Below are 72,089 nucleotides of genomic sequence, written 5' to 3'. Positions count from 1 at the left end.
CCCTTCATGAAAAGCACAATGGCGGATGTCTGGAGACCCTCTAAGGGCATGTGTGTGGTTGAACTTGGTCCTAACTTATTCAGGTTCGAGTTTTTTCATCCGGTTGAACGTGATAGAGTGCTCGCGGGTGGTCCCTGGACTTTTGATCAACATCTGTTAGTTATGCAGAAGATGGAACAGGATCAGAATCAGTCTGACGTCACTTTGTCCTATGTGGATTTTTGGATTCAGGTGTTTGATTTGCCTGCTGGATTTATGTCGGAAGCTGTCGGGGTTAGCATTGGGAATTTCCTTGGCACTTTTATTGAAACCGATCCTAACAATTTCACTGGACCTACTCGAACGTACATGAGGATCAGAGTTTCGATAAACGTATTCCTGCCTTTAAAAAGAAAGATGAAGATCAGTAAGGTTGGGGGTAAGGTCTCATGGGTGATTTTTAAATACGAAAAGCTACCTACCTTCTACTTTGTGTGTGGGTGCATTGGTCATGCAGATAAATTCTGCCCTGCCCTACTAGAGTCGTCGGACCCTACCGCTGTTGAACGTGTTTATGGTCCTTGGATGCGGGCGTCTAATCGGTGTTCAAATGCTGCCCCGACATCACGATTTTTGCTGTCGGCTCCTTCTGCGAGTGGATCTGGAACGCTTTCAATGGGAAGGGGAAGTTGGAAGCAAGCCCTGCAATCTGATTCACGGTACCAGGTGCCAAAAATAGCGCAGGTTGTGCGACAGATGGAAACAGCCTCCCTTACAGATACACCGTTAGTACCAAATGATACACAACTGAGGGGAATGAGCAGTTTGACTCAGAAACATGTGCTGGCCTCCGTGACTAAGGTTGTGGATGTAGCAGATGTTGAAGTGATTGATACGAAGAGGCGCCGCCAGGAGGGGGGCCATGTTGGGGTTTTCACAATTCCCAGTACCGAGGCTAATGCTAACAATGACTGTTCAATGTCTAGGGAGGAGATGGATAGTAACCTTCCTTTTGTAGCGGGTTCTGGAGTCCAGACCCGCAAGGAGCAATGAATATTCTAAGCTGGAACTGTCGGGGATTGGGAAACGCCCGAACAGTTCATCAGTTGAAATGTTTTGTTTCCCGTTTTCATCCCGTAGTGATTTTTTTATGGAAGTTAAATGTAACCGAGCTAAAGTTGAGTTAATAAAAAGACAACTTCATTATGATGGCTTGTTTATTGTTGATCCTGTGAATTCTAGGGGCGGTCTTGCTCTCTTTTGGAAAGTTAAAAACTTTGTTCGTTTGCATGCATATTCTCCTAATTATATTGATGTGAATATTCAAATACAAGGTTTGCCGGAGTATCAATTAACCGGTTTCTATGGTTTCCCGAAACGTTCCCGACGAAGGCAGTCATGGGATTTACTTCGTTCCTTACGTCCACAGACACAGGACCCGTGGGTCATCTTAGGAGATTTCAATGATTTGTTAGCCTAGGAAGAAAAAAGAGGGGGAAATTATCATCCTGCTTCTCTTATCAGAGGGTTTAGTGAAGTGATAAGTTATTGCGGGCTCTCCGAAGTGAAAATGTCGGGACACCCTTTTACTTGGGAAAGAGGCCGTGGGTCTTTGAATGGTATTGAGGAGAAACTTGACAGGGTTCTAGCTAATTCGGAATGGCTGTCTCGTTTCCCCTTGGCCGCTATATCCAATGAGGACGCCGCTAGCTCGGATCATTCGATCCTAGTCCTATCAATGTCGGAGTTAGAGGTCCCACGCTGGTCTGCGTTCCGATTTGAGAACGTATGGCTCCGCGAGGCGGAATGCGATGCGACGGTACGAAGTGCGTGGGGGCAGATGGGGTGTACGGATTTGCTAAGTAGGCAGAAGGTATGCAACGCAGTTTTATTTAATTAGGCAGAAGGTAGCCGACGAATCACGCAGTTTAAGTCGCGATCTAATTGTTATGCGCAGGAGCAGTTCTGTAGGGCAAGAGTCGATATGGAAGAGATTTTATTGCAGCAGGAGCTGTTTTGGCAACAGAGAGCGGAGAAAATTTGGCTACAGGCTGGTGATTTGAACACCCGTTTCTACCATGCTACGGCCAACGGAAGGAGGAAGAAGAATGTTGTCAATCAGCTATTGAATTCGATGGGAGAGTGGGTCGACTGGTCTTCTGGTATGGATTCTTTACTTCATGAATATTTTTCAAATATATTTAAAAGTGGTGGCTGTAGTATGAATAATATCCTTGAGCATATCCATGCTAAAATTTCGCCTGAGGTTAATAATGACCTCCTAAGGCCGTTTGTAGCAGAGGAGATAAAATCTGCAGTTTTCTCCATGAACCCGGATAAAAGCCAGGGTCCGGATGGTTTTAACCCTTGCTTTTACCAACATTATTGGGATCTGGTGGGTCCTGATGTGGTTAGTTTCGTGTCTACAATGGTTAAATTCGGGCGTTCTTCCAACTGATATTCATGAAACAAATATAGTGCTTATCCCGAAGAAAATGAAACCAGAACGTGTAAGTGATTTGCAGCCTATTGCGTTGTGTAATGTGATATATAAGATCTTATCAAAAGTAATAGCGAATAGGATGAAGGGAGTAATGGCATTTATTATCTCCCCTTATCAAAGTGCTTTTGTTCCAGGTCGCATAATCTCGGACAATATCATGCTTGCATATGAGCTGAATCACTATCTACAGCGGAAAACACAGGGTCGTACTAGCTTTACTTCCCTAAAGCTTGACATGGCTAAGGCATATGATAGAGTGGAGTGGGAGTTTCTGAGAGAAATGATGAGGAAAATTGGTTTTGAAATGTAGATGGGTCGATTTGGTTATGCAGTGTGTGACTCAAGCCACATACAATATTATGATTGGAAGTCATATTGTAGGTCCGATCAAGCCTAGTAGAGGCTTACGGCAAGGGGACCCTCTCTCCCCTTATCTATTCCTCCTTTGTGCGGAAGGGCTCTCTGCATCGCTCTCCAATTTAGAGGCTCGGGGGTTAGTTCATGGTTATCGTGTCGCCAGGCTGGCTCCGTCAATTACTCACTTGTTCTTCGCAGACGATAGTTATCTGTTCTTTAGGGCGACCACAGAGGAAAGTTTGGCGATAAAAGAGTGTCTGTATCAGTATGAACTTGCATCAGGTCAGAAAGTGAACTACGACAAAAGCTCTATTTCCTTTAGCAAGAACTGCCCGCCATCCACGCGTGACATTATCGGGACCATGCTTGGGGTTGTTGGTCCCTTATAACGTAACAAGTTAGTTCCAAGGGGGGGATAGGAACTATTTAAAATTTGAGTACGTTAAGGCTGACTTCTTTTTCTTTGAAAAAGGATTACACAGCACGCTGAGTAAATTAAGACACTAGCTTAGTCAACTGGTGACTAAGTCAGCTTCTTTCTTTGAGTCAGGAGATAGCACTTGAGTCTATTCCTGAACTCAGATACTCAATACACACAACTCAGCGTGACCTCTTTACTTGGTCAGTTTTGTTTAAGCAAGCAATATATATATTAAGGAGTTTAAGGTTAGAAAGATGTTACTCAGCAGATTTATCCAGGTTCGGCCTCTAAGCCTACGTCCTGTCCCCGGAATTCTCTATTGAGCTCTTTAACGGTAGAGCATCAAACCTTTTACAACTTAGAAGCTGAGTATAACAAGAGTACCTTCCTCTATACCTCTACTCACTCCTAATCTCTCGCTGAGTACTATAACCGAGTACTCAGCCTCTCCTTTCTAATCTCTAGAAATGATAAAGATTTGTCCTAAACAACAATTGCTAAGACACCTTAGATGATTGAATAATCACTCTAGACTTTTACACAAAAGATATAGAATTTGGTGTAAGTATTTGCTTTGATTTTTCTCACAGAACTTTGAGTAGAATTTTGGTCAGCGTAATGGCTTGATAAAGTTCTGTGTCGAATGAAGCAACTGAAAGTCCCTATTTATAGAGACGTCTGAGGCATCAGTCATTTCGAATTTCGAAATAACCGTTGGAGGGAAACGGCTTCCTGTCGTTGTCACTCAGTCCTGCTCAGTGCTCTTAGCCAATCAGATTCAAGTATCTTCTGTCTTCGATCAGAGCTGAGCAGCTTTTAGTCAGTCCGGCAGAATGTCTCTCCATTTATGGTAAGGTCAACTAGACAGCTTTCTGTGTCTTCTGAACTTTACCCAAAGTAGAAATACTTTGTCTAGAAGTTGTTCTTGCTCAGCTGCTGTCTTGTACTCTTTGTCGATACAACTCAGCAACTTCGTTCCGAAGTTGTTCAACGAAGGTCTTCTCGATCCTTCTTTCACTGAGCTGCGTTTTGTACACAACGGCAGCGTTTTGCGCACGCGGGCCGAGTGGTCTTGATCTGTTTGACTTGGGCTTTGACTTCCGTATTGGGCTTTAAGCCTTTTAGTCTTTATGTCTTATAAACAATTTAACTCAACATTGAACAAACACATTAGTGTAATAAATCAAAGCATTTAAAGTTAGTGTGTTTAGAATATATTTAATTTTACTTAAATAATTTTGTCAAATTAAAATCATGTGGAAAGGTGTTTCAACAAACTTCCCCATTTTGATGTTGGCAAAACTATTCAGCGAAAAACTCAGTGTTGAGCTCCCCCATGATAGTCGTCCTAATATTACTTAGCAGACTCCCCCGTCAGGGTTGAGCTACTGACTTAGTTTTACTCTAAACATTTTAAGGTTTAATCGAGTAAGTCTAAGGTCAGTTTTCAGATATAGGTCAGCTCAAGGAACATATTCTATTTTACTCAGTGTTAAGCGGAAGATTTAACATTCAGAGAGCGCTGAGTATTTTATTGTTCAATGGGTCTTATGAGACAGTGTTTAATAATCATACAAGATAATGTCAAACATTTTATCAGCATAGCATACAATCAATAAGTATTATAAGCAGTAAACACAGTTGATGTATTTGAAGATACATAGTAACATAATACTCAGCATCATATAAAATAACTCAAGTTTGGATAAAAGATGCAAGTATTGTATTGAAATAAAGTAGTCAGCATATACAGCAAAAAGATAAGCAAAAAGAAACATAGAAACTACAAAGTAATAAACAAACTGAGTTAGCCTATTTCTATTTCTTCTTCTTATGCTTAGACTGACTACTTCTAGCAGCCTCGGGCTGAGTTCTAGCTTGTTCTTTCTCCCCCGTTTTGTCAGCATCGGGAGGAGGAGGAATTCTAAAGGAGTCGGTTAAGGCTACGTTGGTCAGTACGGCGGACAACTCCTTAAGCTTGTCGACACTTTCATTGATGCCGTCGAAGACAGCAACGCCATCATCCAAGACCTCTTTAGGTATACTGAGTTCAGCTGCGCTGAGCATGCTCAGTATGTAGGCTTGAGACTTACCCACCCAAGTAATTGTATCTGACAGTGCAGCAAAAACTTGATGAAATGTCTTCAGCGGGGCTGAGTCATAATATTGACGCTGGATATTGTAGTGACGCACATGGGTGAAAGTCTTTTGGGTAGTGACCAGTATCTCATTCTGCTTTATCTGGTCAGTGTCCATCTCTTGCTTATTCAAGTTCAGCAAACGAACGGCTTCGCTAATTTGCTCTACCGAGCATTGAGAGTAGGAAGCCAGCTGATTGTTGGTCTTGTTTTGCTCAGTGTGAAGCTGGGCAAAGAGCATCTTAACTTCAGCAGAAGTTGCATATTGAGTGTTCGAAGTTGACCAGGTCTGGAATTGTCCCTGAAGAGTGTTGAGATGTTGAGCCATTGTCAGTTGGATCTCAGCCAACTTCGTTATTGAGTCCTGCTTGGGCTGTTGTGTTTGAATTAAGATCATAACACTTAGCAGATCATTCAGTCCTTTAACTTCATTTAAAAGATGAGTGACTTGGGATAGCTGAGTTGACTCATTATTGGTAGACCCAGCAGTAGGTTCAGCATTTTGATGAAGATCCTTGATTAATGACTGCACCGAGTGGATGATTTGTCTACCATACTCGGTGGCATGCAGATAGCTGAGTGATCCTTCATCAGGTTGCCTAGTTTCCTCAGTGTGACCAGTTGATGGAGGAGTCGAATTTTTCTCAGTGACGACATGGTCAGTGACTAGAAGGGGGTTTTCAATATGCACTTGGTTCTCTTGTAGAGAGGATTGATCGGCAGGAATGATTGTTGGTGCAGAAGTAAGCTGAATGGGTTCAGTGCTGATAGGGGCAGGAGTTTCCAGAGTCAGCACTGTGTTTGGAGCAGCAGCATTAGCGAGAACTTGCTCGGTTTGGCTTGTAGGGTTGGCAGAAGCATTCAAGTCGGCTTGTTCCTGTAGTGAAGAAACAGAGGCTTGCTTTTCAAGAGAAGCTGGCAGAGAAGAAGAAGTTTGTTTGCTGAAAAACTTTAGCTTAAGTGTAGAAGGGTCTTTGGTCGGCTTCTGGACAGGAAGGTCAATGACAGTTGTCTGACTTGCCTTTACTAGTCTTCTTCTTCGAGGAGGTGTAGTGTCAGCTGGGATAGACTCTACTGAGTGAGGAGGAGAAGTCTCTTCTTGATCAGCATTGAGCTGACCAGTTTGTTCTTGTTCTTCTTCTGCAGCCAACTCAGTATTAGTTGGGTCAGCAGTTTCCTCTCCACTAGCTGTCTTCTCAGTGTCATCCTGACCACTTTCTTCTTCCTCCTGTTGATCATTCCCTTCATCTTCTTCTAGCTCTTCTTCAACCTGTGTGATGAACTGATCATCCAGTTGTACATCGTCTTCTTGATGCTCAGTTTCAGTTCCCTGACATTGTGTGAAGTGAGAATCACCAGGAATAATGATGTCAGTGGGGATAACATCAATAGGGGTCAGCTCTGAAGACTTCTTCTTCTTCAGAGGTTGCTCATCAGCATCCATTCTTTCTTCTGTATCAGGCTCATCTTGCCTGCTTCTCTTCTCAGCTGACTTAGGTCTCTCCTGACCTTTTTGAGCAACAGACTTCAGCTTCTTGGCCGGAGACTCAGCATCTTTCGAAGGAGTCCCAATAGCTTTCCTTTTGCGGGCAACTGGAGCCTTTGTTCTTTTGCCCTTCTTTGGGAAAGTCTCCTCAGCAGGCTGATCAGCACCTTTGGCTTTCTTAATCGGTTGGTCAAACTTCAAGGCACGCAGCACAGCAGCTGTGATCTCAGAGCCTTGGGCCTCAGTTTCCTCGGATAGGTCAATCTGATGGTCTATGAGGATTCTAGTAATGAGTGAGCCCAGCCTTAGAGTTCCAGTGCTCCTTTGGAAGCCGACAATTAAGAATACGGGCATGTTGATGGGCTTGTAGGTCAGCATATGCCATATGAAGCATTGCTCAAAGTTTGTTGCTGAGCTGGTGCAATTTATCTTCGGGAAGATATAATTGGTCAGCAGGTAGTGTGCCATCTTTTGGTGCTGGCCCATTGAGGAACTGGAGATTTCTCCAGAATGGCCAGCGGGCTTGCAGAAGGTGGCAGAGTACCCAGTTCCTTCATGATCACCAGTCCTCCTCAGTTTTGTTCCTTCATTCTTCAGTTTCAGCAAGTTGGCAAGGTAGGTAGGGTTGACAAAAATTGTTTTCTCTTTTACCACAGTTACTAGGTGGTCCTGGTTATCATCAGCAACTCGTAGATTATGGTAGAATTCCCTTACTAAGTCAGGGTAAGTTGGATCTCTGATTGAGAACAGCTCGATCCAGCCATTCTTCGATATCCATTCACAGAATGGTTACTCAGTTTCTACGAAAGCCTCAAAGAACCACCTTGAGTGGTCTATCTTCCACTCCCTAACGTCTTCGAAGACCTTAGTATAGGTTCTGACTTTGGCCGACTTTCCTTTAGAGGAGGTGGCTTGGCCAGCTTTGCCTTTGCTCGGTGTAGTGGCCTTAGTCATTCCAGGCGGAGTAGAATGCCTGGAAGGTTCATCGGAACTGGTCTTAGAGTGACCGGCACCGGAGATGTTCAAGGAAATCTTAGTCATAGTTTCAGAGAGGGGTTTGGAAGTTTTGAGAATTTTTAGAGAGAAAGTATTTATGCCAGAGAATTCGGTAAGTGTAAAAAGATAAAAATGGGGATTTGCCCATTATTTATAGCTGTGAAAGGTGGATCTTATCGAATCCATGTGTCAGTTTTGCCTTGGGATTGTCAACCGACAAGGATCCTGGCATTTATGACACATTCGGTGCATACGTCATCCTAGGTGGCTATTCGCGTGCTTTAGCATTAAATGCAACGGATCTTATACTCAGTGTTTAGAATTCTAAATGTTCTATATTCTGAGTAGTCAGTTTTATACAAACGGATGGTTTAAGTAGTTGGTTGCTCAGTTTGAGATAACTACTCAGTGCGCATATTTGCTCAGTATATTCATTCATTCATTTAGCATTAAACACTCAGCATACATCTATTCACTCAGCAAATAATAGCATAGATCATTCAGCATGTTAATTCACTCAGCATGAATCTATATTTGGGACTGAGATTTACTGAAGAGGATTAAACATACCAATGGCTTCTCTCAGTATGCTGAACTGCTCATGAGCCAGTGGCTTTGTGAAGATATCCGCAAGCTGCTCATCCGTTGGGACATAGGTCAGCTTTATCTCACCCTTGAGTACATGGTCTCTAATGAAGTGATGTCTGATGCTGACATGCTTCATCCTGCTGTGCTGAATTGGGTTCTTTGATAGATCAATTGCACTTTTGTTGTCACATTTGACCTCAATTGTCTTTGTTTGAACACCATAGTCTTCAAGCTGTTGCTTAATCCATAGAACTTGAGCAACACAGTGTCCAATAGCAATGTACTCAGCTTCAGTGTTAGACAAGGCTACTGACGCCTGCTTCTTGCTGAACCAGGATACAAGACAGCTCCCTAGGAAGTGACATTCTCAAGAGGTGCTTTTTCGTTCAAGCTTGTCTCGTCCATATTCAGCGTCAGTGTATCCAACGAGTGTAAAACCATGAGTGTTGGGATACCATAAACCTGCGTTCACTGAGCTTTGCAAATATCTAAGGATTCTTTTTACAGCTATGTAATGAGATTCCTTAGGGTTAGATTGATATCTAGCACAGTAGCATACTGAGAACTGAATGTCCGGTCTACTTGTTGTTAAGTAAAGTAGAGAGCCTATCATACCTCGATACAATTTGCTGTCTATCGACTTACCATTCTCGTCAGCACAAAGGACAGTGTCAGTGCCTATAGGAGTAGATATTGGCTTGCAATTTTCAAGATCATATTTCTTCAATATCTCCTTGGCATATTTAGCTTGACTGATGAAGATGTCATTTTTCCCTTGTTTGATTTGAAGTCTAAGGAAGAAGTTGAGTTCTCCCATCATTGACATTTCAAACTCAGTCTGCATTTGCTTGCTAAATTCCTTGCACATTGACTCATTAGTAGCACCGAAAATAATATCATCAACATATATTTGAGCCAGCGGGGTATCTTTACCCTTTCTCTTAATGAATAAGGTTGTATCAGCTTTGCCTCTGACATAGTTTTTAGTCAGCAGGAAACTGGTCAGCCTCTCATACCAAGCACGTGGTGCTTGCTTGAGGCCATACAGAGCCTTTTTGAGTTTATAAACGTGGTTTGGGAATTTAGGATCCTCAAACCCTGGAGGTTGATTAACATAAACTTCCTCGTTTATAACTCCATTAAGGAATGCACTCTTAACATCCATTTGAAACAGTTTAAAGTTCATATAACTTGCATAAGCGCATAAAATTCTAATAGCCTCTAGCCTTGCCACTGGGCCAAAGGTCTCACCATAGTCAATACCTTCTTGCTGACTGTAGCCCTGAGCTACAAGCCTTGCTTTGTTCCTGACTACATTTCCTTGTTCATCCAGCTTATTGCGGAAGACCCATCTTGTTCCAATGGTCTTCTGACTTCTTGGATGTGGCACTAACTCCCATACATCGTTTCTTCTGAATTGATCAAGTTCCTCTTGCATTGCGCTCATCCAGAATTCATCATCCTCAGCATCAGCGAAGTTCTTTGGTTCCTGAACTGAGACGAAGGCTATGTTGCTGAGGTATCTCTTGAGTTGATTTCTTGTCATCAGGGTATTCTCAGCGGCATCAAGAATAGCACTCTCTGAGTGTCCTCTTGGTATCCTTATCTCCTTTGGTAGATTGATGTTTTGTGCTATCTGTGTTTCAACAATCTATGCTGGTCAGTGAAAACAATTTGAGGTTCACTTTTACCTTTGGTCAGCCCTTGAGGGAATGACTCAGCGGCTGTATCTTGATCAGCGGGTACTGAGTGTGGATCATCCTCGGTCAGCGGGAGATATCTTCCTGCAGGGTTAGTTTCGTCGAACTCAACATGTACTGACTCTTCTAAAACTTGAGTTCGTTTATTGAAAACTCTGTATGCTTTGTTGTTTGTTGAGTAGCCTAAAAAGATAGCCTCATCAGCTTTTGAGTCAAACTTAGCTAAGCTATCTTTGGTGTTTAAAATAAAACATTTACAGCCAAAGGCTCGAAAGTATCCAATGTTGGGCTTTCGTCCTTTCCAAAGTTCGTAGGGGGTTTTCTTTAGTATAGGTCTAACAAGAGCCCTATTAAGAATATAGCACGCTGTGTTAACAGCTTCTCCCCAAAAGTACTTTGGAAGCCTATGCTCACTCAGCATTGTCCTGACTATTTCAACCAAGGTTATGTTCTTCCTTTCAATAACCCCATTTTGTTGAGGCGTCCTAGGAGCAGAAAAATTATGGTCAATGCCGCTGGCTTCACAGAATTCAACAAACTGTTGGTTTTTGAATTCTCCACCATTATCACTTCGGATGTGAGCCAATTTTAGGTCTTTATCATTTTCAAGTTTTCTAACCAAATTTGAAAATGTCTCAAAGGTCTCATCCTTGCTACTCAGCAAGATGATCCAAGTGTACCGAGAAAAGTCATCTACAATGACCAAGGAAAATCTTCTTCCACCCAGACTCAGCGGCTGGACTGGACCAAAGAGATCCAAGTGTAGTAACTCTAATGGACGCTTAGTTGAGACAATGTTTTTGCTATGAAAAGATTGTTTGGTTTGTTTTCCAGCTTGGCAAGCGTGGCATAATTGATCTTTTTCAAATTTAAGTTCTGGCAGTCCTTCAACCAGTTGCTTTCTTGCTAATTTGGCCAGGAGGTCCATGCTTACATGACCAAGTCTCCTGTGCCATAGCCAGGAACTTTCTTCCTTTGATACTAAGCATACAGTTTTTGAAAATTTTTTCTCTAAGTTCAGCATGAAGACATTATCAATGCGAGGGGCAGTTAAAATTAACTCATTAGTTTTACCCTCGAATATTTTACATCTAGTGTCATCAAATATAACTTTTCTCCCATTGTCACATAGCTGAGCTACGCTGAGTAAGTTATATTTGAGTCCGCTGACTAGGGAGACAGACTCAATAGTAGGATTACCTCCAATGGTTCCTGACCCTACTATCTTACCCTTTTTGTTGTCTCCAAAACTTACACTTCCTCCTCGTTTACGCTCAAATGTGATGAATTGAGTTTCATCACCAGTCATGTGCCTCGAGCATGCGCTGTCAATATACCACATCTTTGACTTCTCAGCACACCTCAGGCTTACCTGCAATGTAACTAGTTACTTTTAGGTACCCAATTCTTTTTGGGTCCTTGCTTGTTAGGTTCAACAGGTAAAGCATCATGTTTTATTTTATGGCGGCATACTTGGACAGTATGGCCATTCTTTCCACAGAAGTCACAACTGACTTTCCGTTTAGGATGTCTCACTGACTGGTCAGCACCCCAGTGCTGAGCGTGTCAGCACACCTTTGTGGTGTGTCCTTTCTTCCCATAGAAGTCACACTGGACATTCCGCTGAGGATTCCATCTCTGCTGACCAGTACTTCGGTACTGAGTATTCAGAGGAATATTTCTTTTGTTTGAAACCTTTAGTTGGTTCTGAATGGATGTGACGTCCTTCCTCAGTTTCTTAGAATCTGATTGGACCTCAGAGACAAACTTTTGCATAATTCCAATGTTACTATGCAAATCTGAGTTGTCTTGAAGAAGATATCGAAGGTCACTCAGTTTGACCTCCTCAACCTCGTCACATCGCCTGCTGAGTGCTCTAACCTTTTTATTACACTTTTTGACAAGTGTGTAGAGGTCACTCAGGGCATTAACCATTTCATTTCTGAGCAAGGGTAGTGATATTACCTCAGTTGAATGTTCCTCATTGTCAGAAGCAATGGAGGGGTCAGCATTCTCAGAAACACATGGCTCAGCAAGTTCATCAGCCATGAAACAAATCTTTGCTGACTCAGTGGCATCAGCTTCAGATGATGATGAAGCATCACTATCACTCCAGGTTGCCACCATTGCCTTCTTGCCGTTCTTTCTTTCTTTCCTCAGCGAGGGACAGCTTGACTTGATATGGCCAGTTTGATGACATTCAAAGCATGTAATGGGCTTTGAGCTGTCATTCTTGTACTTGCTGTCGCTGGAGTCAGCTTTGTACTTATCAAACTTTTTATAAGGCTTCTTAGAATATTTGTCATTCTTTTTGAACAGCCTTTTCATCTTTCTGGTGAACATAGCCATCTCTTCATCATCTGTTGAGCTTCCATCAGTGGAGTCAGCTTTCATGACAAGAGACTTTTGCTTCTTGTCTTCAGACTTTTCCTTCACCTCGAAATTCTTCATCGAGATCTCATGGGTCAGCAGTGAGCCAATGAGTTCATCATACTTATAGGTGGTTAAGTCTTGAGCTTCCTCAACAGCGGTCTTCTTTGCTTGCCAGTTTTTAGGAAGACTCCTAAGAATCTTCTTGACTTGTTCTTCCTAAGTGAAGATCTTCCCAAGTCTCTTGAGCTCGTTGATGATGTTTGTAAACCTTGCATTCATGTCAGAGATTCCTTCATCATCGTTCATTTCGAACAGCTCGTATAGTCTCATATGCTGGTTCACCTTGGACTCATTCACTTTGTTGGTTCCTTCGTAGGTGGCCTCCAGCTTCTTCCAGATCTCTTGCGCTGACTCACAACCTGATATCTTGTTATATTCTGCAGCATCAAGCGCACAATGAAGCATGTTTATAGCCGAAGCGTGATTTTGTAGCTTCTTGAGATCATCCTCTGTCCATTTGGCCTCAGCTTTGACAACTGTTTGGCCAGCCACAACTTCAACAGGAACAAATGGGCCTTGGACTATTGAAAGCCATGCACTCATATTTGTTGCCTGAATAAAGTTTTTCATCCTATTCTTCCAGAAGGTGTAGTTAGACCCGAAGAATAGGGGAGGCCGAGTAATGGACAGCCCCTCAGGTAAGATTTGAGTTGTCTGGTTTCCTGGAAGAAACCGAGTACTGTTTTCAGCCATAGTGGGGATCAGCTCAAGGTAGTTAAACCTTTCACAGTGAGCTTTTAAGTTCTGATACCACTTGTTGGTCCCTTATAACGTAACAAGTTAGTTCCAAGGGGGGATAGGAACTATTTAAAATTTGAGTACGTTAAGGCTGACTTCTTTTTCTTTGAAAAAGAATTACACAACGCGCTGAGTAAATTAAGACACTAGCTTAGTCAACTGGTGACTAAGTCAGCTTCTTTCTTTGAGTCAGGAGATAGCACTTGAGTCTATTCCTGAACTCAGATACTCAATACACACAACTCAGCGTGACCTCTTTACTTGGTCGGTTTTGTTTAAGCAAGCAATATATATATATATTAAGGAGTTTAAGGTTAGAAAGATGTTACTCAGCAGATTTATCCAGGTTCGGCCTCTAAGCCTACGTCCTGTCCCCGGAATTCTCTATTGAGCTCTTTAACGGTAGAGCATCAAACCTTTTACAACTTAGAAGCTGAGTATAACAAGAGTACCTTCCTCTATACCTCTACTCACTCCTAATCTCTCGCTGAGTACTATAATCGAGTACTCAGCCTCTCATTTCTAATCTCTATAAATGATAAAGATTTGTCCTAAACAACAATTGCTAAGACACCTTAGATGATTGAATAATCACTCTAGACTTTTACACAAAAGATATAGAATTTGGTGTAAGTATTTGCTTTGCTTTTTCTCGCAGAACTTTGAGTAGAATTTTGGTCAGCGTAATGGCTTGATAAAGTTCTGTGTCGAATGAAGCAACTGAAAGGCCCTATTTATAGAGACGTCTGAGGCATCAGTCATTTTGAATTTCAAAATAACCGTTGGAGGGAAACGGCTTCCTGTCGTTGTCACTCAGACCTGCTCAGTGCTCTTGGCCAATCAGATTCAAATATCTTCTGTCTTCGATCAAAGCTGAGCAGCTTTTAGTCAGTCCGGCAGAATGTCTCTCCATTTATGGCAAGGTCAACTAGACAGCTTTCTGTGTCTTCTGAACTTTACCCAAAGTAGAAATACTTTGTCTGGAAGTTGTTCTTGCTCAGCTGCTGTCTTGTACTCTTTGTCGATACAACTCAACAGCTTCGTTCCGAAGTTGTTCAACGAAGGTCTTCTCGATCCTTCTTTCGATGAGCTGCGTTTTGTACACAACGGCAGCGTTTTGCGCACGCGGGCCGAGTGGTCTTGATCTGTTTGACTTGGGCTTTGACTTCCGTATTGGGCTTTAAGCCTTTTAGTCTTTATGTCTTATAAACAATTTAACTCAATATTGAACAAACACATTAGTGTAATAAATCAAAGCATTTAAACTTAGTGTGTTTAGAATATATTTAATTTTACTTAAATAATTTTGTCAAATCAAAATCATGTGGAAAGGTGTTTCAACAGGGGTGTCTATTGCCACCTGCCCGGGGCAATACTTAAGACTTCCATCAATTATTGGGAGGAATAAAACCCGGGTATTTGGTTTCATTCGTGACAGGGTAGCCCAAAGACTCCGGAGCTGGAAAGCGAAGTTTTTGTCAAGGGTAGGTAAGGAAGTGCTTATCAAATCGATTCTCCAAGCTCTCCTTTCTTATGCAATGAGTTTGTTCTTGCTCCCTAGATCTCTCTGCTCGGAGTTAGAAAGGATGATGAATTCCTTTTGGTGGGGATCGGGGGGCAACCAAGGGGCTGGTATCCGGTGGAAGGCGTGGGAGAGATTATGTTCACCTAAAGAAGTAGGTGGGATGGGTTTCCGAAATTTGCATCGCTTCAATATAGCTCTACTTGCGAAGCAGGGGTGGCGGTTGCTCACTAATCCTTCCTCGCTGGTGGCTAAAGTGTTAAAAGCAAGGTATTTCCCTCACTGCTCCTTGCTGGAGGCTGAGATTGGCTCGAATCCAAGCTTTATCTGACGAAGTATCCTTGAATCACAACCTGTTCTTCGATCAAGGACTAGACGGGTGGTTGGTGATGGTACGAGTATCAGGATTTGGGAGGATCCCTGGCTCCCAGATAGTGATAACCCGTTTGTTGAAAGCGAACAGCTTGAGGGGGTGTCTATTACTTTGGTTAGTCAATTACGAGTCTCAGACACAGGAAGTTGGGATTTGGATTTGATCAGAGGACTCTTCTGTGACAGGGACGCTGCACTAATTACAAGCATCCCGCTCAGTTATCGTCGGATTGCGGACTCTTGGAGTTGGGCGGGTGAGAAATCTGGACGCTTTAGTGTGAGCGCATGTTACAGTTCTTTACAGACGGATTCCGACAGGCCCCCTACGCTGGTCCCTACTGTCAACTAGAAGCTGGTTTGGAAGCTTGGGGTCCCGCCTAAAGTATGAAATTTTCTGTGGAAAGCGCTGTCGAATTGCTTACCGACGCGAACCATGTTGCGGGAGCGCCATGTGCAGGTCTGCGCTGACTGTCCGGTATGCTATAGAGAGGTAGAATCTCCATTTCATATTTTGGTAAGCTGTCCGCAATCACAGCAGGTATGGGCGCAGTCTAGTATCGGAAGTACGAGCTCGAGTGATCACCTTTTCCCGGAGTTTTGGACTGCGTCTGTGCAGGGGCAGCCACAACAGGCGGTGGAAATGGCTGCAGTTTTGTGTTGGTCCATTTGGTTGAACAGAAATAATCGTGTTTGGAACCAGAAAACTGCCCCAACATCAGTTATTTACAATTCGGCTGTTTCGCTTTTGGAGAGCTGGAAAACGGCTCGCAATCACCAGGACGGACGCATGGCTGATACAGCAGCAGCGATACGATGGTCCGCACCTCCTCCGGATGTTCTAAAAGCGAACGTGGACGGAGCTGTGTTTGCGGAGTCGGGCTTCGCTGGTTACGGAATTGCGGTTCGGGACAGTTCTGGGCGTTGTGTTGCAGCAAAAAATGGTCTGCTGTGCTGCCCTCTTGACCCATTTCTAGTGGAAGTGTTGTCTTGCCGGGAGGCTTTGAGTTGGATTAAGGAGAGGAATTGGTCCCGAGTTATATTGGAATCACACTCTCAGTTACTGATTTACGCCCTGAGAAGTGAATCCAATTATAATCCGGCCTTAGATACCATAATAGGTGATTGTAAATCTCTCTTGCGAGATATGAGGAACTACGAAGTTTCTTTTGTTCGTCGGTCAGCGAATCATTGTGCTCATACTTTAGTGAGAGCAGTGATTTTAGAGTCTGATCGGGGGTCGTGGTTTGGACACCCTCCAGCTTTTGCTTGTAATGCGTTTTCATCTGATCTTTAATAAGAATTTCTCCTTTTGTCCTCAAAAAAAGAGAATAAGAGATTTTGGAATATATATCAAAAAAAGGCAAAATTGTTAAATAGACGACTGTAACTAGTAAAATGTGACCCGTAAATAGCAATTCACTAATTATGATAGTAAAGAAATTTCTGCGCATTTTAGACTCAGGTTTCCCAATATTGTCGTCGGACTCATTCGTTGCGCGAAGTAAACATGGGCCCGGCCCTCAATCAACCTACCGAATTACCAATTGCAAAAGAAGCATCGCCAGTGTCTCGCTTCAGTTCAGGTTGCCCCATCGCAACAAAATATGGAGTACAGGAACAAGCTTTTCCTCGCTCCCATGGTTCGAGTTGTGAGTGAACAGAAGACATCATGACTCTTTACGCGACTTTGCTTCTAATACATCTTTTTTCTCCTTTTCTAGAGCAACTAATTTTGATGTTTTTTGGGCAGGGGACGTTGCCATTCAGGCTGCTAGCTGCTGAATATGGTGCAGATATTACATACGGAGAGGAAATTATTGATCACAAGTTTCTCAAATGCGAACGCAAAGTTAACGGTGATTACTTTTAGCTTTAAGTTTTATAGCCTCTTTCATTGATTCTGTTCAATTTATGTGCTGCTCGAACCTTTTCTTTTACTTGAAATATATTTCCTCCATGACCTAATAGAAGCTTTTTATCTGGTCTTGATTAAATAACTTAAATTAAGGTTAGTTATATACTCATATAACTCATTGGTGTATGCTGCCCTTGTAATCTTCATAGTTATTGTTGATTTTGTATCTTAGGGTATATGCAACATTGATTTGTAGTTGGATACTGCTTCTGTTATTTTGTTGATCTTATGCATTAGGAAGTTATACTTTGGGCTGTTAGTGTGTAGGCATAGCTCAAAGATTTGTCAATGTGAAGCACACTTGATGCAAAATTCAAACTTTCACTGAATTTCATGCCTGCCGTGTTATGCCACAGGACTAAAAGATTTTACTGCAATATATAAGTGCATTACAGGGTAACCTCCCATGTGCTTACTGAACCTAAAACTTGGATTCTTTGATTTTGTAATTTGAGTTGGGGTGTTAGTAGGCAGTAAGTCGAAAGTATTAGATTGGGCACACATTGATCATAGTGTCTGAGGCCGACTTTTGATATTTGACAGAGAGAAAAATATTGATCTTGTAATGCATTTCATATAGTAACAAATTGTAGGTGGCTTGCTTCACCCTACAAATAACGATCCTTGAAAAAATGAGGCTGTTACCTATTATGCTTTTTTTTTTCAAAATAAAAAACTTTTAAGTGCTTCCTTTTTGTGGCACACTTGATTGAAGAAATTTTTTGGCGAGGGAAGCTCCAGTTAACAGACTAATAGCTAGTAGGTTTATGTATTTTGGAATTTACATTAATGAATGGAAGAAATTGCAGATTTAGTTGCTTATTATTTTCTAATACAGTTAATATTTAATGTGAAATTCATAATTGGTAATACAGTATGAGTAGCGCGCGAGAGGTATACCTGGTATTCTGTTGTTCCACAAACATTATTTTCTCATTACTGGTGCCTTTTTAGTTGCATGAATTCAATTTTATACAGCCATTTGTACCTTATATTCATACTAATGTCTTCTCTTAATATATAGATTCAATATGCTTTGCAACGAACCGAACTTATGGAGTAGGTGCTTTTAAGTTAAGAGTCTGTTATATGAGTGGTTCATGCATGCCAGCCAAAATGAGCCTAAATCTTCCACCCAAGCATTTTGTGATAGCTGGAAATGACATCATTGGAAGTAGAACAAATACCAAACAGTTATTTTAGTTAACTTTTTTCATCCCGTTTGTGGCAGTGGGGGTTTGGAATATCATTCAGTGAGCTGTTTAACCATTTGTCCAGTGAACTTTTATGCTAATAATTTGTGGTCGTAGGATTCTTTGTTAGTAGTTTGCTGTAAAAATAACACTTTGCAATAGTTTGGTAGTGGTTCTTGTTCTTCCATATTGATTCAGTTTAATTGGATTATTTTCTCAAGAACATTAATGCTTAGGGCCCAGCTTCATATGGTGCAAATATTACATTCAAGGAGCGGATCATTGATCTTGAAATGTTGAATGCAAGCACAAATAAATGGTAAATTCTATTTCATACCTGAGATCATTACTCATATTTTGCTTGTGCTGAGAATTCTTGCACCGAGTAAAAGATGTATTTGAGTTGGCTGAAGAAAACACCATTTGTGGTCTTTACAATTGAATGAATTTTTAGATTTTTGTTGTGACTTGATGGCTTTACTACCAAGGTATGCGCCTTGGTTTATCTTTCATATCTGATGGAATTTGAAATTTGACAGTGGATATTGTCTTTATAGAATTATTTATGTTTAAAGGTCTTATAACCTATCTCTAAAAAGATGACATAGTTAGTGAACAAGAGCCTCTCCTGCAAATTCTGACATGGTTGAATTGAAAGTAATAAATAATTTGAAAGTGAAGTTAAAGCTGAATTGTAATTATTGGAGCTTAATTTGCTGTGTCTGGAGATTGATTACAGAGGCATTGAAAGCTTATTGGGATATGTTGAATGGATGGTGAGGACTTGGATTATGTTAGCTTATTTGAAGTGATTATTGGAATGTTTCAATGAAGTTGGATGGGATTAATTATTGAAGAACGCTTGAGAAATAGGAAAGAAGAGATTTGAATTCTTGCAGTTTTTTCATGCAATAATGTTGAGGTATTATGATGATGATTTTAGAGGCATAGGTTCAGAGTCTCTGAATCGATTAATAAGAGTATATGCTGAGGTTGATGGACAGCAGGTGCTAGTTTTTATTAGCTGGAAGTGAATTGGTCATAATAAATTCTGGAGGGTGGAAAATTAAGGTGTAAATTTATGTTTTAGTTATATTGATCTGGCAATGAAAGTCAGAAGAACAATCGTGTGCTCAAGCATACTGTAGTGCGGCAAAGAGGTTTGATTTTCTAGTCTTTACTGGATCCACTCCACCATTTTTTGGCCTATTTAAAATAAAATTTCAATTAATTGAAATTAAATTAAGACTTGAAAAGTTGGCTCGTGGGCTTAATTGCTTGCCATGCCTGTAACTATGCTAACTGCATACTTCCCATAGAAAGATGAATGAATAGAAAATGAATACTTGAATTCTTTCAGGGCTTACTTGCCTCAAATTATCAACCTTCAATAACTTCTGAAGAGTGCATAAACAAATATGGACTCTAAATTTCTCCATTATATTGAGCTAACAGTCGGTGATGACCCACTTGAGACTCTTACTACCATGTAGAAGCAGCCCATAAACTTTGAAAAACTTAACACAAGACCTACTGGAGATAGGATAATTATTGCTCGGTCATCTACATTTGTGAGGATGTTGACTTGCACTGGGGTGGGCCTCTATGTAAACTCCGATGCCAAAGTTAGAGAGATAATGGAAGTACTGTAATAGTGAGGGAGAGAGAGTTACCTTTACGAATATGCTTGGATGATGTTACAAGACTATTCTGCCCTTAGTGAGGCGGTTTGGAACTCAAGGCCCCTCTAGGTAAAGAATTGGGCTTCTACTTAATTGCGCCTGCTGGTGGGCCTTGTCCGAATCAATAATCATAATATATTTTTAGGAAAACAGATATTTCCAACTATAATCCTTATAAAGTACTCCCTCCATTTTTTATTATATCCCGTTTTAGATTTTTCAATCTGTTCATTTTTATGTCGTTTTGTATTACCAATGCACTTTCGACATTATTTTCTCAAATTTACCCTTATTTATGGTAAGAGAGATATTTATTATTAATTCAAATGATCCTACATAAGCCATAAAAATTAAAAAGATAGAGAATTTTTACATAGAAAGTAGTGATTTAGGAGGGAAGTATAAAGGGTAAATTAGTCATTTTAATAATTTAATTAATACTGCGTTGGTTTGATGAAAAACCTTAAACGACATATAAAAATGAACGGAGGGGGTAAAAATTATGTAACAGAAGTACATCAGCTGCATACATGCGACATCAAAGTAAAATTTCTTTTGAACAAAATGCTTTGTATGTTTAGGCTCATGGTTTTAATTTTGGGTTTCGAAGTTGGATCTTTCTCATATAATCAAGTAAAAAATGTACAGTGACTGTAAGTTTACTCGGCATTCATGTAGGAGGAGAAGAAACAAAAAAACTTGCTTTATTATTTTTATTTATGTGGCCTTTGGAGTATTGGAAACTAACAAGCACTTTTACTTTCTTTGAGATATGCCATTATTGCCCCAGTGCATCTCGTCTTGTTGATTTAGGATTTTCTTTTTATAATTTCTTTTGTAGAATACATTGGGTCCACTGACTTTGTGGAGAAAGGAACAGAAAATGTGGTCTTCAGAACCTGCAGTCAAGAAAGAAATCAGGTTGTATTCCAAATTGGCACCTCTGATGCTGTGAGGGCTCTAACTGCTGCTCAAATGGTGTAAGAATCATTGCCTTCATTTTCTATTTTCATTGTGATTTGGAATTGGTAGAAAAATTAATATTGCATGATCTAGTAATTGCTAAAATTTTCTGGATACGGTGCCATTCCTTTTATTTTGTCTTTATATCATCAATTCGTCTTTCAAATCTTTGGTAAGAGCAAAGACTAGGTTTTTTTAAGTCAATATAGCCACTTCTGTTGCTTCCTTGATAAACTTTAACATTTTTTTTAGTTTAAAACACAAGCTAACATGAAGCAATCTGCAAAAAGGGGATTAGATCTGATTGATTTTTCTAAAGTGGTTTCTTCCATTTGGAAGTTTGACTTATAGATGATTCTAATGTGGTTTAGCATTTTTATCATGATGGACCTATCAAATACTACATCCATCAAAATGCGTTGTCAAGCCAAGAACAAATATTGTGTGCGTGCATACTAATTGGATGTAGTATCAAGGCTTTATGGCCGTAAATAGGTGAAAGATGTTGTCTATATTCTCCAAATAACAAAATGGAAGTCCTCTGGTTGAGTTTGATGACAATAATTTTATAGTTCTTATGGTCTTACCATTGAAATTATACTGACCTCCATTAAAGTCCATAACATATTGTTAGAAGTTATTCGATTGATAATAAATGCAAACGGGCAACTTTATTTATGTAATAAGAGGAGAAGTAGATGAAATTGTATAAAAGATCATATTGTTGACATTTTATCAATCATCAGTATGCTTCGTTTGTTTGAACACCAAACTTTTGTTCGATGATCAGTGTAGAGATCAAGCATACTTTAATCCATTCTACTCTATATTCAAATCCATTCTACTCTAAATTCAAACAAAATTATAAATAATCTATATATAAACTAAATAAAAAAAAATTATTGAATAGGAAGAACTAAAGGTTTGAGGTCCAAAAAATTGAAATATAACAAGCATCTCATAAGAAAACTTCAGTCTCTATACTAAATTACAGAAATAATTACTGCTGATGATAAATAATAATTATTCACCAACTGAAGTTGTAAGACAAAAAATGGCAACATAAAAATGATTTCCACCAAAGAAACAAATAGAATCTTGAAAGCTAAAAATAATAAAAGGTATAAGGTGCAAAAATACCCCTAACGTCTAAAATGGTGCAATTTTACCCTTAATGTTGGCTGTCAAGAGCAAATGTACCCCTAACGTTGACAAGTTGGGTCAATTGGAGAAATTATTCATCAAATTATCTTCTCGGTCATGAATCTTGTCATCTACATTTCACATGTGCGTCATTTTATCACTCATTAGTAACAGATCACAAACATATGATTAAACGTGAAAAATTTAAAAGAATATACTGTATTTTGTACGAGTTGGACAAAAAAAATTCAAATATTTCACCGAATTTAAAAATATTAATCTTCAATTCTATTATTAAATCACAAAAAATATAATTTTTTTTAGAATCAACTTACATGCAATTAGTGCAGAATAAGGAAAAAAATATGTGTTTTATAATAATGTCTGAAATTGACCCAACTTGCCAATGTTAGGGGTCAAATTGCTCTTGGCTGCCAACTTTCGGGTAAAATTGCTCCTAACCGTAAACGTTAGGGGTATTTTTGCACCTTATCCCATAATAAAAACTTTGAAAATTTAATAAAATGTAGTGTGAACAACAATTCGGTCGGTGGTGACTAGATCACAAACGAGATAGGAAAAAGTAGATGCGCCAATAATTTCACAAATGATTTCTATATTTGAAACATGATGTGTTAAACCAAATGGTAAAGCTAATCTATTTTTGAGATTATCAAGTCAAATGCATTTGAAACACACTACTATTAAAGTTAGTACTAGAATCTCATATTGCATTGATATCAATGCAAATGGTTCTAATGGAAATGCCAACAACATATGCTTTGTGATAATTTTAGGTCCTAAGTAGGATTTGTAATTGAGAAGAGCAGTGAATTAAGAATTTAAAACTTTACCCCATATATTTATACCACAGGATTAACTAGAAGTGCTTTGGTATATTCGAGTATTTCATGCACTTCAAGTATAACATATACTCAGTATAATTGTAAGATATAGATAGAGTGGAAGATCGAAAAAAAATATACATGAGATTTTTAATAGAGATTCAGCCAAAGAGTGGCAAAGAGATGTAGTGGTGAGGGGTAGGGGAAGACCTAAGCAAACTTGGAGGAGAGTGATCGAGAGTGATATGAGTTTACTGGGAATTGAGGAAAATATGGTAGTGGATAGGACGGAGTGGAGGGAGCGAATTTGTGTCGCTGACACGACTTGATTTCACGGTTTTATATGATGGTTCATGTTAGCCGACCCCGAATCATTTCAGGACTAAGGCTTTGTTGTTGTTGTATTCAGCCAAACCACTCTACATTTCATCTTTTCAAACTCTGACATCTAAAAAGAAAAACTCGACTTCTTTTCAAGGAAAAGGATCAAGCCCAATTATTATAATATAACTTATTTCTAGTAGCCAAATAAGTGTATACTAATCCCAAACCAGTTTGTAGTTTCAAAGTGCTAGCCAACCTTCACTCCATTTTTACAAGAATGGATAAACTTTTTAAAATGAACAATTTCTCCCTTTAAGTGTGAAATATTTGAAACACAAGTTTTAGAAGAATATTCAAGTAAAAAAAGACTCAAAGGTAACTCAAGAATTGAAGAGATAAAGTTTGGATGAGTTGCAAATAAGTTGTGATATCCTCTCATATTTCCACAAGTCTTGGATTCTATTTATAGAGAAAAATCTAAAATTAGTTGCTAATCCCTTGTTGTGACGGGTGTCCCCTCAATTTGTGAAGATTTGAAAGTGTTTTGCTAGCTAGAAATTAGTTGACTTCTAGGTTACTATTGCTTTAAATTAGTCTACTACCTTCGTTGCAGCTCGTGTAAAACACTTGCAACTGCATTAGTTAGGTGGTGTTTGATAAAACCGAAAATTAAGTGTTTAGGAAAGAAGTACTGAAATTTAAGTTCTGAACTATGAAGCACTGATACGGGTACGGGTGTGGATACGGGTGCGGAAAACGGCATTTCTAAAAAATATGAGATACGGATACGGCAGGGATACGACAAATTTTATATATAATTAATAATATATATATCATTTGTAATGAAAAATTTGAAAGATACATAAATATGTAAACCACAAATCACAATTATAAGTCATTATAAAACCACAAATAACATCTATAATATTAACTAATAAGTCATATAATCCTTATATTTTTAAAGTTTTTTAATTTGTTAATGGACAGCGGGTTGATATTACTTTATTTAATTTGTTATATAATCCTTATATTTTTAATTTTTTTTTAAAAACCCCTAAAATTTTGAACTAATTAATTATGAAAAGTATCCCCAAAGTATCCCCGCCGTATCCCCAACGCATCCCCGCGTATCCCCTAATTAAAAAAGAAAAAGAAAAAAAGGGATACTTCCTAGCCGTATCCCCGCCCTCGGAGTATCGGATACGCGTACATTGACCTCTTAGAAGTATCGGGGCTTCATAGGTTCTGAATATTATAAATGCTGAAAATAAGTACTGAATTTAAAAATATGAGCTGATAATGTTAAACTTAAAATTTTAAATTAAATATTTTGACTTACAAGAATAAGTGATTCTTTGACGTAACTAAAATTTTTAATTGATGTTACCGGACAGACTAAAAACCAATAAGCACTTAACCTATTAATTTTAAGTGCTGCAATGCCTTTATCAAACATGCCCTTTCGACATTCCGTTTTATTGTTGATGTCTTGTATTTTTAATGTGTTTGTATATGCTTATATGCTGGAACCCTTTTTCTCGCATTCTGATATATCGGTGTTCATTAGATTTCAGGATTATATATATATTTTTGAGTGTGTTTGCGTTATAAAAACTCCAATCTTACTAATAATTGAGCTTGTATGTTTGGTCTGTGTGATTCATTTGGCTTATACTTTTGTATGTAAAGTATAGTTTAACAGTTTTTCCTTCTTTCAGATGTAAAGATGTTTCTGCGATAGACATCAATATGGGTTGCCCCAAGTCATTTTCTATAAGTGGAGGCATGGGTGCTGCACTATTGACTAAACCGGAGCTCATTAATGATGTAGGCAAAACTGCTATTTTATTTTATTTTAATCTTACTGAATGGCTTCAGTTGATTTATGTTTTTCACCTTAATTCTTTTTGGCCCAGATTTTGAGAACATTAAGGAGGAACTTGGACTGTCCAGTAACATGTAAGATTCGATTACTAAAATCGCCCCAAGATACTGTGGAACTGGCAAGGCGAATTGAAAAAACGGGTGTTTCTGCTCTTGCTGTTCATGGAAGGTGTGGTTCAACCAATATCTCATAAATTCCCCAAATTATAATTGCTAGTCATAAATTGGTAATATTCATTGTCAATCATGCAAGTCCAGAACAAACTCAGTCCAATCAGTCTTACTCACGTCATCTAGATTATGCATAACCTGAGACAAACGTTGTGATTGTGCACAACTAGCATGACGGCAAATCAATAAAGAAGGAAAGTAGAAATTTGGTTTACTTCTATTTTCTGAAAGAACTGGTAATGCACGAATCATGTCAACCTTAATTAGTTAACCCTGTTGTTTAATTTGCAGGAAAGTTGCAGATAGGCCAAGGGATCCAGCTAAGTGGAATGAGATCGCTGACGTTGTATCAGCGTTATCTATACCAGTTATTGCAAATGGAGACATCTTTGACTATTGTGATCTTGAACGAATCAAAGCTGCAACAGGTAGCTACACAATGCTAGCCAATTTGTTTTCTACGATGTGGGAAAATTACTAAAAAATAACCTCTTCAAATTATATATGCATCAAAATTTTGAAATTTTATTGTATCTCTATCCTGGCATCAGAAAGATTTGACAGTAATGACTAAGTCAACAACTTCCATTGCGTTTACCATAGGTGTATTGCTTCGTTGTCATGTGTGCATCTTAGATTATGTTCCAGTTTTTGACGAACTTTCCTGTGGTGTACAACTGAAGTTTGAACTATTTAGTAGTTACTAACTTACTATATAACATTCACACTGCTTTTTCTTTCAGGTGCTTCGTCCGTGATGGTTGCAAGGGGAGCTCTTTGGAATGCTTCAGTTTTCTCACCTGAAGGCAAAGTGCATTGGACAGATATTAAAAGAGAGTATGTTAGAAAGGTTGGTTGGCCATTCCTAGCAGGTCTTGAAAACGAAGAAATAATTCATATTATCATATCATAGCTAAAACAAGCTGAAATTAAGTTATTAATTGGGGGATATTGATGAGCTTATAAACTCTGTACTCTTGATTTCAGAGTATCCTATGGGATAATGATATGAAAAGCACAAAGCAGACATTAAAGGAAATGATTATGCATTATTCTTGCCTTGAACTTGCAGAGGGCAAAGGTGTGATTAAATCAGAGAGTTTGGCGGATATAGCGTAAGCTTTATTTTACTCTCGTCTTTTTTCATAAGCTAATCGGTCGAATGTCCTATTAATTTGTCCTAATTTACATAATCGTTTTCTTATTATTTTTACGTGATCTACTTGAACTTGCAGGAAACTGTATGGAGAAGAAAGATACTATGAGTTTGTTAATGAAAATCGGTTGTCCCTTAACAGAGGCAGGGAGGATTATGAATGGTCCCAATAATTTTTGGAAGAAAGCAGCTTGCTGTATGTTATACCTGTACAATTGTTGTAAGTGCTAAAATACATTCCAAAGAGATTGTTAATTACTCCATTGAACATAAAGAGAAGAGAGAATATACATTTGGATGTTAATTCCTATCTATTTTAAAAGCTTTTAGCATATTTTCTCTGTTCTTAATCCAATTTTGGAATGCCATGTTGAATTTACTACTGAGTTGAAGAATGCAGCCATTTAATTATTTTTCCTGTCTTTTTAACTTTGAAAGGAAGAATCTGGTCTTTGCAATAAAATTTTATACTATTATTCTTACACTAGTCAGGAGCTAATTCTTTTTAGAAGAAGGCCCTTCAAAATTTTCGTCATCATTGCACAAAAACACAATTAGTTTCACTTATTTTAATGTGCAAAAACTGTCACTACAACTGCTTTGGCAGATTGGACGTCACTTCGCATCGGAACTAACGTTTTAAAATAAATAGATACAGATAGTATAAGAAAATGTATCTTATCATAAAGATAATTTTGCTATTATGCTTGATAAAAGAAAAATCAAAATTTCATTGAATCCATGAGTTGAAAGTCTGAATAAATATTAAAAAAAATGTAGGCATATTTACATAAAATCACAAAATAGAATGTTTTTTCGATAGCTTTCAGGTTCAATTAATTAACATAAAAATTGTATAGGATAATCATTTCAGCTAAATCAGAAGGAATGTTTAAACTCCTCCTCTTCAGCCACCTCATTTTTAATATGTAAATAATATTTAAATCAGTAATGTAAAAATAAAAAATAATAAGTGTAAAATAAAGAGACTTGCCAGACTGAAAACCCTCAAGGGCAGCTTAGGCAAAATTATGATTTTAAAAAAATAATGAATTATTATCTTCATGTACCCACTTATTAAAAAAAGACAGTATTATCGACAGTCTGAATTAACATTATTCAGAAGATGGCAGACAAGACACATTATTCAGAAGATGACAGACATTATCTCTAAGATAAGGTGACTAGATTTCCAACAACGTAGCACCCTTAAAGATAGATAGAAAACAGAAAACCCTCTTGTTATTTCCGTCTCCCATTGTAACAAAACCTTAGACTTGTAACTTGCATTCTCAAAAACTTGTTCATGTACTACCCCTCCGTTTCCTACCGGGAATTTCATTTCTTCTTTAGAAATTAATAATATGGATTACGTGTCAAAGCCATGATAGTGATCCAATGTCGTAGAGAACCTACAAAACAGTATGTAGGTCAGATGAGGCCGGAGTCCGGCAAATCCATTCTGATGCCTAAGTTTATAATTTAGAACCGAATAAGAGAGTAAGAACAAGTTTTAGAGATAGATAACGTATCGAACCTTGTGATAATACTTGTCTATTTATAGTGTTTGATTAGGTTAAAGTTGTCACCTTATTCCTATTAAGTTTAAGATTCTTATTCCCTTAATGATCTCGAATCCTGTGAGAAATCTTTTGTCTCATAGGACACTAGAAGGTTCTCCTTGTGTTTTGTACCCAAAACCATGAGTATTAGCTATGGGCTAGGGCTAGATGCGGTTGAGTCTTTTGTTACTGGGCTTGAACGTTGTAGACGCGTTTGGATCTTCTATTCTTTGCATTTGGAGTTCGAACTCAACACACGTAATGGGCTTTAAAGAGGATGACACTTACATATGTTAGTGCCTACATAAAATTTATTGGATTAAGATCGAATTGCAATTGGTATTACAGATCAAGCTAATTAGACAGAAGGTTTTATAATTTAATTTTTTTTTAAGTAAATGATTAAACAAAAATTATTGAGACCTTTGGTTTAAGTTTAAGACAAATAACAATATCAAGTGGCATCTTATACGCAAGGGTTACTCCAGAAGCGAACCCGCCGACCTCGATGTAAAAAAACAAAAAAGATTAAAATCATGAAATTAAATAATGTGAAGGTTATTTCAGCAAATAAATATCCGAATCTTCGCCTCTTCTCCTTCCTTCCTTCCTCCTCCGTATATCGGCGTTTACATCCCCCCGAGGGTTCTCTCTAATTTCTTCTTTCCGGTAACCTTATATCCCTTCTTCTCTTCCTCTCTCTATCTGTGTACTATGTTGTGCTGCTTTTTTCTTTTTGGTGTGTAATTCTCTGAATCTGGGATCAATTGCATCTTTCTCTTTTATCCAGCGGAGATTTCTTTTTGTTAATTTATTGTGTTATTCTATATTTGGCCGATTTCTCGTTATCTATATTACTTTGATTTTCCCTTTATTTATGGCATACTTTCTCTTTTTGGAGTTAATTTTGCCTTTTTTTCATAAGTTTACTCTTTGATGGGCGTGGAGTGGTGTGTGGATCTTATGAACTGTATGATTTCCTTCTTTCGTGACTGAGCTTTTGTATTTGATTTTACAGCAAAAAAAAAAAAAAAGCATCTTGGGTGGATGAATCTTGTTATCAGTATTGGTTAAAGAACTTGAATGAAATACCAGAATGCATTATGTTAATTTAAGTGTTTTTGCTATCTATTTAGTGGTAAGATTAATCTGATCTTCTTGATGAACTGTTAAAACTAAGCTTCCATTTAGACAGTAGATGTTAGAATAATTTACAAGTTCAGTTCTAGGGAAGTAGTAATATAGAATCCCGAGAAACAATAGAACTTCATTTTGAATGGCTTCACTACCTTGGTTGTGTTAATTGATGATTACCAGTCTTAAAGTATATAAAGCAGAAATTCATTGGTGGGGATCAATCTGATATACAACCATGTGAAAGATGATTAGTCTCTGCAAGTTTAAGTTTTCTTCAGATACATACATTAGATGTTTGGTTACCGTGCCTGGTTGTGAATGGATTTTTGTTTATACTTTTGGGCAGCATGGAAAATTTAGGAGTTTTTCAGAACTAATATATATCGACATGTACCTTATAGATATTTACTCTTTCAATTGAATGTATTTGTCTTTAGTCTTCAGAAAGGTTGGCACTTTTTGAAGTTTAGTTGGACATAAGTTTTGAATTATAATTTTCAGTTATCATTTTTTTGGATGCTAAATTACTATTGAAAATTGTTTTTTTAGGCAAAAATAGGAAGTACAGATTCTATACAATGTAATATTTCCAGATGTTTGTCTTCAGATTCGTGTAAATTGGCAGTTGGCTTTGTAAGCATTATTTGTTGATATTATTATTATTTTTAGGTCAGGTTTGATAAGTAAGTTCCTGAGATGCTAAATTATCCTATTCAATGGTAGATTAACGTTCAGGAAATGCAGAATGTGTTATTTTATTGTTCATGATTTCTCTGTATCTATTTTTGTACTGCATAAGTGTTCTAATACAGAAGAAAGACAATTACTCTAATGAGTTTAATTATATCTATGCTTGCATGGACAAGATTTGTGCAGAACATATTTACAGCAGTTGCCAGTTGGGATGTAGATCTGTTTAGAACTTCATTCATTTTGGCCAAATTTGGGTGAAAAGGTTTACTGTAATGTACTATCATGGTATAGGTGAAGAACTGCATAAAATTGCTTTAATACTTCAATACTTGGATTAAAGTGAATGAAATAGAAGTGAGGTTATGAACTATAACTATATATTTACCCAATTAATTTTTTGTATAATTGAATTTTGCTATAATATACCTAGTTATACTATTATGCATTCGGATTATTATTCTTCAATTCTCTTACAACGGTAGTAATCCACTTTATCGAACTTTAGCTTCTTATTGAGGATGCATATTGATTTTTATGGCTTATTCGGTATTCCAGTGATTGGTTCAAGGTTGAAGGTATTACAATTTATGAGTGAAATATCCGAAAATAATAAACACAATTCACCAACAACCATGCGACAATGTTCAAAAGTGAATTATAATAAAACAATTTTTCTTTAAAAAATATGTTTTTTGTTCCGATCACCGCTTAGGCAGCGGCCTATACGCCGTCTAGATAGCCAAAAAACGCCTAGACGGACTAATCTAGAAAAATCAGAACGGATTCTCGATTTTGAGCACCTAGGCTGTCCAGGTGGTCATTCCCATCATTGCTGGCACGCATGTTTCCTAATTTTAGTGCGAACTCTTTGCATGTTTTTGTATCTCTAGATATGATTTCCTTTAAAAGCTATATTTTTTAGCTGTTTCATCTTTGTCATACTTCAAAATTGGGCTGCCATGGAATTTCTTGATTGTCCACAAGGAAGTATTGTTTGTTGAAGTTAGATTGTTATGTATCAGAAATCAATGCCATAACTTCTTTCTGTTGTTGAAATCTGAATTGTTTGAAGGGAACAAAATAAGTTAAGGATATTTTATATGTATTTAGTCTCACCATCAATTCACAGGTGAAGTAGGTTTCGGGTTCCTACTTGACATTATAAGTTGCTCAATTTTGGTTATACTACATGGTACGCATGCTTATGGATAAGGCATAGCAAATCTGAAGTCCTTAAGGACCCACTGATTTTAGGGTTTGAAGGTAAGCAAGAATATTCGAATTGGAACTTAGATTGACGCATGTTTTGGTTTGGCGTTAATCATAGCCTTTTGGACTATATTTGCATGGTGAAGGTCGTTACAGTTAAGATTGTGCAATAATTTGTATTCTCTGAAAGTGGTTACCCTTAGAACTGCATCTTTTATATTTTTTAGGTGAGGAGTACTTGGGTAGTTGGATTCTTGCTTTTGAAGTGAATTAGTGCGTGCTAAACTTGTTGTACTTGAACCATAGTTAAAATATGATGCATTTTCTCGAATTTCAAATAAGCTGGACTTAGGGTGTCAGTGTCATGTATGATAAGTTGTTTCATTACTTTGCATTTCCTTAACTATCCATGTTTGAACTTTTCTGGTTGTTCTAGGGTCTCTACTCTCTCTGAATGAAGCTTCATTTGGGGATATAAGATTCTGATGATTTGGATTTTTTCTATTTAGTCAGCGCAACGGTAAAACGTTGTTGTCGTGTGACCAGAGGTCACGGGTTCGAGTCTTAGGAGCGGCCTCTTGCCAATTAAATTGGCAAGGGAAGGCTTGCCCCCAATACACCCTTGTGGTGGGACCCCTCCCCGGACCCTCGCTCAGCGGGGACGCGTAATGCGACCGGGCCGCCCTTTTTTTTTTTTTTTAGTCAAGGATGTAATCTGAATGCTACTTTATGTTTATTGTTTTTATGTCAAGCCTGTAAATAATATTATTGGCCCCTTGACTTGGGATACTTTTGAGCTGATTATTCTTGTAGCGTCTATCCTTGCTTTTGAATTTGGATTGCTATGTAGCACGGAGATGGACACTTTCAAACAATATTTCAAAAATACAGAAGACAGAAATGTGGGTGTTAAACATGCAAATATAAAGTATAGGGGTTTAAAAAAAATTCACAGGATTATAGGGGTGTAGTTATAAATATTAGTATTATAAGGATGTAGCTTGAAAATTTTATTGGAAGAGGGAAAATAATACTTTCTTTGCCTCTGAAGATATGTTGAGTTATATAAGTTTGCTGCGGTGAATCACAATGCTCAAGTAAAAGGACAGATGCCAAAAATTTAAATTGGGTATAGAAGCTTACAGTGGTGAACCTGCAAGGAAAGAAGATAGCATGTGTAAATTAAGGATGTAACTCCAATTGGTTGACTTCTGTTTCCAAAATGTTTTGGGAACTTGGAAACTTTTAGAAGTCTTAAGTTTCTGTGCTTCATAATTGCATCTCATTGTGATAGTTTCACTTCCTAAAGACTTTCACGTGTTTTGCATTTTATAATGTCAGAGAGAATGAATGGTATAGCCAGTTCTGATGCCAAACCATCCTGGCATTTTATGCTCTACATTGACAATTTTCTGTGGTTCTTCCAGGCCATGCCATTTGATCTATATATTTTGTTTGTTCTGACTGTTGCTCATTACTTGCATGAGGTACTAGATCAGGAGTGTGGTGGCTTAGTTCTTTTTAATTTTTTCCAAATCATTCTACTGTCTCAATAAAAGTGGTTTTTGTTTAATAAATCTAAGATGTCAGATACACAATGAAGGCTTCTTTTTTAGTATGGTTAGGTTGCTAATATTGCTTCCTGTCGTTGTTGTGTGAGTGTTTCTTTAGTTTTGTATCCATAACTGATGAGAGTTCTTATATACTTTATGCAGGTACTTTGCACATTGATTTTCTACAAGAAACTGTTTATTCAGTGAATAGCAACGTCCAAATGGATCTGAATCCCATTAAGGATGCGTTTGATCGTGTTGCAAAAAAGCAAAAGCTGTCCAGTTCTAAAGCTCAAGAAGTGATTGACCAGATCATGCTAGAAATTGGAAAGGCATTGGAAACTATACTAACTGAACAGTCCGGCCATGAATCTAACTATAAATTAGTTCTCAGTGAACTTAACAAAAAATTGCAAGAAAATTCTCCTCAGAGTCAACTAGAAGGCACACAGAAGGAACTGAATGTAGCCCTCAGCAAATACACAAAGCAGCTTGAGAAATCCTTCAACCCAGATATATCCAAGGCTTATAGAAATGTCGAATTTGATTCTCACACTGTCAATCAGATAATTGCAGGCCATTTCTACCGGCAGGGCCTGTTCAGCATTGGGGACTGCTTTGTGAATGAAGCTGATGAATCAGAATCTACTGCTGATTTAAGATCTCTTTTCTCTGAAATGTATTTGATAGTAGAAGCAATGAAAGAACGGAACTTAGAGCCTGCATTAAACTGGGCTGCTGCAAACTCTGATAAGCTTAAAGAACGTGGGTCAGACCTTCAGCTAAAACTTCATCGTTTGCAGTTTGTGGAAATATTGCAAAATGGAAATAGAAATGAAGCTCTTGCATATGTCAGATCTAATGTTGCTCCTTTAGCTTCCAATAATTTGAGTGAAATCCAGAAGCTGATGGCTTGTCTCCTGTGGGCAGGAAAGCTTGATCGCTCCCCATATTCTCATCTATTGTCGCCGACTAATTGGAATGTTGTAGCCGAGGAGCTAGCAAGACAATTCTGCAATCTTCTGGGGCAGTCTTTCGAGAGCCCGTTGGGCGTGACGATAGCAGCAGGTTTTCAAGGTTTACCCCCGCTTTTGAAGTTTATGACGGTGATGTTGGGAAAGAAACAGGAGTGGCAGACGATGAAGCAGTTGCCAGTGCCAGTGGAGCTGGATAAAGAGTTTCAGTTCCATTCTATGTTTGTATGTCCGGTATCTAAGGAGCAATCTTCTGATGAGAACCCACCAATGTTGATGCAGTGCGGTCACGTGCTGTGTAAGCAATCTATCAATAAGATGTCAAAGAACAACTCGAAAACTTTTAAGTGCCCGTATTGTCCATGTGATATCGATGCAGCACAATGCAGGCAGCTACATTTCTGATGTGTTTGGTTACATGTATTCCTGCATCTCTCTTATTAATGTACGAAATTCTGTAGAAAGAAACTGGTGGCGCTGTGTTGTGAAGCTAAAGCCAAGGGTATGGTGATAGTGGCAAAGCTGGTCTGTTGTGTACTCTCTGTCTATGCATTTGTTGTAAATACACATTTTTTTTTTTTTTTTTTTTCATATTTATCATGTTGGGAATGGAAAATCTTAATTCCAGGATTCTGGGTTTTTAAGGTAGTGGGACATGATGATAACAGCAAGGACATGTTTGGTTCAGCTGTTATTTATTATTTACAAATAGCCTAGTTATTAGTAGCTGTATTTTAGTTTGAACTAAATAATTTTATTCCACTATTTGGAGCGAAAAAACCATGGGAAGTCAAAATGTTGGAGATATAAGTATCCATCACGATATGATAAATCATGAATGCCTGCGGAGAATTCAAAATGGTGAAGTCAAAATGGCATTAAGTAAGATGAAGTTGAAGAAAGCAGTAGGACCTGATGGCATCCCTATTGAGATTTGGAGATGTTTGGGAGAAAGAGGAATCGAATGGTTGACGACGTTTTTCAACAAAATTTGGAGAAACAATAAGATGCCATTCTGATGTCACACTATCGGGGAATCAAATTAATGAGTCACACTATGAAACTTTGGGAGCGAGTGATTGAACAAAGGCTAAGGAGGACGGTGAAGATATCGGAAAACCAGTTTGGCTTTATGCCGGGAAGATCAACTATATCTAATGAGACAATTAATGGAGCACTATCGAAATAAGAAGAAAGACTTGCATATGGTTTTCATTGACTTGGAGAAAGCATATGATAAGGTACCAAGGGAAGTACTTTGGTGGGCCTTGATAAGGAAAGGCATTTCGCGGAAATATATTGACATCATAAAGGACATGTATGAGGGAGTATGCACGAGTGTACGTACTAGTGTTGGGAAGATTGAAGAGTTTCCTATTACGATTGGAGTGCATCAAGGTTCCGCATTAAGCCCATTTCTTTTTGCCATCGTTATGGATGAACTAACAAGTTCACTTCAAGATGGTATACCATGGTGCATGCTGTTTGCAGATGATATTGTGTTGGTTGATGAGACGAAAGAAGGAGTGGAGATGAAGTTGGAACTATGGAGGCAAACTCTAGAATCTAGAGGCTTTAAGTTGAGTCGAAGTAAGACAGAATATTTGGAGTGTAAGTTTAGCGGCCGTAGGAGTAGGGAGGCAGGGACAATCACCCTAGATGGGAGAGTTGTTCAGGCCTCGGATTGCTTCCGGTATTTAGGATCTATTATCCAAACGGATGGAGAAGTAGATGGAGATGTTGCTCATAGGATTAAAGCTGGTTGGTCGAAGTGGAAGAGTGCTACGGGTTTCCTTTGTGATTCCAGCATGCCTAATAGATTGAAGGGAAAATTCTACCGGACGGCAATTACACCAGCATTGTTATATGGTACGGAGTGTTGGGCAGTGAAACACTGCCACATCCATAAGATGTCGGTGGCGGAGATGCGTATGTTGAGATGGATGTGTGGTCACACGAGAAATGACCGGGTGCGTAATGAAATAATTAGGACAAAAGTAGGGGTCACATCTATTGAGAATAAAATGAGAAAAAACCGACTAAGGTGGTTTGGCCATGTGAGACGTAGAGCGCTTGATGCGCCGGTTAGGAGAACCGAAGAGTGGCAAAGGGATGTAGTGGTGAGGGGTAGGGGAAGACCTAAGCAAACTTGGAGGAGGGTGATCGAGAGTGATATGAGTTTATTGGGAATTGAGGAAAATATGGTAGTGGATAGGACGGAGTGGAGGGAGCGAATCTGTGTCGCTGACACGACTTGATTTTCACGGTTTTATATGATGGTTCATGTTAGCCGACCCGAATCATTTCGGGACTAAAGCTTTGTTGTTGTTGTTGTATTTGGAGCGAAAAAACCGAAAAGGAAAGCCAAACGGGTATATTAAGTTTGAAAAGTCTCTCGTTACTTGTTTGCTATAAACTGGACCTAAATGGGTATTATCTTGCCTTGCGCCTCAAAAAGGTTGTGGCTTTGTATAGTGATGTTTGGGGGTGGGTTTAAAAGATACTCCCTCCGGTCCACAATAGAAGTCTTTTAAGGTTAATGCACACTAATTAAGAAATGCAATTAATTTTAAGTAAAAGACTTTGTTACCCTTGTAATAATTGCATCCACTAGTAACTTTATCTATTTCCAAGATAAAACGTCAACTTAAATAGGGGTATATTTGGTAAAAGTAAATTAATGTGCATAGATTCAAGCAAAATGTCATGTATTGTGGAACAAAAAAAAATTCTCTAGAAAGACTTCTATCGTGGACCGGAGGAAATATATTGGAATGCAAATTCTGGATTATGTTTGACATTTGACAGTGAAATTGATTACAGAAACACGAAACAGGCAGCAAAAAGCATAGATAGATAGATGGTATATCCAGAAATTTCAGAATCTGAATGATTCAGGTTGAGTGGTTGAAAAATGGTAACTTTATTGGGATTTGGATTATCGAAAAATGCAGAATGATGTGGTTATTCTGTATTTGAAAAGAAAATGACAAAAGGCATTGAAATTAGGGAAAATGTGAGTTGCAAGTAAAGAGGTGATCAAAGTTCCCTAATAAGGAGTCTACTTTTTCATGTTCTAGCACTTTTCACACACTTTCAAGGCTTCTCCTTTTCATCTGTTGTCACTTGTGTGGTGACTTGAGTTGTGTCCAATTTTTACTTTTATACGCTAAATATGCCTTTGGAAATGGGTCCAAACTTCATTGGATAAAACCTTCTCTCTATGCTTTTCATTTTTCTTCTTTTCTCTATCAGTAACAGCTTTTCTTGTTACTCATAGCATAGGGTCAACGTAGAGATTTTATTTTTATATATATTTATAGGATAAAGATATATTTTAAAGCAGTAAAAAAACAATTTTAGACATAACATTATAAATGGTGAAATATTACCTATGAATGAAGTTATTCACAAATATCACAATGTGGTGTATTATAAAAAAAAAAAAATCACAATGTGGTGGATCAAGTGGATAGAGATAAAAATTACTATATCTCAACAAGATAGAATGAAATCATATATATGTAAGAGATAAAAATTCTACTAAAAAAATAATAGAAATAAGTTCTATTCTTATCTATCCCAATGATTGAAATTAGTTTCAATTTCTTTATTATATAATCAGAAACTTACGCGGATCATATACGGAACATAATCTACTTTCTTCTACTCTCTAAAAATTGCTATTAATTTGTGAAATTGTCGCATTTTCTTCCAAAAATTAATTTAACGTAAAATTGTGTGTCTAATAATATAAGATCAATCGTTCACTTTGGTTGGAATCTTGTAACAAATCCACATTATAAAATATAATCTGATTGCTCTATTATTGGATTGTGCTTAAGAATAGCTATTTAATTTAATTTTATTTTAAAATACAATTTAAAAAAAGAGAGAGTAGTGAAATGAGTAATTTGTCCATGTGATTAGTGGTCCATGATATTATATGTGTAGTGTGGTCATCACTTTAATTAGTTGATGTTTCTTCATTGGATCCCGTTTTACTTTTGAATCCCACTGCCTTAGCTATAATATAACCTACATTAATTATGCATTTGTAATTACGAGTTCAAATCAACCATTAATAATTCATAACATAAATAACTATATACACCTACTCTCCTTCCACAATTACTATCATTTCATTATGGAACAGATCAAATCAGATTCTGCAATTTTTATTTATGTATATAATTTCTTAAGGTTATCATGTTCGATTTGACTAAACCCTTGTTTGGAAGAGGGTTAATAGAGGTAAATGAGAGTAATTGAAGGTTAAATATTAAGTTAACCTTGTTTAGGAGTTGTTTTTTTGAAAGTAAATGATGGTTAATGAGGTTAAATGTTTACTTTCTCTAACCTCCAAATTGGGAGTTAATGGGAGTAACCTAAAGTTTTTTAAAATTTTTTGTCTCTGCAGAGTAAATTTAACATTTCTTCCCCTTCATATTTAAACTCCCAAACGAAGTTAAACATTTAACCTCATTTACATTCTATAAACTCCCAAACAAAGTTAATTTTTACTTTCCTTTCCATTGCCTCCTTTAACTCTCACATCTTTTAACCTTCAAACTCCCAAACAGAGGCTAAGTCACGAACCATTTCAACTTATACGGGTTAATCGGGTTGATTCGATTAATTTTAATTCATATTTAATTTATAAAAAAAACATTGTAAGAGAATTCCGTAGATGGGGTGGGTTCTTAACTTTCTTTGAGGATAAATGTCGACTCTTAATTTAGGCAATTAGTAATATGCTAAAATTGTAATTTCTTAATTCTAGACGTGAATCAATGATCCTAATCTGAAGTGGATTTAGAATGTATCTCACTGGTCCACGTGTTTTTGTGGTCCCATATTCTTGACGTGGTTTGATTCAAAGGTCTTCCTTACTTCATACATCTTTATTAGTTTGAGACGAGGACACATGTATCCTTAGAGTAGAGTATTTGTGTGATATTAGATGTCCTTCTAGCCTTCGGTTCTTAAAGCTCTTTAGAGCTTCGGTTGTGGTTTGATTTGTGAGGCTTTTTGCAATTTTTAAGAAGAGTTCGATATTTTGTAGATGTTAATCATCTAAACGCGCTTATTGATATGTCATGGCGTTTGGTGCATTACACTTGATCTTCTTCCCTTCTCAACAGTTGATACGTCACATCATGTTGCCTCAAAGTGACGTCATCCATGTGAGGCATGGAATTCCTCTCGCAGGTATCATTTCCACCTTTATTTAATTCCATAGGATTTGTGATATGTACCCTGGATGATCAACCTAGAGGTTAATAGGAGGAAAAAATTTGTGAGTCCCAACTAGCGTCGTCACCAAGGGTCCTTTATTGAAGACGACGTTTCACCATTCCTCCAATGAATTCTATAAAAGGGAGATCAAGGCGACACATTTTCCTCTTCTTGGCTTTCGATTCTTTATTTCTAAAAAAAATATAAGTTTTTATTGGTTCCTTATTTTTTTCCCCTTTGTTGTATGGATGTTTTGAAGAGGAAGAACTCTCTCAGTCCAAAGAAGCTCATTATCATTGATCTATCATCTTCTAATGACTCTGAGATCATGGCTCCCAAAAAACATACTCAGAAGAACTATAACAAAGACAAAATGGTGATGGTAGAGAAGAGGAAGAACTCTATCAGTCCAAAGAAGCTCATTATCATTGATCTATCATCTTCTAATGACTCTGAGATCATGGCTCCCAAAAAAACATACTCAGAAGAACTATAACAAAGACAAAATGGTGATGGTAGAGAAGAAGGAAAACTCTAAGGCTTCGACTCAAGGCTCCATCTTAACAGCGCCCCCAATTAGTAGATTAGGCTCGAGAATGTCCAAAATTTGGCTAGATGGAGATGCAATTACCCAATCTTGGTCAATGTATTGATGGTGGATATAAGAGCGATAAAGATGGCTTTGTTAGAGTTTATGTTTAATTGATGTTCTATGGCATGAGATTCCCCCTCCTAGACCCCATCGTTGATGTCCTGGATGGGTTTCGTATGTGCCTCTGCCAATTGTCACCTAATGTTTGGTTGTAATTGTTAACTTTCAACAAGTTTTGTGCGGATTTAAGTTTAATGCTGAATGAGGAAAATTTTCATTAATTCAGGAAACCCACAAGGAGAAAGGGGAATGATGTTGCTTTTGGACTATAGGAAACCGGAGGCCCGACTTTCTATCTAGCAAGGTAGACAACATAAAAGGCTTCTAGCAAAAGTGATTTTTGTTGGGACTAAATAAATGTTCTCCTGATAGCATGTACCCAAAGGGCTTTCCCTTTAAGCCCTCATGGGTTTTAGATCCAATTGAAAAAGATACCTGAAAGAAAAAGCAAGCCTTAGCTCTTGAGGAAGATCAGTCTTTGAACAAGATTTTGGCATTTTTAAGCTTCTAGCACTAGATATATATATGCTGGAGATGATCGATGAAGGGCATCTTTGTGTTATGAAATACGAAAATGGAGCCTTCCATTTGGCCGGAAAAAAACTGTTACGAAGAAATTCTTAAAGGTGGCTCTCTTTTTCAATTTGACTCTTTTTTTTATTCTATGGGTGCGTGGATGGCTTCTTATATGAGTGGATGTGCTCATATGAATACAAGATAGAAGGATGATGTTGCTTTGGTCAGTGTAATAAACGTTGGAGTCACTATGTCTTCGAACATAAATGGGACATCGTTGTTGGGACATACACTACTCATTATTCCACCTCCTAAGGATCAAACCTTCAGACGTCCACCAGTTTGCTTGAGGTAGGAAAATCCATTGCTATTGACGAAGGCTCTCTTACTTTAGCCGAAGGGGTTCCTGTTAGAGCAACTAATGGAGTCATGTATGTCGAGCACTTTGTTTTCTTCCATTGCCTCTTTCAGATCCTCTCTAATGGCTTCCATCTCCATTGCGTGTTCAGCTTTAAGAATGTTCATTACTTCTTGGATCGAGCCTATGTTGTAGATAACTTGCTTAGTGATTTCGTCCATGAACTTCATGATGCAAAGAGCCCAAGCATACCTCCATTTGTTGGTCGAACTCTGGTGTAACCTATAGTGGGTTGTCATTTACATCTACCTGAGCTTTGTTTCTTGACGGATGAGTTGAAGATGAAGGGATGTTAGATGATGTAGGGATCACAAGGTTGTTCAGCTGAGACATGATGTTGATTGTTCGAGTCCACGCTTACCGCATCAGTTTGATGTGATGTAAGGTGAGTTGAGCTTATTGAGACCCTTCAACTATCTGAAGTAAAATAGGAAAATGATCAAGAAATGACCGAGGACTGGTAATCCCGCTTTGATGCATAATTCAGTGAGAAGAGTGATATTGGATAGTATGTAACTTAGGTGAGTAAGATGAATAAATTAAATACATTTTAATGTACTATGTATCTTTTATTTATATGAGATTAGGTTGTTTTCTCTAAATGGGAGCCGAAGTCTATGTGATGGTCAGTTAGTGGTATGAAGTTGCTCTCAACCTAAAACGATTGTAATGGATACAATTGTGATTCGTGAATCAAGACGCCAAATTAGATGTAAATGTTTATTGACCTTGAAATCTTTTTTAATTGTTCCATGTTTACTAACTCATTGTGGCATGTGTAATATGTAAAAATTGTATCAAGAAAGAATCAAAACAACTCTAGTTAAAATTAGCCGAGACAATAATAATATTATCTTATTTGTGTACTAGTATTGATATGCACCATAACCAAGAAACTTATGATTGGATTCAGAATTGGTATTCTGTCAACACCATATTATAATATTAATTGGTTAGTAGCTCCATAAAATATTTATAGGAATCGGAAATTAATGAATCTAATTAATGGAAGTTATGATGCTTAAATTAAATTAACTTTTATAAGCTTGAAGATAAATGGGAGAAAGATATGATTATGTCCCCTTTTATTAAGAATCAAGAATATACATGAATCTTCTTCTTCTCTTTTTCTTTTTACTTTTTCCTTTTCTTTTTATTTATTTAATTAATTATGGGATGGAGAGTGGCTGAATTATTTATGACTTCCTTAATTCTATCATATAATAGTAATAGAATATAATGAATTAATTAGGTAAATAGAGCAATGGATTTAGTTAATAATCCAAAAAATAGAGTAGTGCTAAACACATGAGAAGCACACAAAAATCAATCATTTTCAGGTGTACATTTGTCATTTTGTCAACAACCTAATCCTCTCATCTAATCTAATCTAATCATACCCTTCTTCGCTTATTTCCAAATTTCAATCAAATATTATTTCGTCATTTAGTGCTTGCCTACCTTCTTTTCATTTATTTTTTTTTAATACATCTTTACTTTTCTATGTATTTACCTGAAAAAAAAAAAAAATTAGTTGCCTCCTATAATTTAGAAAAATCCTTTTACCCTTCAAATTTAATTGCTTAAAGTAATTCTCTAGAGGTAAACTATTTTTTTGTGAGGAAAAGATTTAGATAAGAACCAATTCATTTATAAAGTCAGTTCCGTAGACTTTGATAGAAATTGACGGATTGCTTATAGTTTTGAAGTGTTAAAAATATAATTTGTATGAAATTTATAGTATTGTCCAATTAGAAATTTAATCAATTCTAATAATAAAAAAAGATTGACCCGTTATGATTCTTTCTGATGATATATATTTTATGTGAAAACGAATAATGTCACAGCTGAGTTTGACATTATCATTAACAACCCACTTGCCTTTGCTCATCTAACCCACCAACTTCACCTAATCATCCATTCCATACACATTTTAACTATATATTTATATTTCTTATTCCATTTAATCTTAAACTGATGCGGAGCATCTTTCCCTAGGGTCGAGTTCGAGCAAGGGAAGCCGGAGGAAGAACCAAGTGCGAGCAACAAGCGATTAAAGAGGCCAAAACAATACAATATATCTGCTCAGACACGCCCCGCGTGTAGATGAACACGCTCCGCGTACTTGAGAACTTGAGCCAAAGAAAAGCCCAGGAGGTCATACACGCGAGGCGTGGGTCAAGCACGCTCCGCGTACAGAGAAGACACGCTCCTCGTGTAAAACAGGGATGATCTGGAGAAGAGTCATCAGCCAAGACACGCGGGGCGTACTGTTGGACACGCCCCGCGTATTGGAGTGTCTGATCCTGAGAAGAATTCATCAGCCAAGACACGCAGGGCGTACTGATGGACACGCAGGGCGTACTATTGGACACGCCCCGCGTATTGGAGTGTCTGATCCTGAGAAGAATTCATCAGCCAAGACACGCAGGGCGTACTGATGAACACGCATGGCGTATTGTTGGACACGCAGGGCGTACTTTTGGATACGCAGCGCGTACTTCCACTTTTCAGCAACTTGCTCCTTACTTCAGCTTCCTTGTTATTTACACATTTGGTCCCTCAGCTCCTCTCCCTCCTTCAAATCAACCCCCTCCACTTACCTTTACCCTATTTACCCCTTCTCTTATCATTTTAATTAGTTATTTGATTTACCCTTTCATGTAATTTGTTTTAGGATTTTTGAGATGATATAAATTCATCTCTTTCTCTTGTAATAGGTTAACTTTTTATCAATCAAATTAAAACTCTTCTTTGTGAAGCTTGTTAAGGTTTATCCTTCAACAATGGGGAATCTTGATTTCCTATGGATTTAGTCCATGAATTTGGGATCCACTCCTTCTAGTTAGCTAGAGAAGTTGTTAGCCTTTGTGAGTTTACGGTTTAAAACTCTCAGTGGATTCCGCGCTGCATCATTTGGTATCAGAGCCGATCGTTTTCCTTGAACGGAGACTTCTTTCGACAATGATTCAACCGAGTTATTTACAAGCTTTAAAGGAACGTCTTGAAGCCGAGACAATAGAGATGAGGCTCCAATATGCCGAGATGTTGAGAAAGACAAGAGAGAACTTGGAGCAAGAAGAGATGGAGAGGCTCCAAAGGGGAACCCGAAATAGCCGGAGACGACAACGTCGAGCCCAACGGAAAAGAGATGGGGAAACCACTATTTCACCTCCTAAAGATTCATCCCAAATCTGTCCCATATTGCACAATGAGGAGGTAAATCCAAAGCTTTCAAATCTTGATGTGGAAGTTGTGGGTATGCCTATTATTAGTGATGAATTGGTTGTTTGTGATGTTGAAGTAGATTTAAGTTCTCATTGTGGATTTATTGTTAATGAAATTGTTGATGAGAATTTAAATGCATGTGTGAATGAGGAGGACTGGGGATTGAGAAGTGGAAATTTTGAAGAAACCCATGTTAAGAAAGGTACTCCCCAAGTGTTTGATGAAATGCCCCTTAGGCCTAGGCACATATGTATGCTTAGGGACATTGAGGATATTTGTCTTGAAGAGGGGGAGAAGGAGTTTGGGCTTGTTAATCTCTTTGGGAAGCATGATGAAATTGGTTTATATGTGGAGATTGATGGCTATGGAGATGGGAGAGATGTTGGTGGTTCTACCATATTGGGTTGTAGCATGTCTTTTGAGTCGGACGGCTTGGCACGTGAGTTAGTCGGTTCGAATTGTGAAGAGGAGTGGAAGGAAACGAGAGGTCATGGGAAAAGGCGGATCATTGATGAAGAGTGAAATGAATTTGAGCATGATCATGAAGAAGTGGAGTTAGAGGAGGAGATTGATGAAGAGGAGAACCAATCCGAGAATGAGCTAGTAAGACATGAGGAGCATGATTATTGTGAAGGCGAATTCGAGGATGAGGTTAAAGAGAGAGAGAGAGCGCTTCCGAATATGAAACATGTGAGGATGGTGAACTTTATCATAGTGCATATGAATTTGATTATGATGAAAATGGTAGAGTTTACCATGAGGAGGATGAACGTCGACGCATTGAGTGGAACCAATATGGGGCCGCTTATGAGGAAGACGAAGATGGGGTCTACTATGATGAGAGTGGGCATCGGTGTGTTAAGTGGGATCGACACGGGGCTCCTTATGAAGATAATGAGTGTAGATTCCATTGTGATGACGAGTTGGAGGATGTTGAACGGTCCTATAACGAAGATATCTATGAGTATGATGGAGGTAGGGTCCATTATGACGATGAGTCGAGAACCATAGAGTGGAGCCGAAGCAAAGAAGCTTATGATGATGAAGATCGGTTCCAAGACAACTATGGGTCGGGAAATGTAGAGTGGGGCCGAAATGAAGGTGCTTATGATGATGAAGAAAATCGGGTCCAAGTTGAGGATGAGTCGGGAAGTGTTGAGTATGAAGACACCTATGAAGTTGATGATGATGGCGATGAGCACAATGTGTATTTGGTGACTAGGGTGCCAATGCCTAGTGAAGAGGAGCCTAGCCAACGTCATCAATTATTTAGAACTCGATGCTTAGTTCGTGGGAAGAAGTGTGAGATGGTGATCGACGGAGGAAGCCAAGTGAATATCATTAGTCGGTTTGCCATGAGCAAGTTTGGGTTGGTTCCCGAGCCACATCCTAGACCTTACCGCCTTGGTTGGGTCAACGAGGTGGAGAAGCTTCAAGTTACTCATTGGTGTAAAGTTCCTTTCACTATTGGAGCTTATGGGGATGAAGCTATGTGTGATGTTGTGGAGATGGATGCTTGTGAAGTGCTACTTGGTAGGCCATGGCAATTTGATTGTGATGCCTCACATACGGGAAGAAGCAACACCTACACCATACGCAAAGGCGGAGTCCGATATGTTCTTATACCTTTGAAGAGTTCTCCTAGTAAGAAAACGGAGACCACTTTGGAAGAATGTCCAACTCGGGAGTTGAATGTGAATGGGTGCATTGGTGGAACGGGTGAGACATTGAGTCACCTTGATTTGGGTTCCATGGGTGAGATAGCCAGCCACTCTCCTAATGAAGTCAAATCCCAAGAGGGGAATGAAGTTGAGAAGGGGAGTAGCAAAGTGGGAAGTGAGGAAGTTGAGCCGATGTCCGAGGGTGACAAGCACATGCCTACCAATGAGCCACTTAGAGGGCTTCCTAACAGACTTCCACCTTTGAGGAAGCTACCACATGACATAGCATGGGATCCGGGAGATAGTGCACCTAGCTCTACATGTAGTGAGCTGATCTCTAGAGAGGAGGAGGAAGGTTGCTCTATGAAGCCTATTGATAGCATCGAGATGCCTAGCACAAGCCACATGCAAAAGAATCGAGTCACTCATTGGGTAAATTCTGAACTTATTCTTTGGTGCTTTGTTGAGATATTTGTGTTGGAGTCTTGGGTGTGTATGTTGAGGGAGAACCTTCCCTATGATGATCCCATGAGAGGGGATATTGTTGTGAGGAATGTGAGCTTTATGTTGAGGGAGAACCTTCCCTATGATGGAACCATGAAGGGTGATCTTGTTGGGGGCTTTGGTGATGGTTTATTGAAGGGGAATGGCTTCCCGTGGAATATAGAAAGGATGGAAGGAGATCAAGACTTGGTAAACTCAGAACTCATTATTTTGCGCTTTATTGCTATATATATGCGGGGGTACATGTGGTGCTTGTTGAAGAAGCATCAACCCTATGAGGAGTCAATGAGAAGCGATCTTGTGATGAAGAGAGTTGGGTTTGTGAAGTCTTTGATGAATGGGGATAGCCGCCCGAGAGATGTTGAGTATGTAGAAGAAGTTCAAGACTTGGGGATTGATGGCCAAGTTAGTAATGTGGCAAGTCTTGAAGTTCCGGGGTTGTTAACCCAAGGTGAGGATGGAGCTAATCTATGTGCTCTTGAGTTCATTTTGAAGTGGGTTGACAAGTGTCGCCGGGATATTCCGTTTGATGTGGGCCATGGGCAAGGAGAGATTGAGCATGGTAGCCGGGTTAGTGGCATGAATGAAAGCGAAGGTCGGGCCTATTCAAGTCAAAATCGTGTTTGGGTTGTGAAGAGTACTCAAGGGATCGCTCCAATTTGGGTTGATTTATGGCGCCGAGGCATGTCATTTGAGGTTGGCCATGTGCGAGTGGAGATTGAGCCTAGCATCCGGGTTGATGGCGTGAGGTATATTGAGGTCCGGGCATATTCGACTCAAGACCATGTTGGGGTTTTGAAGAGTGCTTATGTGATTGATCCTAGTTGGGTTGATATGTGTCGTCGGGGCATTCCCTTTGACGTAGGCCATGAGCGGAAGAAGATTGAGTTGATTCCTCAAGTTCGTGATGGGGAGATCACGAGGTTCCAAGGGTGGTATGCTCAACGAAATGAGGGGTGTAGGCAGACCGTCCAAGCATTTGTTGGGAAGTGGTTTGACACGCTCCGCCAAGACATACCATTCGATGTTGGTAGAGCGTTCGATATTGGTGGAGATTGGGGGATAAGTGCCATGGAAGATGGATGCCGGGGTGAAGTACTCGTTGAGATATCGGGAAAAGCTCGTGAGGGGAAGGTGAGTCCGACAATATGTGGAGTGGACTCCTTGAATTCATCTCGAACAACACTTTGGTTCGATTTGAGGACTTGGGTTCATTCAAAACAAACTCGTCTCTTCAATGCGTGGCAAGCAACTTGGGGTCAAATTCTTTTTAAGAGAGAATGAATGATGCGGAGCATCTTTCCCTAGGGTCGAGTCCGAGCAAGGGAAGCCGGAGGAAGAACCAAGTGCGAGCAACAAGCGATTAAAGAGGCCAAAACAATACAATATATCTGCTCAGACACGCCCCGCATGTAGATGAACACGCTCCGCGTACTTGAGAACTTGAGCCAAAGAAAAGCCCAGGAGGTCATACACGCGAGGCGTGGGTCAAGCACGCTCCGCGTACAGAGAAGACACGCTCCTCGTGTAAAACAGGGATGATCTGGAGAAGAGTCATCAGCCAAGACACGCGGGGCGTACTGTTGGACACGCCCCGCGTATTGGAGTGTCTGATCCTGAGAAGAATTCATCAGCCAAGACACGCAAGGCGTACTGATGGACACGCAGGGCGTACTGTTGGACACGCCCCGCGTATTGGAGTGTCTGATCCTGAGAAGAATTCATCAGCCAAGACACGCAGGGCGTACTGATGAACACGCAGGGCGTATTGTTGGACACGCAGGGCGTACTTTTGGATACGCAGCGCGTACTTCCACTTTTCAGCAACTTGCTCCTTACTTCAGCTTCCTTGTTATTTACACATTTGGTCCCTCAGCTCCTCTCCCTCCTTCAAATCAACCCCCTCCACTTACCTTTACCCCATTTACCCATTCTCTTATCATTTTAATTAGTTATTTGATTTACCCTTTCATGTAATTTGTTTTAGGGTTTTTGAGATGATATAAATTCATCTCTTTCTCTTGTAATAGGTTAACTTTTTATCAATCAAATTAAAACTCTTCTTTGTGAAGCTTGTTAAGGTTTATCCTTCAACAATGGAGAATCTTGATTTTCTATGGATTTAGTCCATGAATTTGGGATCCACTCCTTCTAGTTAGCTAGAGAAGTTGTTAGCCTTTGTGAGTTTACGGTTTAAAACTCTTAGTGGATTCCGAACTGCATCATAAACCAGGTTAATAACTAATCAGTTTTCAATTTACTGCCAAACAACGATTCTATATTAAAAAATTATTTCACTTCATTATTTTTCTTAGATGAAATAATTTCGTTTAATTGCCTTTTATTTTGAAAAAACTATTTTTCTAAAAAGCAGAAATCCTCTATTTTCTCAAAATTATTTTCAAAGCAAACAAAAATGATCTAAACAAATACATAAATCTCTCTATTTTAAAGTGATATTGTAAAAATAAATCTCTCTATTTTAAAGTGATATTATAAAAATGAAAAAAAATAAGTAATCAAACACTCCCAAATATTTTGAGTTACAAAATTAAATAGAATCAAATATAATATTTGTTCAAATATGATAACAATAAAACTATTATTTTATTTTTGTACTTATTCTTTCAAGGTATGAGAGCCCATTTCTGAATTATTTCCCGTTAAGCTTGATTTTGATTTTTTTTTTTAACTTCTTATATTAATATTCCTTTGTATTACAATTACAAAACTAAGTAAAATAGAAACTATCAAAATCTCGCATTTTCAAAGCCGTGCAAATCGCTCACCCTATTCATATGTTTTCTCATAATAGCTACCTTAGCCAATCTCTCCGCAGCTCTCCAAGCCGATGTCGGCGTAAGCGGCTCAGTCTTCTCCTCCGCTTGTTGATTACTCCTCTGCCTCTGGTTCTGGTTCTGACTCTGGCTCTGCACCATTTGCTGCCTACGCCGATGCAACTCCCCAAGCTCAGCTTCCAAGCCACGAACATTCTCGTTCGTCGATTCATCACTCGATTGCATCAATAAGGCTCGAGCCGACGACAACAAATGATAAGCGCCTGATAAATCTTTATGCTCCATTAATCGCCGAGATTCTGCAATTGCTCTTGTGCTGATGTGGAGTTCTCTCAGCCGTTTGATATTTGGGAGTGATGATCGAACGGCTTGTGGACGAGGTACTAAAAGAGAGTGTTCTTTGGATAATATTGGCTCATGCGTTAATGGATCTTTGAAAGATGACCGTACGGATAATATAGGGTGGGACCTAATTGATGAAGACGCTGCTACTTTCAATTCCACGAGTAATTCTCTTTCTTCCTCGGCGTACAGATTTCCGATCCGAACCGAACCCGCTCCAAAAACAGTGGGTTGACCAGTGAGTGGATAAACCGCTGCTATTTCTGCTGGAGCTGAACCGGAAACAAACCCGAGTTCAAGCTTTAGGTCTTGAACCGCAATGGTTAGTAGACCATTAACTCTTTTAACCAAAGCATCTTCAAGCTGTGAGTTCGACGCGCTGATTTCGTTGAAGTTGATCATGTGGACAGGGATATCCAACTGAGAAAAGCGCGTGGACGATACGAGTGACGATGAGCGTTTTTCTGTAGCGTAGTTCGTGTGGGGCCTATCATCGTGGCCGTTGGAAAGAATGATGATGCTGGCAACGGGATTTTTTACTCGTCGATCTTCAATCACTTTCGCGGCCTTTTTGAGCGCGTCAGTTGCACTCATTCCTTGGCCAGTGTTTCCAAGCGCGTCCACAATACGACGCACCGATCTACGTCCATCTGGAGTCATCCTCTTTAACGGCAGCAGCCGCTTAGACGCCGCGGAAAACGCCACAACCGATAACCGATCTGTGGAATTCAGCGACGATATCATTAATCTCATCATCCGTTTCATCATTTGTAACTTGAATCCACGCATCCTCTCACTCACGTCCACCACGATAACTAAATCAATCGGAAGCCGACGCGCCGATGGAGACGGCGGAGGCGCTTTCACTTTAAGCACCACGACTTGAGTCTGGTAACTCCTCCCAACCGCGACAATGGAAGATTCCGGCAGCAAAGTCACCTCCACTAACTTAGTCGCTTTAACGGGTACAGGAGCGACACAGAAACCTTGAAACTCATGAGCAGTAACAGATCCATCGCCTTCTTCGACGTCGTTTTCTTCCAATTCCGGTATAGGATTGAAGAGAGAAGCAGGGGAAGGAGACCTGAGTGGCTCATCGTCATTGTAGACTCTGAGATTCTTCGATTTAGAAAGTTCCTTGACCTTTTCGCTTGATTTCTTATAAATTTCATCAGAATCATGGTGGATGGAAAGCAAAGGCAATTCTTTCCAGGTGGAGCTGCAAACAGGGCAGAGAAGGAGGTGATTCTGATTCTGATTCCGACTCTTGTTCACGATACAAGGGAAATGAAACACATGGCCACATTCCGCAGTGAAAATGGCAGTTCCTTGGCCGCTTTTCACATTCTGCAAACACACTCCGCATCTACTCTGCAAAAAACACAACAGACTAAGTGAGAATGATGAAAAACATGACTTTTATGAGATTGAAACAGAGATTAGAAAGAAGAATGATTACTTACTTTAGAGAGACGGAAAGCTGATTTAAGGATAGAGAAACTCGAAGGCGATTTGGGGGAGGAAGGATTCGAGAAATTGAACAGTCTAGGACTGATTGAATTTTTAGGAGTAGAAGAGGTAGTATTACATTGAAGTTTAGGGCTATTCGGCACTGATGACGTCGGAGCTGTAGCAGCAGCAGCGGTTGTCCGGCAACGGAGAGTTGGGGTTGAAACAGGCTGAGATTGAGATTGAGAATGCAAACGAGGTGTTGATGGATTAGAAAAAAACCCAAACTTGGAGCCTATTCTAGGGCTATTCGCAGCGGCGGAGGCGGTGGTGGTAGAATTGGGGGTTTCAGTGTCTTTAGGAATAGAAGTACAGAAAGCTCTTCTCCAACCAGTCACCATTGTTGAAAAAGTCGAAGCAGATGAGAAATGATGGAGAGGATGAAGATGAAATGTGAATTTAATTTAATGGAGGAATTGAAAGAGGATAGTTTAGAAATCACTTTCTCTGGTGGTTTTTCATGAGTTTCTGTTTAAGTGTGTGTTTCTCTGTCCATAGCACACAAAACTCTGAAGCCTTTCTCCTTGTTCTTTCTCTCTTTAATTGGACCTGTTATATCTATCCATTTCATTTCAACTTTACGATAAAATTAAAAAATAGAAGAATGAGGGGGCTTTTATTATAAATAAAGCAAAGTTGGGGTATTGGGATTCACAGGATAACCGGCAACTGTCAGTAACTTACCTACAGTAACAAGTCAACGGATTTTCTCTTTCTTCCCTTCCCTTGTGTTGTCTTATTCTCACGTTATGTTTCACCGACCTCTTCTTTATGTTGCAATTTTGCAATGCAACTTCAATGCCTCCCCATGTTTATCATTTATCTTCTATATTTTGTTTTTATACAATTAATGTTTAATATATTTTTCTTACCCCTTGTACTTTCTCTAAAATTTAAATTGCCCCTTCAAATTTCAAAAATTAAAAAATGACTTTTATAAAGTAGAATTGCACAAATTCATAGTTACGAGTAAATATGCACTTTTTTTTAAATATTAGAAGTTTAATGTATAATAAATATAGACATAAAAAAAAATATAAAAGAATATATAATTGCATTAAATGAGTTTTGGTATATGATAACAACCCAAATTATTCTTGAATAAGGAATAAGGGAAAATTAATAGAAATAATGGCAAATCATTATTCATTCTAAAAGAGATATTTATACATGATTAATGTGGAATTAATGATAATTAATGCAGGGGAGAATATGCAAATAATGAGGAAAAGGAAGGAGTCTCTAGCATTATGCCACGCCACGTGGACCATGGCGAGATACGCCAAAATGAGATACGCCCGATGAGAGCGAGTAGCGGAGACCCGCCATAGCTCTCAAGGAGAGCGTACATACGCCTTGACGGATCAAAGAATACGAAAAGGGATATTCATCTTACTGACAGAATATTATCCCAAGGACCAAAAGGGATATTCACCTTGAGAACGCCGCAAGAAGAACCGGATGGCGGATCTCCACGGTTCAGCTTAGTGAGATCCGCTGGCGAACCTATGAGGCGAATCTCCTCTTTCACCTGATTCATCACAGTAACGGCTAACCGCCGACTCGGCCATAAAGACCATTAATGAGCTATCAATTAGCTAACCGCCAGGTTAAAGGTAACCAGTAACCGCCAGGTTAAAGGTAACCAGTAACCGCCATTAATGGAGCATTAATGGAGACCTTCTAGTTATTGAAGGTTACGACTTCCTAGCTATGTATAGCCTACATCCCTAGGCTATCAAGGTACACATTCACTTACTCTTTGTCAATTCAGTTTGCTCTCTTGATCTTCCTTACTGACTTTGGCATCGGAGTGTCCCCGGCCAATCCCAACGGCGCCTCACAGGGACGTGCTCCGATCAAGGATTTTTCCCCGAGTTATCAATTGGTGCGGTGAAGGTGGATCTCTAACAAACAGAAGATCACAAAATCTTGATTGTATAGAGTTTCACAAAGAACAAAACAATGGAGTCAACAGAATAGAAATCACAATCTCAAACTTTGGCTCAATCAGTACAACAAATCTATCCAAAGATACAGTTCTCCATATATTGGTGGGAAAGAGTTTTCTACATTAAATCTGGAATTTTATGATGAAAAAGATAAGTTTCCTCCCCTTTCTTATTCCATTTTTAATTAAACAAAATTGAGATCCCTCACTCTTATAAAGTGCTATGAATATCATTACATGTTATTATGATAAATCTAATAAACTGTGAAAGATGAAGTCATAAACACAAATCTTTCATTAAATCTTGCATGCTTACTATGCCCTCATATTTTTATGCATGACAAGTGTAATATGATATTATCATTGAATTAGTACAAACGCATGTATAAGACCCGTAATCTTGGGATTTACAAAAAAAAATCATCCATTCAATGTGATTTTGTCATTTGATATTAAAATATCATAAAAGGACTCATGTAATTACAAATGATTTAAATCTGGTCGGTCTTTTGGATGAACATGCATATAACTATTAGAAGAAATTACAAAAAAATCATATTTGGTTTTTCCTTGTACTATTCACCATCTATATATGGCTTTTCTCCTATATAGTACTTTTAATATCAAAAATTCATATTTTTGAATATTGTTTTGTCAAACAGTTATTTCATTCCCTTTTTTACAAGGATGTGTCTACTCATATAAAAACTGTTTATTTGACATTGTTAGAATTTCTGTTACCAACACAAGAGACTTGAAAATATTGAGTCTATTTGTAATTATCCTGTAATTGTCCCTAACTATTAAGGCCACTATGGGCTGATGAATTACCAAATTGGATAAACAAAACTTTCATGTCCTGAGCTAACTACAAAATAGTGCAAGTGTCGGTTTCGGATCAGAACATTAATTTATGCAAAATTCTTAGGATATACATGAGAATTCCTTAAAGATTGGAGGAGAATCATGGTACATGTATTTTTCTTCTAAAATTACCCTTTCTCTTCTATTTTATTCGTACAAATGAAATGATATAAGAGTAATTTTATATATAACTATATTATCAAATCATCACTTACCTTTCTTTAATTACACCTCATTCAAATGAGGTTTTAATGATCTCTGAATGCCATTAATGTATGGATGCACAATACTAATTGCAAGTAAATAGCAACTATGTAAGATATCTTACCCAATATAGAATGTCATAACTTTTATGACGTTTAAAATAAATATGCTATCTTGGATATTAATGCGCATTGAAATACAAAATGACATTATTCTTAAACCATTCTCATTATGGTTATTTATTAAGAATTCATTATGATATTCATGTGCAGTAGCAATCTTTATGGTTATGACCGTTATACGTGATATTATTATTAAAACAAGCACGATTAAAATTCTATTATGAATTTGTTTGACATATAATATTTACTCGGTTTTATCCTTTGACTAAGTTCATTCTAGAGTCAGGGACCAACGCGAAGGAATTATTAAGTTGATTCCAAGATGAATTAAAAATTCCATAAAGAGACATTGCATCATACATGATATTTGCCAACAAGGCAAATGCAAACATTCTTTTACTATGAAGTATGTTCCATGGATCAAGCCATTGATCCCCAAGGTAAGTGAATATAGCTTTTATGACTTACCACAATCTTTTAATAATGGACATAGCATGCCCCACTTCTGGAGTTCTTTCAGTGCTAACCCACAGGTACAAGGGAGTTGCTAATACTACAACCAGTGCAAACACTGATATGAAAAATAAAGCTCAATCCAAAGAAGTGTATATGCAGAGTCACTTCAGAAAAATTCCTTCACTATGTCATTGGCCAAAAAGGAGTTAGAGCAAATCCAGATAAAATAAAAAACCTTGCGAGGAAAAAGGTGAAAAGAGCGCCTAAATAAAAGCCATGCGAGGAAAAAGGTGAAAAGAGCGCCTAAATGAAAACCCCACAATGGGTGAGAAAGATCCAGAGGTTGAACGGGCGGATCATCATACTAGAAAGATTGTCAACAAGCATATCAAGGTATAAAACAATTCCTAGCAGAACCGCGCTTGATGAGCAGACCAATCTGAAGGGGAGACCTGCATTTGTATCAATCTGTCATGGATAAAGATATGTGCACCGTGGTTATTTAAGAAGAAGAAGGTCAGCAGTTCTCCATCTATTATGTTAGCAAAATGTTGAAGGATGCGGAGACAAGATATCAGAAGTTAGATAAAATGGCTCCCACGGTTGTGACAACATCCATCCGCGTTAAACCATATCTCCAAGCATAACCTCAACATGATCGAGATCAAGATCAAGAACCGACTTCACCATCATGATTCAACATTGAACACACGAATGATGAGATTGAAAGGCGAGTGCATGCCGCTCTATATAGACAAGAGAACAATGTAGAAAGGTACGCCATCAAGTTAACATGAATTCGCCATTCACAGCACGGATCCTAGGGTACGAAGCGGACAGAATGTTTAAAGCTTCCAACTTGCCACAATATAAAAGAAAAGATTCAATATAAGCGGGACATTACATATCCCGAACCCAAAGGAGGGGAGCATGTAACCGTTGGAAGAAACGCCAAAGCGTACTACAGGTTGGCCACCACATTGGTTGGCCACCACACTGAAGCTTGCTGGGAGCTGGCAAACTAGATAGCTTTGTCCAGAATAACAAATAACAAGATGACAAGCAGAAGACAGATCCCAAAAATAAATTCAAAAGTGTCATTAATGTCATAGCAGATGGACCAGTGTATCAGCCACCCGTGGAAAAAGCAAGAATATCCGCTCTGGATAAAACATCCCTCCATTGCTCCTTTTGCAGAAACAGGTCCGGTAATCTCTCCACATGCAGATACATTGGTAGTAACAATGGCGATTCAAGGATGGGAGATAAAATAAAACAAGTAAAGACACGGGCAGTTCTCGCAATGTCATCACCAAAGGTGCATTCGCCAAACTAAAGGTTGATCCGATCCAAATAGAAACAACCATTGTTGACATCATTGGAGTGACGGGTCACACTATCCAGACCAAGGGCCAGAGGTTGCAGCCCTAATTTCCATCCGTCGTCTGACAATGTACATTCCCACCAGCAAAGGAGGAGTAATGATTAGCGGGAACCAAAAGGTGGCTAAAGAGACTTATACTCGGCGTCACTATCAATCCGCCCACAATCCAAAGAGGAAGAAGGTGAGAAATATTAACTTGTCACTACAGCTTTGGGCGACACAGAAACGCTCCTTATTGCTGATGGAAAGCGGGTGCGGATCGCCAAAGGATTAAAACTTGAGATCAAAGAGGATGTTAAAAAAGTTCTCATTGAGTCTGAAAGCCTATTTACATAGGAGAATGAGATCCCCACAGGAGTAAGCCCAGATGTGATTACTCATAAGTTAAACATCATTGAGGATGCAGTTCTAGTTGCTCAGAAAAGACGAAACCATGGGCCTAAAAATCAGTATTTTTACATATTCTTATATATGCATTAAACTGTTATAGTATCCTACATTTTATAATTTATTCTTTCTCGCCATACTTCTTATATTCATTTGCCTAGCTTTTAGTGCTGATATACGCCCAGTGGCTGGCGAATGAAAAGTTCCACAGGCGGATCAATTACCTCAAAGATAGGACAATTGATCCCATCACGGGCGGATCCCCTTTCCATAAAGATAAGAAGCACAGACCCTCAGGAGCTTTCAAATGAGCTCAACTCTCTCCTCAAAGACAAGAAAAGGATTGACCACCATCAAAAGCGGGTTAAAATCATCTCAAACATGAGATCATTACACCCTCAACTTTCTCCTCAAAGATAGGAGAACACTCTCATGGGCGGATCCATCTTTAGATGATCACCATTCGAGAAAGAGTTAAAACATTCCTTGGACGCAAGGACTTTACACTCTCTCACTCCCTTCCCAAAGAAGGGTTCACAAGTCCTACGGGCGGATCGCTTCACCTCAAAGATAGGTAGCAAGTTGATCCCCTAGGCAGCTTTACTTCCTCTAGAAGGAATAGAACAGCTTCTAAACCTTCACAAAGGTTCACACATTGGGGTACGGCTGGCCACCTACCCTAAACAATCGGAGAAATCCTAAACCAGATTCTAAAAAATTACTTGCTAAAAGATATAATGCATTAGTAAAAATAGTTCTGGAAAGCAAAGGGTTCGTCCAACTAATGAAGCCTCGTCTTCATCTCCAAGTAATGAAGCCTCGTCTTCATCTCCAAACAATGAAGCCTCTTCTTCTTTCAATTCATGAAGCCTCGTCTTCATCCAATCAATGAAGCCTCGTCTTCATCCAATTAATGAAGCCTCGTCTTCATCCAATTAATGAAGCCTCGTCTTCATCAAAGTAATGAAGCCTCATCTTCATCATAGAAATAACAAAGTCTCGCCTCCACAAAATGCACAAAAGTCCCTAAATGGATGATCATTCTTACTGATCCCTAAGGGCGGGTCATTCTCCTCAATATGGCAGAACTGAACAAAAGAAGTCCCTAAGGCGAATCATAATCTTATGTCGTAGGAACAAATGGTCCCATAAAGGGCGGGTTATTCCCTTTCTAAAGGAAATATAACTCTCAAGAATCCCCTAGAGGCTAACAATGGATACGGTTGGCCACCTATCCACGAAGAAGCAAAATCCCCTAAAAGCGTATCATATCCATATATGATCCCACATAGGGCGGATCTTGTTCATAAGATCCCGCATAAGGAAGCCCCAAAAGGCGCATCATTTCCATATATGATCCCCCATCTAGGGCGGGTCCACTTTCCTCCAAGATAGAAAAATAAAACACCATTTAGACAGCCCTAAAGAGCTTTTTATACCTTTAGGGGGGCTTCTGATAACAACCCAAATTATTCTTGAATAAGGAATAAGGAAAAATTAATAGAAATAATGGCAAACCATTATTCATTCTAAAAGAGATATTTATACATGATTAATGTGGAATTAATGATAATTAATGCAGGGGAGAATATGCAAATAATGAGAAAAAGGAAGGAGTCTCTAGCATTATGCCACGCCACGTGGACCATGTCGAGATACGCCATAACGAGATACGCCCGATGAGAGCGAGTAGCGGAGACTCGCCATAGCTCTCAAGGAGAGCGTACATACGCCTTGACGGATCAAAGAATACGAAAAGGGATATTCATCTTACTGACAGAATATTATCCTAAGGACCAAAAGGGATATTCACCTTGAGAACGCCGCAAGAAGAACCGGATGGCGGATCTCCACGGTTCAGCTTAGTGAGATTCGCTGGCGAACCTATGAGGCGAATCTCCTCTTTCACCTGATTCATCACAGTAATGGCTAACCGCCGACTCGGCCATAAAGACCATTAATGAGCTATCAATTAGCTAACCGCCAGGTTAAAGGTAACCAGTAACCGCCATTAATGGAGCATTAATGGAGACCTTCTAGTTGCTGAAGGTTACGACTTCCTAGCTATATATAGCCTACATCCCTAGGCTATCAAGGTACACATTCACCTACTCTTTGTCAATTCAGTTTGCTCTCTTGATCTTCCTTACTGACTTTGGCATCGGAGTGTCCCCGGCCGGTCCCAACGGCGCCTCACAAGGACGTGCTCCGATCAAGGATTTTTCCCCGAGTTATCAGTATAGTTAGAAGTTCAATGCATAATAAGTACACATATTGGAAATACAAAATATTCTATTGTATTTAATGCTTATATACAGCTCTTGCATATATCAAAATCGAAAATTAAAATCATTCTATAAATTAATAATTATCAATTTATTGATTAATTAATAATTCTATAAATTAATAAAATTTAATGATCCCAATATTATTAATTTATAGAAGTTATATACTGTATAACAGTGTTATATTAGTTCACAATTTTGATAAATAACTATTTTTAGATATAAGATATTAATTTGAGACTCCTAGAAAACAAAACTATTCTTCACCAAATAATAATAATAAAAAAAAGAAATTAATTTGAAATGATTGAGTACTTGCTAATATTATTTGAATTTACTTTTTTTTATGAGAAATATTATTTGAATTTACAGTAAAATAATTTACATTTAATTTTATTGTTTAAATTGAATTAAGATTCTCGTTTCAAAAAAAATGATTTGATTTACTGAGGCAGTAATTAATGGAATACATTGTACCATGTCAGTGCATTTTGTTTGGTTGTGCAATAAATGAGAAAAAATCTTTAGGATTTGGCTTCACATGCTCATAGGAGGATAATGTAACAAATTGGGGATTTATCTCCACAATTAAAAAATATTAACGTATAAAAGACGAATAAATTCTTTTACTGATTATATTTTTAGAATAAATTATCACAAGGTGAAGAGGGTGAGTTTGGTTTCTATCTATCATTTTTAAGACGATTTTTTATATAAATAAAATTAATAAATTCCACATAATAATTTGGTATGGGTTATCATTTAAAATTTTCATTAAATGGAAAAAAGGAGAAGATTTCAAAGATACGAAGTTGACCAAAAACCGGACAGCAATCCCAATGGAATGAATTATGAATGAGAAAAAGGAGATAACACAAAGAAAGCTATTAAATGATTCACCAAACCAAGCTCATCAAATAAGTACCAACGAACCAACGTTACAACTCTTAACTAGACCACTCTATACCATTTTTTTATGCATTTAAATAGGGCTACAATCGGCTCGGCAAAAATTTACCTGCTCAAGAGGAGCTTCTACCTCGTTTCGAGTTCAAAATTATGTTGATAATAGAATTATTTGTTCACGAGATCCTCGCGAACAGCTTGTTTATGCTGTTCACGAGTTTTGCTCGTAAGCACTTTATTAAATCTATTCATGAGATTCAGTCATGAACAGTTCATTAAGTATGTTCATAAATAATATAATTTATCAAAATCCATGAAATAATATATTAAAAATATTAAACCATATTGTAAAAATAAGTAGATAATAGTATAATTAAGCAAAAAAAAAAAATATCATTATCATGTGTTATAAAATAAAAATATCATTATCATGTGTATGTTTTTGTTTTTCCAGCAAATTAGAGTATTTGTATTAGAGTTGAGACAAGGAGTTACTCAACAGCATATAAGACATGGACAATACAATAGCTCTTTTAAGTTTGCCTAATAATTGTACTTAATTAGTTGGATAGGACTAATTTATTTTCACCAATTCAATTATAACTACTCACACATTAATTCTATTGCATTATTTCATGCATCTTTCGTATAATATAATTGTGCTTCAATAAATACATCAATAAATATACAGATTAAATTATATGTAGTTGTTGTTAAGAAATGTTAGATAATGATGTTGATAAGAGTGGTTGGTCAGTGAAATTGGTTGATATGAATTCAAAAGGCATCTTTGGCTTTAGCGGTTAGCTTCTTGGTTAGCTGATTGTGTAAATATGTTTAGTAAAACTTAGTTTATTGCTAATAGCTGTTTGTGTAAAATGACAAATAAAAACATTGTAAAGCTTTTATTTGAGGTTAAAGGTAATAATTAGGGGTTAAAATGTCTTTAAAAGAGACAGAAAAATAAGCTAATTGAAAAAACTCATAAAACCAGTTTTTTTCAAAATCAGTTTCTTTTATCCAATAAGCTCTTTCAAACTTTTATTCACTAAACACCACTATTAAGAGTTTGACTATTCAGGACCTCTAAAGTAACTCAAACCTCTAATTTTATCCCAAAAAAACTTTTTACCAAACAGGGTCAAAGATGGAATGCATTGTTGAAAATAAAGAATTGATGTCAAGATTATAGAAGAAAGGATTGTGTAATTCTTATTTAAGAAGATTGAGAAGAGAATACAAAACAAATTTTTGTAAGTTTACAGATAACAAAGAGGTTTACTTATAAACCTATTGCTAAAGAAAACAGAACCGACACTAGTCGTTATTAATACAATCTTTATCGCTAAATTATAAAACTAAACCTAATTTATTAACATATTATTATAAATAACCCTTAACTATTTATCTTTTACATCTTCCCTCAAGTTGAGAATTGTGAATATCTAGAATTCCCAAACGTTGCAGAAAAAAGCGAAAAGCAGGCTTATATAATGGATGCGTGAAACAGTCTGTTAATTGATGCAGAAGCTACATGCAACAAATAATAAACAATTCCAGCTTGCACTTTCTATCGAACAAAATGACAGACGATTTCGATATGTTTTCTTCTCTCATGAAAGATATTGTTCTTTACAATATGAACTATTGACTGATTGTCACAGAATAAAATCACAGACTAAGTGAAGAACATTCAAGCCTTGGAGTAAATATAAAAGTCAATGAATTTCAAAAGCGGTTTATGTCATAGCCATATACTCTGCCTTTGTAGAAGAATGACTAACCGTATTGGGATAAGGTCTGGCCGATGATATCGTGATTCCTATCTTCTATGGACACGTTGCTGCTGGTATATGAAGAGGGACAATGAGGGGCATCCTCAAGTGTCATATTAGAGCGTCCGGTTGTAAAAAATTAGTCCACTAGTACAGTCACTCCAATCGAGAGGTCCAGCAGTTTATAGACGCATCTCCCTTAGCGCATCTCCCAGAGATGATGTACTCCCATATTGATATGCCCCTCATATCTGATTTTGTGGACCGTTGGTAGCCAGACACGTCATCATTTCACATGCCCTTCAGTGCGAATCACCTAAATGAGCTATGACAATCTCTAGTTCTGGTCGTGTAGCAATTGAGGGTGCATACAACGGTAGCACAATACACCATATGACATTAAACTCTTTCGACTCTCGTACCCGAAGAAAAATACAACAGCTGTAGACACCGAGTCGGAGGACCTGTGACGAAAACCTGTAAACAAGACGGTCGAAACGGTTGATTCCGGAAGTTTTAAAACAAAAATATATAATAAGAAAAGAAAAATTAATGTGAGTCGCGGTCGTCAAGTGGACGGCTCGCGAGTGCTCAGCGACGTGGTGCGAGCGCCTAGCGACAGCTGACGCGTGTCCGACGATAGTTGGACGCACGTCCGGCAGCGCGGGGCGCACGTCCGGCAGCGCGGGGCGCACGCTCGACGTCCGTTGGGCGCGCGCTCGACGACCGTGGGGCGCGCGCGCCCGACAGCTTGTGGCGCACGCCCGATGGCCGCTGGGCGAACGCGCCCGACAGCCGCTGGGCGAGCGCCCAGCGACGTTGGGCGGACGCCCAACGTCAGTTGGGCGTTCGCCCAACCATGTTGGGCGGCGCCCAACATAAGTTGGGCGTCCGCCCAACTAGGTTGGGCGTTCGCCCAACCGACTTTGGGCGACACCCAATTTTCTTCGGACGTCGCCCAAAGTTTTCGGGGATCCGGTGCCTATATAAGACACGGATCCCCATGCTGCATTTTGAGAGGGGGATTTTTGGAGACTTTCTCACTCTAGACATTTTTAGAGAGAGAAAGTGATTTTTTTGAGAAAAATATTTTTTTTCTCAAAAAGTCCGAATTTCCCAAAAGTTAAATTTTTACTAAAAAAGACGAAAAACACAAAAAAACCGGAAAATCACGATTTGTGGAATCAACCGACTTCGACTGTCAGATACCGAACTTGAGGTATTATCCGAGGACTAGACTCGTTTTATTTTATTTCCTTTATTTATTTATTTTTATGTTATAATTTTATTTACTTAGTTATTTATTTATTTGTCACGTTTTATTTAATTTCCCGTATTTATTTATTTTTATCCCGTGTTAAAATTCGGTTTTGTTTTAAAATAAAAACCTCGTTTTAATATCCCAATACGAACCGTGATCCGATTCAAAGGTAGTTCGGGTGTTAAAAACGTTGTAATTATAAGTTTTAAAAATATTTCAAAATAACGTTTTAAATGAAAAACATCGTTTAAGAACCTCCGTTATAGACTATGATCCATTTTTGGTAGTTCGGAGTTCCAAAACGATAGAATAAATCTAATTTAAGGCGTTTGAATAAATCTGGAAAGTTTAGGACTACTGCTGTAATTCTTCATTTTCTGTCACAAACAGCAGATTAGCGACGGATGTTCCGTCGGTAATCTGCTGGAAACCGAAAATTCATCTTTTAACCCATTTTCTCAACTTTTTGATATTTGATTCTTATATATATAAGTATATAATTATGTAATATGATTATAAAAATTATTTTTTGGGTCATATAACTATTAATTATTTATTATGTAGTTATTTATTCCATATGTAAAGTTTAATTTGTTTTGATCCACTATTTGTATATATGTATATATTTTTGGGTTATCAAAATGTTGGTTTAACTATTATTTAAGGGAGGGTGTTTTCTATATACTTATTATATCAAACCTTTTTTATGGTTTTCCATTATTTTTACATAGTTTTAATTAGGATGAAAATGTATTATACTTTGTATTCTTTTTCATTTTCTTTATTATATCATATAGTGTTTCTCACTTATTTTTATATATAAATATATCCTTATTTTTAGATAAAATCATATATATATATGTATTTCTATTTTATTTGTGGTATACATGTATATATTCCAAATGAGTTTTACTTGGTGAATTTTGGTTTAATTGGTTCATTGGTGTAATTATGTGTGAATAAAGAGTTGATTGAGTGAAAAAGGGAAAATAAAATCACAAAAAGAGACTTTAATTTGTTTATTTAAACTTAAGTTTTTCTAGATATTCCTAAGTGTAAATAACGTTTTCTTGACATTTTTAAACCATTTCTTAAAACATCACGTTTTAAAACCTTAATTCATTCCAACGACGGATTAAGCGAACCTTGTAATTAAAATTGCTTTTAATTGTAAATAATAGAGTTTTTGAATCGTTTTCTTAAATGATTTGTACAAAATAAATTGACTTGTATGCTTAATCACGTTTTCCTGTTAAAGCTTTTATCTCAACATTTTCAAACGCTCGAGTCGTTCCAACGGCGATTCGAGTGAACGTCATTAAACGGGGTTTTGAAACGTACCTAAATCGTTCCAACGGCGATTAAGGTACGAACCATGTAAATAAACTCGTTTTGGGGAATGAGTTTAGCTTAGAACTAGTGTACAAACTAAAATCACACCGTGAATAAACCAACTCTTTCTTCCCCCCTCTCTCTCCTATGTATTTTAAATTTATACAAAATGGGTGATTCTTTACCAACATGGCTTTCAATAATATATGCTCAAAACGGTTTTCAAAACGACAAAGAAAAGGTTTCAAATGAATTTTAAACTTAAAGAGATATGCGATTAGTCCGTTATCGCCTAACACGCTGAGTAGGAGGTCGGTGGTTCATAACCGGGCGATGTCGGGGTGCCTAGTAGCCTTTCTCCGGAAAGGAGCTAGCCTTCTCGGCTCGTACCTAAGTTTTTCGAACCCTCACCGGTCTCCCGCAAGGGATCGGTGTTCATTTTCCCATTCGTGGGTGGCGACTCTTCCATACTCCGAGCTCCGGTCCTGCCGAGCAGCTTGATTCCATGATTGGTTGCTTTCGGCGCCAATCACCGCTTACGTCGCCATGAGGTGTCCACCCCCCGGTCCGCCCGGGAGATTAGGCCGCGGCACCTCGTCTAAACAAGTGGCGACTCTGCTGGGGAAGCGAGAAATTTGATTCCGGAAGGCGTGTATTAAGCCCTTAACGGGGACAGATCGTATTATTTCTTTTCGTATGCATTCATAAGCATTATTGCAAACCTTTTGGGTAATTTTCGCGAAACCTCTAGCGAGAGTCCATTCGTCGCTCGAAAGAGGCTAGTGTAAGTTCCCCCTTACAATAAGGCGCCAAAGGGTCCCCATCCATTCGTTAGGGGCGAATTTGTGCGGTCCTGTGAGGTCCCGCGATCAGCCGTGTCAGCATATAGTAGCCTTAGAAGTTGTCATAGGATTACCCGTTACCATTTTTGATGTGATAAATGAATCAGTTCGTGTTTTCAAATTGCCATAATACGTGTCTAATCCTAAAATATGTAAAGAAAATGAAACGATACGTTAATATATACTCTTAAACCGATATACAAACTACCCCAAAACATCGAAACGATTCGAACTAAAGACGACTTAGTCATCTCGTATGAATGAACTTGTGTGACCCGCCTGGTCCCTTTCCGTGTCCCGAAGAAGGCACATGTTCAGGAAATACGTTGTGACGTAAGCACGTATTGGTTCAAGTCGGTTTGATATTAAGGATAGTTATATCTCGATTCAAAAGACTATATTAACGGTAGCCGTTATTCATATTCTTTAAATAGGTTAGGATGAAACGAGATTATGACAAAACGAAAACAAAGAACATTTCTATTTCGAATGACCCCGTGGTAACGTAAAGAGTTTCGCAAACGTGGCCCGTCCCTTTCGAATAAAAGACGAGCTCTTACGTTATGCCTTGTGTCGTTCTTAAGAGAAATGGACGTGTCCGCAAAAGTGACTAAGAAAATAAAAGAAAAGCAAAATAAACAAACGACCAAAGTCATTCTGTATCTACGATGTATACCCATCCCAAGGGTAGTTAAAGAAAATGAACCAATACCGTTGAATACGTGTCTCGAGCCGGTATGTATGCCGTTTAAAATCACAAAGCCGAATTAAGCTAAACCACATAATTGCGCCATATGGACGAGACTGTGGGTTTGACTAATGACTCGATCATTTCGACCGTTACCAAAACTACAAGAAATATGGCCCGATATGCATGTTTGCTTAAACTCGAGCCTAACTGAAAAAAACGGTAATATCACTGCTTCGAACAAACATGCGATTCAACGAAACGTTGATTTTCTATAACCACACTAAAGTGATATATCCCGTAGATTGGAAGGAATAAAGAGTTGTTATTAGCCGAAAGATTATCGTGCGCTCAAATAAGACTCGCCGTCTTTTTATGTAGCCAAAACGAGCAAACGGATTCTTAACGCTAAAAACAAACACGTTACGCGATGAGTCTGTTCCTTAAAATAAAAAGTGCTTTCATCACTGAATGAACACGTGGTTACGTCTCTCGATAGATCCAAAAGATCTCGTCGTAATCCAAAAATCGAGACACGAACCCACGCGAATAAAAGGGAACGAGTCATTGTCAATAACGAACGATTGGACTGAAAGAATAACTCGTACCACGTCTAAAAAACCGAGATGCACTCAAAGGGAGACAAAACCCGAACTAATGCATCTCGCAAAATGACAAAAGACGAGTTATCCCGAAAGGACAATCCGCTTGGTCGATATCTTAGTCACTGAACGTTGATACGTCAAAACGAACTGTATTGTCTGATGAGTGATTTACTTTTCCACAATAAATCGTCGGCATAACGCGTCCCCTGGACCGCAATGTGAGCCCCAAACCAAAATCCTAGGAAAGAGGCTTGGACCATCGAGTGCGTGGAGGAATAAGGGTGGAAGAGAGATGTTGTGATACGTGCAATTAGACTGACGTTTGTTCTTCTTATCTTATATATCCGTAAATAAATAAACGCACACACCACGAATCATGCATATAAAATCATGCATACATACTAATGGACGCCGTTCGCGCAGACTTCATCATTAAGCGGTTGTGGTTTCGCGAGAGTAACCGGCTAGTCAGGCAGTTTGATCAGCTACAAATTGACAATTCCGAATCGGCAGTTGTGGCTTCTGAATCATCTTCGTCCGAGTATACTCAGTCTTCTGCCAGTATGTCTGCGACCGATGAAAAAGTGGCCGAATTAGAAAATTCTGTGAACAACATTAATGATCAGTTAGCCGCAATTTTGGCCCAGCTAGCTGAGCTGGCGTTGAAGGATGACAAGAGTGGCAGTAAGCACGCTGAGAATGAGGTAAACGATGGTCCCCGCTTTGGGAATGAGGACGACTATCAGGATTATATCCGGAAGCAGCTTGAGAAAGAGAAAGCTAAGGAAGAGGAGTGGAAGCAACACATCACTCAGGAGGTGCAGGATCTACGTGGGGGAAGTTTCGGGAGCCAAGACTTTTATAACTTGAAGAATTGTTTATCGGCAACTGCTTTGCCTTTGAAATTCCGGCTCCCGGACATGAAAAAGTTCGATGGAACTGGAGATCCTACTGCTCACATGAATCAGTATGTTGCTGTGATGAAGCACACGATTCTGACTGAGGATCAAGTCCTGGGGCTGTTTAACACTTATCTGGAGGGGGATGCCCTCACATGGTTTCATGCGTTGCCAATGGTGACGAAGAGAGATTGGAAGGAGTTAGCAAAGTCCTTCATCGCTCAGTATAGCTTCAACACCATGCTTGAGGTTACTTTGAAAGAGTTAGAGAGCACTAAGCAACAGACTGGGGAATCTTTTTCCGATTTTGTAAAAAGATGGAGAGCCAAGGCCGCGGTTATGAAGCAGAAGCCGCTTGAGCAGGATCAGATCCGAATGGTAGTCGGTAACACATTGCCGTATATTAAGAATGAGCTGCGGTACATGCCTTTTACCGATTTCAACCAAATGTATAGCTGCGCCTTGACAGTTGAGGGGGATGGAGAACCGAAAAAGGCGTATACCAAGTGGACGAAGTCTGGATATAGTGCCGAAGGACCAAGTGCGAGTACAGAATCTGCAGCAGTGAAGGTGCTTGATCTTAATGCTATCGAAAAGAGGCAGTTCGCCAAATTCGATCAGACCTACGCAAAAGTTTTCGAACGATTGCAGAAAAAGGGGTTGTTGAAAGCTCTTACTCCTTATAACAAAGCACCACCTTCTCCGCAAATACAGGCAAGGGGATACTGCGAGTTCCACAGTAGTTATGGGCATACTATTGAGAACTGTGAGAGGTTGAAGCACGAGATCCAAGATTTGATTGAGGAGAAAAAGATAGCTGATCCTTCATCAGCAAACCCTTCCACTAGGCGTAATCCATTGCCTAATCATAGGGTGAGCATGATCGGATTCGGTCTGAAAGAAAGTGTAGTGATGAAATCCTTCGAGGAAAATGAGGAGGAGTTGCTGGACTCCGATGAAAAAGGCAATATAGGAAATGGTCTATATGTGTCCTTCCTTGGCGAGGAACAGGAAGGTGAACCGATGGATGAAGGTTTGGACGGTGGAGCACCGTATGATGAAGATAGTGCCGAAGAGACTAGGGAAGGGCCATCTCGGACTATTGTGCCAGAATTGGGTCTGTTTAGTGGTGGAGAGGATCCCGATGTGCACTTGCGTGAATATATGCACGATATGTTTGTTGAATCCTTCGGAGTGGACGAGATTGCTCAGTGGTTCCACCATTCGCTGATAGGCGAGCCTTTGGGGTGGTTTCACTCATTACCCGACTCTTGCAAGCATGATTGGGATCGATTGTCAGATTTATTTCTAGAAAAGTACCAAAGAGCTGAGGACAGGACCGCAGAGCGCTTCGCGATGCAGATCAGACCTATCAAGCGTTCGCTACCGAGGGTCAGTAAGTATAATGGCAACAAAGATCCGATGGAACATCTTCACTTCTACTTGTCTGCCATGGGGCCTTTGGGTTTTAATGAAGAAGAGATCACCAGCTTGTTCTGTAACTCACTGATGGGTGAGCCGTTGATGTGGTATATGTAACTTCCGATGCATGTTAAGACCGATTGGGCGGCAATGACAAAGAGGTTTATCAAAGAGTATATGGTATGGATGCTGGCGGAGCAAACCCCGGACTCACCCTCTTATGAAACACCCGAGGCAGTGTTGGCAATGCCTAGGTATGATGGATACCAAGATCCTGTTGAGCATGCGAGGTTATTCCGCAACCATATGTATAACGCCGGGTTCCCGCAAGGTGAATTACATGAACATTTCCCAGAAACCCTAATGGGAGAAGCCTTGTTGTGGCACCAAGGCCTATCAGAAGAGGAAATGGGTCATTGGATACCGCTTAGGAGTGCTTTTGTGGCGAGATACGAGATGTATGTTCCATGGACGGGATCCCTGGAAGATCTATATAGGATCAGGCAATTCCCCGAGGAACCATTCGTGGATTATGTTAGGAGATGGAGGCACCGCTATGAGCAGTGTCATGAAACGATGAGTGATAAGGTGCAGCTCATGTGCATACAGAGAGGCGCAATTCCGTTGGCTGCGAGGAGGATGAGCAGAGTATCCCTCAGGGATTATGATGATTTGATAGGCTGAGCTTTATATGGATCAGCGGATCCCTTTTATTTGAATTCGAACGTTCCTCATGTAATGGATCTAATGATTGTGGACATTTGGGAAAGTTCTTCGGACGAGGAGGATACTGATCGGATGATTCCTATCAATATTTGGGATGAATCTGATGATGAGCCGGAAATCGCCGTCATGACAAGATCAGGTCGAGTGGCCGAGGGAAAGGCACCTATGGTGGAGACTGAGATAGGGGAAGGATCGGCTCCCAAGCCAGATGACCAAGTCCTCGAGCAGTTGAAGAAAACACAAGCTAAGTCTACGGTGTGGGAAGTCCTATGCCATTCCAAGTACCACCGTGAAAATCTGATGAAAGAGCTGCAGAATTTGGTTATTTCTACCGATACTGAGCCGACAGCGTTAGTAGGAGCAATTATGGCCCGGAAGAAGACCGAAATCACGTTTACTGACGAGGATCTCCCAAAAGAGGGGAAGGCTCACAACAAGCCTTTATGCATCCGAGCAGAAATTAACGGGAAGAAGACTAGCTGTGTGATGGTCGATGATGGATCGGCCATTAATGTTTGCCCGCTGAAACTCTTGTCTAAGTTGGGAGTAGAAAGAGGGGACCTGACGGCCTCAGAAATTGTGATCAGGGCTTATGATGATAGTCGTAGGCACATCGAAGGAGTTTTTAAGGCCAAGCTGAAAGTGGGGCCGCACGAGGAGGAAACAGAATTCACGGTGCTGGATATCCCGGTAACCTTTGCCGTGTTGTTGGGACGCCCATGGTTCCACAAGTTAGGAGGTGTGCCCTCCACGCTCCATCAAATGATCAAATTCCCCTTCGGGGAGGAGATAGTGACGATCAGAGCGGAAAAATTGAGCTCGGTGGCGGCATTGGGAATTGAGCCTCAGCTTTTCTCCGGATTCCAAGTTTCTGGGATCTACGAGTCTAGCATGACCACCGACGTGGTGAAGATGATGAAGGGGGGTTTCATCCCCGGTATGGGCTTGGGAGCACACCATCAAGGGTTGCCAGAACTTCCGGATTTCAAGAGTCAGAAAACCCGGAGGGGTTTAGGATATGAGCTGGGAGGTCCGTCCAACACAAGTGGTGAAGGAAAGGTGGGCCTAAGGAAGTATTTTGTGAACGAGGGGCACGGAAAGGTCTATTCGGGGACTCCCGAGTCATGGACTAGCACCGAAGGAAAGATTCTTCCAGGTTTTGAGATCTTCAATGATGTTGCCGACTGGGGCAAAGGAAAGGAGAGCTGCTTCGTCGAGGAGATCATGATGTTAGATTTGAATGCCGAGGAGCAAGTCATCACTATTGAGGCCACTGTGGGAGCGGTAGGTGAGCCCAGTACCTCCGGAACTTATGAGAAACCCGAGAACCCTGATGATGAGAATTGTATTACTGCTTTATTTGAATCCGATGATGTACTCGCCAACACTATCAATGAAATGAATTCTGATTTTGCTTACTTGCTTGATGTTGATCGTGATCATTCTATGCATTCTCATTCATATAACATGCCTACATTTGAAATCAATACAATAGAAATGTCAACTTTCAATCTTGGCACGGATGAAAATCCTAAACTTATACAAATTGCTTAAGAATTAACTATTGAAGAGAGGAAAGAATTTGAGAGAATAATTAAAAAATACGAAATAGTGTTTGCTTGGACATACGAAGACATGCCAGGAATTGATCAATCAATCGTGACTCACCGTATTCCAACATACCCCGATGCTAAGCCCGTGAAACAGAAACTCCGACGCATGAGACCGGAATGGGTAGATAAGATCAGAGAAGAAGTGAAGAAGCAGTTAGAAGCAGGGTTCATCGAAGTAATCGACTATCCCCCGTGGGTCGCAAATGTAGTGCCCATCGCAAAGAAGGACGACAAAGTGAGAATGTGCATCGATTATAGAGATCTTAACAAGGCGTGCCCCAAAGATGAATTCGCGTTGCCTCATATTGACGTGTTGATCGACAGTGCAGCATCAAACGTCTTACACACGAATGCGGACGGTTTCATGGGCTACATGCAAGTTCAGATAGCCGAGAAACACAAAGCAAAAAACTCGTTCACAACTGAGTGGGGAACATACTGCTATAGGGTGATGCCGTTTGGTTTGAAAAATGCCGGGGCAACTTACCAGTGAATGGCTACGGCACTGTTCCATGACATGATACACAAAGAGGTAGAAGTTTATGTGGATGACATGATGGTCAAATCGGAGACAAGAGAGGGGCATTTCGCTCCACTTGAGAAGTTTTTGGCCCGAATTGCAGAATTCAAACTAAGGTTAAACCCGAAGAAGTGCTTCTTCGGCGTTTCATCGGGGAAAATCTTAGGCTATATAATCGAAAACAAGGGAATTGAGGTAGATCCCGACAAAGTAAAGGCCATACGAGAAATGCGAGCACCAAAGAATGAGAAAGAAGTGAGAGGGTTTCTGGGGCAGGTTCAGTATATCAGTCGGTTCATAGCAAGACTCACTGCAATCTGCGAGCCAATCTTTAAGTTGCTACGGAAAGATCAACCCACGATTTGGAATGATAAGTGTCAGCAAGCCTTAGAGAAGGTCCGGGACTACTTGTCTAATCCGCCAATTCTGAGACCGCCTAAACTGGGAAAACTGCTGCTCCTCTATGTGGCAATCGAAGAGCGATCTATTGGGGCAATGCTGGCCCAGGAAGGGGACACCGGTGTGGAGCACGTGGTGTATTATCTGAGTAAGAAGTTCCTGGAATACGAGCTTAAGTATAACATGATCGAAAAGATGTGCGTGGCAGTAGTATGGCTAACAAAGAAACTACGTCACTATTTTCAATCGTATAAAGTGATCATTATTTCCCGAATGGATCCCGTGAACTATCTGTACCGAACTCCGTCTTTAACGGGGAAGCTAGCCCGATGGTTGTTGCTTTTGTCCGAGTTTGATATTGAATATGTAACGAAGAAGGTTATCAAGGGGAGGGCCATAGCAGAATTTCTGGCCAACCAACCTCTGAACGCAGAATAGGAAGAGATAAACTATGATTTCCCCGATGAGCACTTGAACGCAATAGAAGTCATACCATGGAAAATGTTCTTCGATGGAGCAGTTAATTCGAATGGAGCCGGAGTAGGAGTGCTACTTATCTCACCGGAGGGAGAAAGGATCCCGATGGCAAAGAAGCTATCCTTCCCTCTCACTAATAACATGGCCGAATATGAAGCGTGCATCTATGGGTTGGAGTCATTAGCAGCACTGGGAGCATCATATGTTGAAATCTGGGGCGACTCAAAGCTGATCATCGAACAGGCACAAGGAATCTGGGAAGTGAGGGAAGAAAGGTTACGTCCATACCTAGACCAGCTAGAAGGGTTGGCACTAAGATTCAGCGAATGTCGTTTTTATCACATTCCTCGAGCACAGAACCAGGCAGCGGATGCTTTGGCCACTTTGGTATCAGTATGGGATAACCCTCGGAACCTTGCCTCGAAGCCTTTGGTATTGAAGGGGTCTCACAAACCATGCTACGAAGAT

At 39.0% G+C, this 72,089-nt stretch overlaps 3 protein-coding genes across 6 annotated transcripts; 2 read left to right on the top strand and 1 right to left on the bottom strand.

The window, feature by feature from the left end:
• The first annotated feature begins 16,728 nt into the window (after positions 1-16,728).
• Positions 16,729-26,843, top strand: LOC136230953 (uncharacterized). 3 transcript variants are annotated; one of them, XM_066020171.1, is made up of 10 exons: positions 16,868-16,882; positions 16,984-17,089; positions 18,563-18,660; positions 20,865-21,003; positions 25,017-25,125; positions 25,215-25,351; positions 25,645-25,781; positions 26,097-26,203; positions 26,341-26,468; positions 26,589-26,843. In XM_066020171.1, the coding sequence occupies exons 3-10, from the start codon at positions 18,642-18,644 to the stop codon at positions 26,680-26,682; spliced, it is 870 nt and encodes a 289-aa protein (XP_065876243.1). In that variant the 5' UTR covers positions 16,868-16,882; positions 16,984-17,089; positions 18,563-18,641; the 3' UTR covers positions 26,683-26,843. The 3 variants fall into 3 exon arrangements, with proteins under 3 accessions (XP_065876242.1, XP_065876243.1, XP_065876244.1); XM_066020170.1 differs by lacking the exon at positions 18,563-18,660 and having other exon boundaries at positions 16,729-16,882; XM_066020172.1 differs by lacking the exon at positions 16,868-16,882 and having other exon boundaries at positions 18,578-18,660.
• Positions 26,844-28,576: 1,733 nt separating this feature from the next.
• LOC136229417 (protein RMD5 homolog) lies at positions 28,577-34,346 on the top strand. Of its 2 annotated transcripts, none has more exons than XM_066018183.1 (2): positions 28,577-28,740; positions 32,826-34,346. In XM_066018183.1, the coding sequence occupies exon 2, from the start codon at positions 32,885-32,887 to the stop codon at positions 34,040-34,042; it is 1,158 nt and encodes a 385-aa protein (XP_065874255.1). In that variant the 5' UTR covers positions 28,577-28,740; positions 32,826-32,884; the 3' UTR covers positions 34,043-34,346. The 2 variants fall into 2 exon arrangements, with proteins under 2 accessions (XP_065874255.1, XP_065874256.1); XM_066018184.1 differs by lacking the exon at positions 28,577-28,740 and adding an exon at positions 29,578-31,164.
• Positions 34,347-48,385: 14,039 nt separating this feature from the next.
• Positions 48,386-51,080, bottom strand: LOC136229578 (E3 ubiquitin-protein ligase WAVH1). The gene is made up of 2 exons (XM_066018457.1): positions 50,458-51,080; positions 48,386-50,365 (listed from the first exon to the last, which is right to left on the bottom strand). Exons 1-2 carry the CDS (start codon positions 50,842-50,844, stop codon positions 48,605-48,607), a joined length of 2,148 nt encoding a protein of 715 aa, XP_065874529.1. The 5' UTR covers positions 50,845-51,080; the 3' UTR covers positions 48,386-48,604.
• Between the last annotated feature and the right edge of the window lie 21,009 nt (positions 51,081-72,089).

This window comes from Euphorbia lathyris, chromosome 5, assembly GCF_963576675.1.
Source record: "Euphorbia lathyris chromosome 5, ddEupLath1.1, whole genome shotgun sequence".
Lineage (NCBI taxonomy): Eukaryota > Viridiplantae > Streptophyta > Magnoliopsida > Malpighiales > Euphorbiaceae > Euphorbia > Euphorbia lathyris.
Note: the sequence above shows the minus strand (reverse complement) of the source record. Positions and strands in the feature narration are given on the sequence as shown.

What these genes read in the sequence shown, in the direction of transcription:
- LOC136229578 (XM_066018457.1), bottom strand. Translation starts at nt 50,844, where the DNA reads ATGGTGACTGGTTGGAGAAGAGCTTTCTGTACTTCTATTCCTAAAGAC. An exon ending in CAGCTTTCCGTCTCTCTAAA is followed by an intron (nt 50,366 to 50,457) that starts GTAAGTAATCAT and finishes TGTTTTTTGCAG; the next exon opens with AGTAGATGCGGAGTGTGTTT.
- LOC136229417 (XM_066018183.1), top strand. Translation starts at nt 32,885, where the DNA reads ATGGATCTGAATCCCATTAAGGATGCGTTTGATCGTGTTGCAAAAAAG.
- LOC136230953 (XM_066020170.1), top strand. Translation starts at nt 16,838, where the DNA reads ATGGAGTACAGGAACAAGCTTTTCCTCGCTCCCATGGTTCGAGTT. An exon ending in TCGCTCCCATGGTTCGAGTT is followed by an intron (nt 16,883 to 16,983) that starts GTGAGTGAACAG and finishes TTTTTTGGGCAG; the next exon opens with GGGACGTTGCCATTCAGGCT. An exon ending in AACCGGAGCTCATTAATGAT is followed by an intron (nt 25,126 to 25,214) that starts GTAGGCAAAACT and finishes TTTTTGGCCCAG; the next exon opens with ATTTTGAGAACATTAAGGAG.